The sequence below is a fragment of the Vitis vinifera genome, chromosome 10, assembly GCF_030704535.1.
Source record: "Vitis vinifera cultivar Pinot Noir 40024 chromosome 10, ASM3070453v1".
NCBI classification, from domain to species: Eukaryota; Viridiplantae; Streptophyta; class Magnoliopsida; order Vitales; family Vitaceae; genus Vitis; species Vitis vinifera.
Genome location: NC_081814.1, coordinates 15,327,345 through 15,399,433, shown reverse-complemented (window position 1 = coordinate 15,399,433; position 72,089 = coordinate 15,327,345). Strand labels below are relative to the sequence as shown.

At 34.3% G+C, this 72,089-nt stretch overlaps 5 protein-coding genes across 5 annotated transcripts; 2 read left to right on the top strand and 3 right to left on the bottom strand.

Moving 5' to 3' along the window:
• The first annotated feature begins 12,323 nt into the window (after window positions 1-12,323).
• On the top strand, window positions 12,324-14,176 carry LOC100247412 (berberine bridge enzyme-like 8). The gene has a single exon (XM_010657472.3). The coding sequence runs from the start codon at window positions 12,441-12,443 to the stop codon at window positions 14,034-14,036; it is 1,596 nt and encodes a 531-aa protein (XP_010655774.1). The 5' UTR covers window positions 12,324-12,440; the 3' UTR covers window positions 14,037-14,176.
• Window positions 14,177-45,294: 31,118 nt separating this feature from the next.
• Window positions 45,295-46,988, bottom strand: LOC100245584 (berberine bridge enzyme-like 8). Its single transcript, XM_002267868.5, has one exon. The coding sequence runs from the start codon at window positions 46,950-46,952 to the stop codon at window positions 45,339-45,341; it is 1,614 nt and encodes a 537-aa protein (XP_002267904.2). The 5' UTR covers window positions 46,953-46,988; the 3' UTR covers window positions 45,295-45,338.
• A 1,327-nt stretch (window positions 46,989-48,315) lies between these two features.
• Window positions 48,316-49,540, top strand: LOC100250712 (pentatricopeptide repeat-containing protein At1g26460, mitochondrial). Its single transcript, XM_010657471.3, has 2 exons — window positions 48,316-48,847; window positions 48,951-49,540. The coding sequence occupies exons 1-2, from the start codon at window positions 48,386-48,388 to the stop codon at window positions 49,023-49,025; spliced, it is 537 nt and encodes a 178-aa protein (XP_010655773.1). The 5' UTR covers window positions 48,316-48,385; the 3' UTR covers window positions 49,026-49,540.
• Window positions 49,541-63,238: 13,698 nt separating this feature from the next.
• Window positions 63,239-66,120, bottom strand: LOC132254559 (uncharacterized). Its single transcript, XM_059740445.1, has 10 exons — window positions 66,059-66,120; window positions 65,213-65,788; window positions 64,972-65,112; window positions 64,800-64,865; window positions 64,374-64,644; window positions 64,063-64,273; window positions 63,891-63,975; window positions 63,702-63,779; window positions 63,485-63,592; window positions 63,239-63,394 (listed from the first exon to the last, which is right to left on the bottom strand). The coding sequence occupies exons 1-10, from the start codon at window positions 66,071-66,073 to the stop codon at window positions 63,239-63,241; spliced, it is 1,707 nt and encodes a 568-aa protein (XP_059596428.1). The 5' UTR covers window positions 66,074-66,120.
• A 755-nt stretch (window positions 66,121-66,875) lies between these two features.
• On the bottom strand, window positions 66,876-69,057 carry LOC132254558 (uncharacterized). Its single transcript, XM_059740444.1, has 3 exons — window positions 68,852-69,057; window positions 68,542-68,757; window positions 66,876-68,154 (listed from the first exon to the last, which is right to left on the bottom strand). The coding sequence occupies exons 1-3, from the start codon at window positions 69,055-69,057 to the stop codon at window positions 66,876-66,878; spliced, it is 1,701 nt and encodes a 566-aa protein (XP_059596427.1).
• Window positions 69,058-72,089: the final 3,032 nt, after the last annotated feature.

The window sequence follows — 72,089 nt, the reverse complement described above, 5'->3', positions numbered from 1 at the left end:
TAAAGTGTAAGAGATGAATGTATGCTTAACCAATGTGTGTAAGGAATGTCATTTATCATTGGTTAGGGGAAATAAATAAACAAGTTTTTCAAAATCACTTAAAATCCTTCACAAATAATATTCTTGTACCCTTGTACAGTTAGTATATTTGTCATGTACACTTAGTGTGAATACCTTGTACAGTGACTCAAATTCCATATACTCCCTACTCAATGTGTAACCATAAGTAGGTTAACCATGTTTTCATTGGTTTGTTTCAAAAAATAGTGGAAGATGGAAAAACAAAATTTTCTCTCAAACATCATTAGTGGGATAGGTATTCGAATTATCATGTGCGAGTTAAATAAAGTGCATAAGATGAGTGTGTAATAGAGGAATGTGTTCCTTAAGAGTGTGCAATCCTTAAATGACAAGACAAAAAAAAAAAAGTTGTCCAAAATTGATTAAAATCTTTCACAAAGTATAGCTTTGTATACCCCTTGTATAGTTAGAATATTTGTCTTGTACAGTTAGAACATTTGCCTTGTCCAATTGAACATTTACCTTGTACAGTTAGTATAACACCCTTGTACAATGATGCAAATTTCATCCATATGCATACATTATGTACCACATATGATGTGTGAACCATGTTTCCAATGGTTTGATTTAAAAAATGATATAAAACTTAAAAACAAAATTTTTCTCTAAACATCATTATTAAGGTAAGTATTTGAATAGTTATATACGAGTTAACTAAAGTACATGAAATAAAAGAATTTGTGGTAGGAGAACATATAATCCTTAGATGACAAGAAAAAAAAAATTGTTCAAAATGTACAGTTTTGTACACCCCTTATACAATTAGTCTAATAACATTGTATAATGGTATAAATTTCATATATATGTATAAATTATATACACATGAGTGTGTAAACTATGTTCCCAATAGTTTGACATTTAAAATAATTAAAACATAAAATGTTATTTTATTTTATTTTATTTTCAATGCAAAATGTAATTAAAAATAAGACAAAGAAATTACTTAAAAACTATTATTTAAGCCAAATTTATTTATTTATTTCCTTTTATTTTTGAAAATAAAGAAAAAAGAATAAAAAATTTATTTAACCATAAGAAATATGAATAGAAGATCATTTAGAAAATACCAAATTTATTTATTTATTTCATTTTATTTTTGGAATTAAAGAAAAATAAATAAAAAAATTATTTAACCATAAAAAATATTGATATAAGATATGTTAAAAAATATAAATAACCCCAAATTTATTTACTTATTTCATTTTATTTATTTAAATTAGAAAGTAATTTATTTTAATAGATTAAAATGTGCACAATTGATTTATTTCTTTGTTAATTATGGACATATTAAAATTTTCTATTAGACAAAAAATAAATAAAGAAAACAAAATTAAAAAGAGTAATAAATATATATAATTTAGTTATTTAATTATTTTTCATGTAAAAGATAGTCCCACAAAAAACACATAATTGATCAATTTCTTTGTTTAATTGTAAACATACTATATTTTTTTATTTTATTATTAAAATAACTAATGGAAAAAAATAAAAATGGATAATCAATGAATGAAATTTAATTCTTTTTATTATTTTCATATAAAAAATAGTACTAAACAAGGTTTTCAATTTTTATTTTTAAAAATAGTTTTCATTTTTTAATTAAATGTTTTTTCAAAAAGAAAATATAAAAAATATAAATAATATTACCATTTTTTTAGAAAGTATTTTTTAAAATAGTTTTTGAACATAATTTTTCTTTATTTATAATTTAAAATAGAAAATAATGCTGATTTTCAATTATTTATATATATAAAAAATTTTAAAAACAATGAAAAATCCAAATTGTTAAAATAGAATTATTATGGTTGCATGAATAGTGGTGCAATAAAGACAAAAAAAACTTATGTGAAAGGTCATTGGGTATTTTAGTCCATCACTATTTTATATTCTTAAAAGGTAATATATAGAAATTTGAAGGATATATTGGTCTTTTAACATCTTATATCCTTTCCATCAATTATGGAAGTTGTATGGACCAAATGTTAATTTTTGGGCCCAAAACACAATTCTCCTAAAAGAAAATGAAATTTAAAAGCTTAAGTTATATTTGATCGATTAGATAAGCGAAAAGTGTATTTTCCCACAATTCTCATTCGCTTGGAGAAAATCACTTCTCTAAAATTTCCTCCTACAAGACAAAAAATCACATAAGACAAATAAGAAAAAATAAAATAAAAAAGGCACATTTTTTTTTTTGTAAAATTTTCCTACAAGCCTAACATTTACAGGAAAATAGCTTAATCACTCATTTAATTGACACAATAACAATTAGCTCAATGATTTTGATAAAAAATATTAGTTTAGTGATGTATGAACAACTATTTAGCAGAGATAAACTTAGTCATTCACTTCATCCAACTCAATCCATGAAAATGTCAAAACTTTATATTTCCTTTCAATTTCCACAAATTTATCAGAAATCGAACACATGAAAGCTAAAAATTCCAGATAAGCCCAATTAAGTTGAAGCATGTTGGCATGGAAAAAAAGAAAAAGAAAAAAAAAGAAAGCAAGAATCAATAAGAAAAGCCTAGAATTGTAATGAATTACATAATAATTATCAAATAATAAAAAATTTAAAAGAAAAATTATAGATTGAAGCCCTAGATCACTGTTGTTCAGATCATATACATATAGAAATAGAGAGTGAGAGAGAGTACCTAGGATGAGAATGAGAGAGACACAAAGATAGAGGAAGTCGAGTGAGAGAGGTGACAAGGACGGGACGTGAGAAGATGGTGGTGTGTGGTAATGGTGGTGCGACAGAGGCACCCAAGGGCACACAACTTTTGCCAGACCACGCACGCACCAAGTTTTTGCATCTCGGTTGTAGACCACACACCAAAAGGAAAAATGAAGAAAATGATTGGGTTTTCCGTTTGGGTTTATACTAGTTAGATATGTATAAAGGGAAGAGTGAACAAAAGGTTTACATAGAGAAATAAACAAAGAAGAAAGGTGATGCTATTAAGTTATTTTTTATTTTTGGTCTTTTGTTTTTTATTTTAAACCTATGGAGGCTGACCTGGTAGCAGGAGGAAGACATGTTGGGCATTAAAAAGCAACTTGGCCCAAAGTGCATGAAACACAAAATATTTTTGGGGTTAGCATTGTAAACTTGAAATTGGTAAACCTAGGTTTTAAATATGCTATTATTTTGATATTGATAGCCTAAAACCTAAGTTTCCTAAATATATATAAATTTATAAGTAAATTATAAATATTTTTAAATAGAAATATATATATATATATATATATATATATATTAAATGTAGATATAGATTATAAAGTAGATAAATTATCATTTTATTATTAAATATATTTTCAAATTTGATAAATTATTATTTTAATATTAAATGTATTTTTAAATTCATTGTGTTATTATCAAATGCTACAAATTATATTATTCTTATATTGATTTCTTCAATAAAATAACTTTAATATGTGTATTGTTGCATCTTTTATCATGTCTTGATACAAATATTGTTTCCATCAAGATGAGATTTCTTCATCCAACAGTATCATGAAGCAACATTGGTTATATATATAAATATATTATTGACATGACATTTAGTAAAATTAATTACTTAATGTTATTTTAATATTGAGTGTATATTTCAAAATTTCATATTTCACCAAATATTATTATTGAATATTACACATCATATCATACATATATCAATTTCTTTATCAAAATGATTTTAATATATGTATTATTATTTATTTTATAATTTTTTGGAGTATTATCGATCCAAAATTTTCACTTATATTCCTACTTGATGATGAGACTTAGTTTTTATTTGTGAAAAACTGATTTTTTGAATAAATTGGAGTGACCATTTATTTTTGTTTATTTTAAAGGAAAAAAAATAATAAATAAAACCCTAAATTACTTTTTTTTTTTTTTGAAGGAAAACAAAGTTTATGAAAAATGAGTTTAGATTTGAGGGTCAAATTAGCAACCTCAATCAATTCGAGTCTAGCCTGATGAACCCAAATCTAACTTAAACAACCCAAATTCAATTCAAGTTTAGAAAAATGAGGTTGAGTTGGACTTGATTGAGTACTTTGAGTTGGGTTGGGTTCGGATTGATTGATTCTTAATTTGAGTTAGACTTAGGTTAGTCATCAACTTGACCAACCTAGTTAAGTTGCAGCTCTACCTTTTAAGTTAAGTTATACGCACAAATAGCCACTATGGCAGCTGTCACACCCCTGAAATCTGCCCAATTTTTTTCACTGAGTGTGCGATGCTAAGGACTCTTCCTTAGCCAACCTTTCTGTCTAACTCTTAGAAGAACAATGTAACAAGCAACTACACGATTACGGGAACACCCTTCCCAACTTATATTATTCAACTCTACAAGATATAAAATTGTCTTTCCAAAGTGTCTCAACACTTGGCCTGAGTCAGAGTACAATGCTTAGAACCCTTAAGCATTCAATGAAATTTTCTATGCTCTATCTCAGAGATGTAGGGGCCTTTTAAATGACTCACCCTGCAGTTACAATTCAAAATTCAAGACCAAGGAGCTTGCTTGGTGGTTATGCAACTGCCACAACTGCCATAACTACTTGCATAACCGCCCAATTGAAGACATTCCTTCAGTTCAAGGTGTCTTTTTGCACCAGCCATCAACACCACAACCACCTGCCAGTCCTTTGTAGTTGAATGTTGTCTTGATCACTTACTGCCACTAGCCAGCTGCCACTAGCTAGCTGCCATCCCCTCAAGCCTTTCCCATTAAGTTGTTGAAGAGTCCCCCTAACAAGTTGCCTTCTCCCCATAAGGTGCCTCTTGTGAAAGGGTGCCCATCAACGTGTCTTTGATCAAGGCCCTCTAAACCAGCATCATGCACCAACTAGCTAACCAAGTGTTTGGTGCATCAGTGTGCCTTCCCTATGCTGATGTGTGAGCCCATGCCATGTCAAGGTGCCCATGGCCTAGGCAGGTGTCTAGCTCCCTCTATCAAATCAAGGCTCCACAACAACAAGCCATGGCATTGCGCCTATGGTCGGGCCATCCTAGTGCACAGGGCATTGCGCCATTGTGCCATGCATTGTCATCTTGGGTCCGAGTCAGCTGTGCGTCTAGTGCTCTATCAAACCATGGCGTTGCGCCCATGGCTTCTCCAATTAGCTCGCTGCACAAGGCTTAGGCACTCTCGTGCCAACGTGGGGAGGAAGTAGGATGTACCAGGCTTCGTGTTGTTACGCCTACAAGGTGCACGCCATACATGTCATGGAGCCCATGTGTGCGTGCTTGAGTGTTGTTTGTGTGTCCTAGGTACGCCCAAGGCCATGCCATGGTGCCCCCTTGGTGTGGTTAAGGCCTTCCCTTTGTGCCTCTTTGAGTCACCTATCCCCCCTTAAAGAGCAATACGAGCCATTGTCAAGATGTCTGAAGAAGACATCATACATGCTTGAGGAGACATACTGAAATATTTAAATAATTAGAAATTATATTCCAAAATAAACCTCACCTTCCATCTGCACCAACTCCATAGCCAACATATGCTTGGTGATCGCATGGTGCAAAAATTAGTAGGGGCATTAGTCATCCCAAAGGGCAATACCAGAAACTCGTATGAACCATACCGAGTTACACAAGTGGTCTTCCCCTCATCTCCTGTCTCAATCCGCACTTGCCAATAGCCTGATCTCAGGTCCAACTTGGTGAAGTAGGAGGCTTTTGACAATCTATCAAACAGCTCGCCTGCCAAGGGGATCGGGTATTTGTTTTTTATGGTCACCTTGTTGAGAACCCTATAATCCACACACATGCATAGAGAGTCATCATGCTTCTTTTGGAACAACACTGGTGCACCATATGGAGCTCTCAAGGGCTGGATCAGACCTGCATCCAACAATTCCCTCAATTGTTTTCGTAGCTCCAACAATTCTGCAGGAGACATCCTGTAAGAGGCTTGAGTCGGGGGCTTTGTTCCAAACAACAATTCAATCCTGTGGTCAATAGGTCATCGGGATGGCAATTCCTTGGGGAGTTCTGCAAGCATCACATCTTTGAACTCCTTCAAAATTTTGGCCACTGAATCAGGGACTTCCACAGACTGCCCATTCTTGATCTTGATCAAAGCTGCGACATATGTATCATAACATTGTTTCAATCCTTTCTTTAATTGGATAGCGGACAACATCTCAGGCTGACCCTTACCATCATCATTTTCCCTCAAGGCCTACACAAAACAAGGCTATCTTTCTTCTAGCACCACCAATCCACCAAGATGTGGGATCAAGGCCACCTTAGCCTTTAAAAGAAAGTCTACACCAAATATCAAATCAAAGTCATCTAAGGGCACACAAAGTAGGCTGCACGTGCCTTTCCAGTCACCAACTTGCATGAGGACATTCTTGGCTATCCCTTGGATCTTTTAGGCTTTGCTATTGACTACTTTGATCTGATTGGTATCCTTTTCCAACTTTAATCCTAACCTGGTTGCCTCTCGAGTGGCCGCGAAATTGTGTGTGGCAAGACTATCCACCATGGCCTTAACTTGCACACCATACATAATTGCATACACATGCATTAAGGACTTTTAGATAGGAGTCTCACCATGGAGGACATTTAGAAGTTGCAATGGATTGACTCTAGGAGGGGTCTCTAAGTCAGATTCTCCCTTGTCTTCTGTAGTCACAAGGGCCAAGAGTTTATCTCTTTTGGGCAATCCTTGGCTCGGTGAGGACCATTGCAATTGAAGCATCTTGCCATTCGAGTGGACTGTTGCACAAATTTTGTGGTCTTCTCCACTGGTTTTACCCCTAGAACATTTTTCTTGTTCTACTTCTTCCACCCTGACTTCTTAGAAGTCTTGTCCTCAGTCTTAGTCTTTCTGTCTCCTTTTGGCTTTGGTTTTTGCATGATGGAGATGGCGCCACCCATCTTATAATCCACCAAGCAATCCGTTGCAGCCATGGCAGTAGGGAGATCACGAACCCCTTGCCTTTGAAGTTTTGTTTGAGCCCATCCTGGCAATCCGAACATGAAAATTGAAAAGCTTGTCCTCCTTTGACATGTTCTTTATATCCAACATTAAGGAACTGAATTCCTTGACATATTCCCTCACTGATCCGGTGTGTCTGAGCATTTTCAATGATTCCTTGGCCACCTAAGCAGTGTTGGTGGGGAGGAATTGTTCACTACCACAGTTTGGCCTCACCAGTCAAATACATATTGGTAATGGACACCTTCTTGCCATCAGGAATATGAGCAACCCTGAAGAACTACTCCATGTCCCATAAGAAATTCTCCAACTCCTTCGTGTTCCTGTTACCAATGAAGCCCTTAGGTTTTGGGACCCGGACTTTGGGAGGGGCTTTAGGGCCTGAAGAGCATCCCTGCAACACAACCTTCTTGAGGACTACAATGTCTTCTCCATAAGACTACAAGACGGCCTTGAAATCATCCATCAGGGACTGGATCTCTATTTTCAAGCTAGTAAATTTCTCCTCAAAGAATTTGTCATGGGTCTCCAACAAACTCCTCTACACTTGGATTTCCTACACAGTGTGCTCTTCCCATGAAGCCGCAATGTCATCCTCATGTGGCCATTCTCCCAGCATTTCTTTCATCCGAGCAATCCTTTCCTGCAAGGCTTCCATCACACTACCACCAACCATCTCTGGTGCACGCTTTGATACCATTTGTCATACCCTTGAAATCTGCCCAATTTTTTTTTTCACTGAGTGTGCGGTGTTAAGGACTCTTCCTTAGCCAACCTTTCTGTCCAACCCTTAGAAAAACAATGTAACAACCAACCACACGATTACAGGAACACCCTTCCCAACTTGTATTATTCAACTCTACAAGATACAAAATTGTCTTTCCAAAGTGTCTCAACACTTGGCTTGAGTCAGAATACAACACTTAGAACCCTTAAGTATTTAAAGACATTCTCTATGCTTTGTCTCAGAGATGCAGGGGCCTTTTAAATAATCCACACTGTAGTTACAATTCAAAATTCAAAACCAAGGAGCTTGCCTAGTGGTTATGCAACTACCACAACATCCATAACTGCTTGCATAACCACCCAACTGGTGAACTGCTTGCATAATTGCCCAGCTAAAGACACTTCTTCAGTCTAAGGTGTTTCTTCGCACCTGCCATAGCACCATAACCACCTGCCTATCCCTTGCAGTTGAATGTTGTCCTAATCACTTGCTGCCACTAGTTAGTTGCCATTAGCCAACTGCCACTAGCTAGCTTCCATCCCCTCAAGCCTTTCTCGTCAAGCTATTGATGAGTTCCCCTAACAAGCTGCCTCCTCCCCGTAAGGTGCCTTTTGTGAATAGGTGTCCACCAACGTGTCTTTGATCAAGGCCCTCTGAACCAGCAACATGGACCAACCAGCTGACCAAGTGTCTAATGCATCAATGTGCTTTCCTTTCACTAATGTGTGAGCCCATGCCATGTCAAGGTGCCCATGGCCTGGGCATGTGTCTAGCTCCCTTTGTCAGATCAAGGCTCCACAGCAACGAGCCATGGCATTGTGCCCATGACTGTGCCTTCTTAGTGCATAGGGCATTGTGCCCTTATGCCATGCATGGTCATCTTGGGTCCGAGTCAATTGTGCGTCTAATGCTCCATCAAACCATGGTGTTGTGCCCATGACTTTTCTAACTGGCTCGCTGCACAAGGCTCAGGTTCTCTCGTGTCAGCGCGGGTAGGAGGTAGGTCGTGCCATGCCCCGTGTTGTTGCGCCTACAGGGTGCACGCCACACATGTCGTGGAGCCCATGTGTGCATGCTTGAGTGTCGTTCGTGTGTCCTAGGTATGCCCAAGGCCATGCCATGGTGCCCCTTTGGTGCGGTCAAGGCCTTCCCTTGATGCCCCTAGAGTCACCTACCCCTCTCCTTTTAAAGAGTAATACAAATCATTCTCAAGATGTTTTGAGGAGACATCATACATGCTTGAGGAGACATAATGGAATATTTAAATAATTAGAAATTATATTCTAAAATAAACCTTACCTTCCATCTGCACCAACTCCATAGCCAACATATACTTGGTGCGTGCGCGGCGCTTGCTTGATGCATGCGCGATGTGTGTCTGGTGCGCACGCGGTGCTTGTCTGGCTCATCCGTGGTGTGCGCTTGGACCACACATGGTCTCCTCATTTTATCTCTTGGGGTTTGAACCACCAAACCTCTTGGTCATCCTTGCTCTCTGTCTAGGCTCCCAACAAGACCTACCTATGAGGCCCTTTTCTCCGTCATTAGGTCAAGAGGTTGACAACAACCACATATGGTTAACAAGAGTTAGTTAAATCTTAGCCACACAAATCATCAACTTACATAATTGCTAGCTTTCTTCGCTACTATAAAGAGGTAACTCACTCTAAAGAAAATCCCACCATAGTGATGCATTATTAAGGCAATCTTTCAGTTGAAAATTTTCACTAATTTCATTACTAATCATGTCCCTAATCTGACCCATAACTTCAACCATTATTCTCTTTGAAATTTCTAAGAACATTGATTCTTGATTGTGTGGAGACCCTTTAAAACAAGTTTGGTGTGTTCCATAAGTCAATAAGGCATGTTCATCATCCTTCAATTGAATTCTACTTAGATGAGAATGATTAGCATAAAATTTAACCAACCGGTCCCAAGCTTCATTGGATGTCTTGGTAGAGGAAATAAAGGGAACCACTAACTCAAATAGAGAGACAACCTAGTATCACATGAAGGATTTGAGTGCTCCCTAAAACTTCCTTAATCATTACTAAAACAAGAACAGAAAAATATAAGAATGAAGGAAGAATGCTTGGAGAAAGAGGGGCTCTTGATACAATATGAATGTAAAAGGATTTTGTGTACAAGTCTTGTATCAATTCATAATGAGTAATATTTTATGTGTATTTGTCACAAAAAAAAAATTAATAAAAGGAAATTAAGAGTGCGTTTGGTAGGAAGTGTTTTTAGTCTTTCTAACACTTGAAATTTTTTATCTTTCATATATTAAAGATGCTAGAAACACTTCCTAGAATCACTACCAAACACACTCTAAGGGTATGATTGAGAGTGATTATGAAAAAAGTGTTTTTAGCTTATAGTATTTTTATTAATAGCATTTTTATCAAAATGTTTTCGTGAATAATTAATTAGTGTTTGGATATGAATAAAAAAATGATAATATTTTTGCTAATGTGTTATATATTTTGATTATAATTTCACACTTGGGGTTTTAAAAAAAGAAGTCACTTTCAATATTAACATTATGATTTCTCTTATATGTACGCCATAAAATATTTGACATGGCAATAGCTGCCATACATTTCAGCATTAAAATTTCAAATGATGAGTGTAATCAAACTCTATAGAAAGGTTAGGCCTGCAGACATTGCCCAATATTTTGATTGGAATTTCACGCTTGAGGTTTTAAAAAAAGAAGTCACTTTCAATATTAACATTATGATTTGTCTTATACGTACGCCATAACATATTTGACGTGGCAATAGCTACCATAAATTTTAGTATTAAAATTTCAAATGATTAGTGTGGTCAAACTCTATAGAAAAGTCAGGCCTGCAGACATTGCCCAATATTTTGATTGGAATTTCACAGTTGGAGTTTTAAAAAAAGAAGTCACTTTCGATATTAACATTATGATTTGTCTTATACATATGCCATAAAATATTTGACATGGCAATAGCTACCATACATTTTAGTATTAAAATTTCAAATGATGAGTGTGGTCAAACTCTATAGAAAGGTCAGGCTTGTAGACATTGCCCAATATTTTGATTGGAATTTCACAGTTGGGGTTTTAAAAAAAGAAGTCACTTTCGATATTAACATTATGATTTGTCTTATACGTACGCCATAAAATATTTGACATGGCATTAGCTACCATACATTTTAGTATTAAAATTTCAAATGATGAGTGTGGTCAAACTCAATAGAAAGGTCCGGCCTGCAGACATTGCCCAATATTTTGATTGGAATTTCATAGTTGGGGTTTTAAAAAAAGAAGTCACTTTCGATATTAATATTATGATTTGTCTTATACATATGCCATAAAATATTTGACGTGGCAATAGCTACCATACATTTTAGTATTAAAATTTCAAATGATGAGTATGGTCAAACTCTATAGAAAGGTCAGGCCTGCAGACATTGCCCAATATTTTGATTGGAATTTCACAATTGGGGTTTTAAAAAAAGAAGTCACTTTCGATATTAACATTATGATTTGTCTTATACGTACACCATAAAACATTTGACGTGGCAATAGCTACCATACATTTTAGTATTAAAATTTAAAATGATGAGTGTGGTCTCTCTAGAAAGGCCAGGCCTGCAGACATTGCCCAATATTTTGATTGGAATTTCACACTTGGGGTTTTAAAAAAAGAAGTCACTTTCGATATTAACATTATGATTTCTTTTATATGTACTCCATAAAATATTTGATGTGGCAATAGCTACCATACATTTTAGTATTAAAATTTCAAATGATGAGTGGGATATGCTGATAAAAATATAAATTCTTGGTCAGTAATTGACTGATGGAATGAGTTGATTCAAGAGATGACTTGTCAAAGTTGTTTTTGTTGGATTATTTATTGTTTGTTATATATCAGCCTAATCAGCTGGGAAAATTTGGCACTTATGAAGTTACTTGTCGATTCTAATCGGACTTCCTTCACTGAGATAAATTTTTGGCTTAAATCTGATCAAATCATGATTTTGGGATTTGGGTTTACAGCAAAGTTGGTTATATTTTGTAATAGAGGTTAGGCTTTAATTTGAAAGGAAAAGTTGAAATGGTTAGATAGGTGCGATTATTGTCATTCTTAATCAAGACAGGGCTTTTACAATTATTAGTGACAAAACTTTTTCTATATAAAATCGTATGATAATTAAATAACAATATGATTTTTGTATATGAAACTATCTAATCCATATGGACTTCTTGCGTCATTCATTTGGCAATCTAGATCTAGGCTTATCATATTTGGTTCTTCTGTTTTTTTTTTTTAATTATTTATTATTATCTATAAATTTCCTTTTGGAGGAAAAAATAAATTTTGGTAGACCAACTTGATCTATGATTGTGAATGTTACAGAAGCTGAACATACAAATGGCCGTACAGGAGATGAAGACATTGCCAACAGCTCCACAATGAGTTCATGGATCGTGAAAAAGTAAAATAAACAAAGGATCCTTTCACCACAATGAGTTCCACTCACCAATTCCTGCTTTGAATTTCCATGGTCAAATTGGGAGGTGACTTGTATTGTCTTCTTACCTCTTCTTTTATTATAAATTCCAATCCGAACTAGGATCTTGTAGTACCATCTCAATACTCTCTTGCACACAGAAGAGGAAACCAGAAATGGGAACTTCAAGCTCTTCAATGCTTTCATTGCTTTCAATCATTCTTTTGCTATCTCTTTCATGGGCAGCTTCGGATTCTGTTCATGGAGCCTTTCTCCAATGCCTTTCTACCCATTCTCAGTCTTCTCATCCCATCTCTGCAGCACTATACACTCCTGATAACTCTTCATATTCCTCTGTTTTAGAGTCATACATTAGAAACCTCCGATTCAATACATCTACGACCCCTAAACCGCGCCTTATCATCACCGCCACCCATGAGTCTCACATACAAGCTGCCATTATTTGCTCTAAGAAGCATGGCTTGCAGATGAAAATTCGAAGCGGTGGCCATGACTTCGAGGGCGTGTCTTATGTATCCGATGTCCCCTTCTTCATCCTTGATATGTTCAATCTTCGATCCATTAGTGTGGATATAGAAGATGAGAGTGCTTGGGTTCAGGCTGGAGCAACTCTTGGTGAAATGTACTATAGGATTGCCGAGAAAAGCAAGACTCATGGCTTTCCTGCTGGTGTATGTCCTACGGTAGGTGCTGGTGGCCACTTCAGTGGTGGCGGTTATGGTAATATGATGAGAAAGTACGGGCTGTCTGTCGATAACATTGTGGATGCAGAGTTGGTTGATGTTAATGGCCGACTTCTCAACCGAAAATCAATGGGGGAAGACTTGTTTTGGGCCATTATAGCAGGAGGTGGAGCTAGCTACGGCGTCATTGTTTCTTATAAAATCAAGCTTGTCCAAGTTCCAGCTACAGTAACTGTTTTCCGAGTTGCAAGGACCTTGGAACAGAATGCAACAAACATTGTGTATCAGTGGCAGCAAGTTGCAGATAAGGTTGATGGCGATCTATTCATCAGACTAACCATGGATGTGGTGAATAGCAGCCGAAGTGGAGAGAAGACAGTAAGAGCTACATTCCTGTCCTTGTTCCTTGGAAGTTCTGAAAGACTTCTCTCCATCATGAACACGAGGTTACCCGAGTTGGGGTTGCAGAGCTCAGACTGCACTGAGATGAGTTGGGTAGAATCTGTCCTCTTCTGGACAGAGTTTGCCACGGGAACGCCTGTTGAGGCTTTGCTTGATCGAAACCCTCAAGTACTCACCCACTTGAAGAGGAAATCAGACTATCTGAAGGAACCAATTCCAAAGGCTGGTTTGGAGGGGATATGGAAGAAAATGATCGAGCTACAGACGCCATATCTGGTCTTCAACCCTTACGGTGGAAAGATGGCTGAGATTTCCCCGTCTGCAACTCCTTTTCCACACCGCGCAGGGAACCTATGCAAAATCATGTACGCCACAAACTGGGATGAGGAAGGGAGTGAGGCGGCCGAACGATACATAAACTTGACACAAAAGCTCTACAGTTACATGACTCCCTTTGTTTCCAAGTCCCCCAGAGAGGCATTTCTCAACTATAGGGATCTGGACTTGGGTGTCAACCACAACGGTAAGAACAGCTACTTGGAAGGAAGAATTTATGGGATCAAGTATTTCAAGGAGAATTTCAACAGGCTGGTGCGGATCAAGACCAAGGTTGATCCTGGTAACTTCTTCAGAAATGAACAAAGCATCCCAACTCTTCCCTATTAAATGGTTACTAGATTTGTGTCTCTAGGCAATACCTTTCTGATTGCTTCAATAATAAGAACACATTGTTATGTTTCATCACTGCAGATCTACCTGCTTCATTTTTTCTTTCCTGGTACAAAATAAGAACACATTGTTATGTTAAGGAGCTGTGGTATCAGAAAATTCATATGTTGTTGTATTCACAACTTATTTTGGATGAATTATATAATTCAGGGTCGTGCAAATCATGACAAAGAATAATAATAGGAAGAAAAGAATAAGTCAAACAAAAATAAAACACAATGATTCACATGGTTCGGCCTTAAGCCTATATCCATGGACAAAGACAAAGAAGAACTTCCAATATTGTTAAAGGATATTACAACTCTTAATGCTCTCAAATCCAGCCCCAATTTATATCCAAAGAAAATGTTATCAACCAATTGTGCATCCAGAATGTTATCAACAGACAACCCGTACTTTCTCATTATATTACCGTAACTGCCACCACTGAAGTGGCCACCAGCACCAACTGTAACACATGTACCAGAGGAAAGACATGAGTCTTGCTTTTCTCGGCAATCCTATAGTAAATTTCACCAATAGTTGCTCCAGCCTGAACCCAAGCACTCTCATCTTCTAAATCCACGCTAATGGATTGAAAGATTGAACATATCAAGGATGACGAATGGGGCATCGGATACATAAGACATACCCTCATAGTCATGGCCACCACTTCGAATTTTGATCTCCAAGCCATGCTTCTTAGAGCAAATTACGGCAGCTTGTTTGTGAGACTCATGGGTGGTGGTGATGATAAGGTGCGGTTTAGGCGTTGCAGGTGTATTGAATCGGAGGTTTCTAATGTAAGACTCTAAAACAGACGAATATGAAGAGTTATCAGGAGTGTATAGTACTGCAGAGATGGGATGAGAAGGCCGAGAATGGCCAGAAAGGCATTGGAGAAAAGCTAATTCATGAACCGAATCTGAAGCTGCCAATGAAAGGGATAGCAAATTAAAGGAGGATTGAAAGCAATGAAAGCATAAAAGAGCTTGAAGTTCCTATTTCTGGCTTATCTTGTGTCCAAGACATTGGGTTTCGAATTTATAATAATACGAGTTACCTCTCTTGCATCATTGTTGTTCATAGTAAACATGTAGTTGGTTTTTAATACATGGCGTCTCATTTTTTTCATGGGTTATTTGGTTAAAGGGGTTAAAATAACACCTATATTTGCAAAAGTAACCCATCCCTCAAAAAGCATAAAAAATGGGGTTATTTGGTTAAAAGGGGCAAAATAAGTTTGGTATTCGGAAAAATGACCTCTCCCTTTTTAAAACTTGAAAAAAATGACCTTTCCCTTTTTAAAACTTGAAAAATGACCCCTTTTGGACTAAATTACGCTTGAAAAAAAAATTAAAGAGAAACCTTTGAAATTCAAAAGTGCAAAAAGAAAAGGAAGAGAACAGAAGGGTTATTCTCTCATGAATGGTAGACTATAACGCACTCTTTGGCATTCTAAAATTTATTTTTGCAGATTTCCATATTGTTGTTTACCATCTGTCTAAAAGGATTCTAAAAGGTTATTCATTTGATTGAAATGTGAATTTTTTTCTCTAGTTTATGAAAAAATACGGGAAAGGAAGGAACGAAATGAAGTGGAAGAGAATAGAAAAGGATCCTGAAAAGTATGTTTATTACTTTGAAATAGTTTTTTTTTTTAAGATTTTTTTCTTTGTTGATTTCATACATTTGCTTGAGGTGTGCGTTTTCTTTCTACATGGTTTCGAAAAAAACGTGGAAAAAAGTAATGGGTTTATATGTTCACTTTTTGTTAAGCATAAATATAAGGGTTTTTCTTAAATTTATTAGCCTATTCCTCTTTGATTCTGAACTTTGAAAACACATTGGTTTACCAAAGAAGATATCTAGTTGAATTAAAAAAAAAATTATCTTTACTTAGATTTCTTGGCTATTTTATTTTGATGTTTTGCTCTACTTGTTAAGATTTTAAAGCATGATGTTATGGCAAATGCTCTGTTTCTATAGTGTAGAAAACTGTTCTTATGGTTCTTGTTGCATATGTACTTTTAAGCATAAATCTAGTGAAAAAATGACAAATGTGTTGACCAATTTGGTGTTCTAAAGAGTTGAATTAGAATAAGAGAAATAGAATTTGCCCCCATTTTGATTTCTCCTCCCTGGTGATTGGAAGAAACATTCCATTTGTCCCACAAAGGAAAATGAATTTGTTTCCTTAAACCCCCTAAGTGGAGATATTGGAGGTGCTGATGAGGCCTTTTTTTCCATGAGCAGTGCTGGAAGAATGGTTTTGATTTCTTTTCCAAAATTCAAAACCCCTCTTTTAGAGTAGTTTTGGCTTCTATCATAAAGTGAAAACAATACTTCTTCTATGAGCATTCGTGTCAATTATTCTCTTTTTGTGCTACTTAACTTTTAAGTAATGAAACGAATATGATATACAAGAATAATCATTCTTTTCTATTAATGACAAAATTGGAGATCATTGTAGCCTTTGCCAATTGGGTATCTAGTTTTTCAGCAGTTTGGGAAAAAGATCTTTTCCTATTTTTAGTTCTCTTCCCAAGGGATAGGAAGTTGGTTTAATTGAAAATCTCAATTTTCATCAAACAATTTGCATTCCTTAACTATCTACAATTTCCATTTTGCTTGTATAGATTGAGAAGAAAACCTCTGTTCTCCCTTGGAGGTGAACCAACATTAAGAAGCACCCCATCAAGGTTTGAACCCGGTTTGCTTTTACTAAATCATAAGTGATATTTGCTAAGTTTGGAACCCTATTGGTCTTGCAATGCAAACCACAACATTCAAATAGTAATCTCTAACAAAAGTCATGGCAAAGAATGATCCCAACTGAGGGCTAAAATATTACTCACAACTAAAATATTGAGTGAGATGATGCTTATGCATAGCCAAAATACTTCTGTTATATTCTTTCTGAAAGTAAGGATGGTCCTTTAGAACTTCATTTATACCTAGATATAGATGCAAAGAAAAGTAATATGACATGGACTCATGATTAGTTCTTAAAATTTAGACATGAATAACCAAAGTGTTTGAACTCATTGGAAAATCATGTGCATTATGCAATCTCTTTGATCAACAATCCATTTAAAAGAATACAATAAAAAATGTAGTGTAAGTTTTATCAAAATGCAAATTTCTAAAAATTGTTTCTAAGGTGATGTAAAAGAATGTTGTATAATGGTATCTATTTCTCTCTCTTTCTCTCTTTATATATATATACTTAGTATAAACTTATGGATTTTAATAAGTAAACTCATGATTGTCATTTGAATTTTTTTTTTATATTTATTTTTCAGGGACAAGGAAAAAAAAAAATTAGATTTGCAATCTGGTATAACTGCAAAAGTGATCATCCTAGAAAGTAAACAACTATCCTCAATGACAAAGATTGAAGAATCTAATGAGAAGGTTTGTAATTTTGGCATTATTTTGTATGTTAATGTGTTGATGATTTTTGTATATGAGTAAGTACGATATTTTCCATGCCAACACACATATTTCATTATATATACAATAATATTTAATATTGTTAACATCACTTTTTTTTTGTTCATGAAGGGGTGATTGTGGTATGTTTTTGATCAAATTTGTGGAATACTTGATGCACAACCATCCAATGGATACACTAACAGGCGAGTGGGTGGATTGGTTTCGTGAGAAGACGACAATGGAGTTATTTTTCCATAAAGAACTTCTTATGTGATCCCACTATTGTAAATGGACAGTGGAAGATGTTTCTATAATAACATTGAAGTTTTTTGTTTAGCAAATTCCTATGTTATAGCACGTATTTAAACAGTTACATGTTTTTCACACATCCAGAAAAATGAATGGTTGCAAATTTCTTTTTATAAATGTGACTGTGTTATGATTGTTAACATGTTTGAATTTATTGTAGTAAGCATAATAATAGAATTTTATATTTCAGTGTAGTTCATATCATATTTTTTTAGCTCAAACTTAATGAGTGTTAAGTTACTTGTAAATGAAATTTAACCTTAATGCAATTCAAGTGAATATCCTCAATTAAAACTTAACTCCTACTAAGTTCTTTATTAAAAGAAACTTAACTTCAGTGTAGTTCAAGACATTTGTTTTAATTCAAATTTAATGAGTGTTAAGTTACTTGTAAATTAAACTTAACCTTAGTGCAGTTCAAGTGAATATCCTCAATTAAAACTTAACTCCTATTAAGTTCTTTAACTAAAAAACTTAACTTCAATTTCGTTTAGGTAAACTTTTTTTAACTAAAACTTAACCATTGTTAAGTTCTTTGTAAAATAAACTTAACCCTAGTACAGTTCAGTTGAATATCCTTAATTAAAACTTAACTCTTACTAAGTTCTTTATTAAAAAAATTTAACTTCACTTTCGTTCAGGTAATTTTTTTGTAACCTAAACTTAACCATTATTAAGTTCTTTGCAAAAAAAACTTAACCCTAGTGCAATTTAGGTGAATATCCTCAATTAAAGTTGTATATATGGATGATCTCAACATACACAATGTGTTTGATCTTAACATCAATAAAAGATTAAAACATCTCCAAATATGTATGATCAAATATTAATGAGACTAGTATTCCAAAAAAATAAAGAGTTCACTTGTCATTTCAAATAAGTTGGTATTAAGGGATGAACTTAAACTTCATTTTAAAGCTAAGTTCATTGCTTAATTAAAAGGGACTGAATCAAAGTACGATCACATGTTTTGTGCCCCAATTCACAATATACAAAAATTACAATATCAAATCTTTTTGTAGATCCTCAGTTTTGTCCCTTTAGCACATGTCTTTAAGTTCACTTCCAGTGTTCCACAATGGTTCTTTGATGGCCTATTACTATTCGTGTAGCTTACCTTTTTTGAGCCACTTTGGAGACTTTGGTTGAGGGGTTTATCTGGCTCCACGTTATGACTTTGGTTGCCCTTCAAGTTTGGATTAGGCTTCACTTAGGTGCACTTTAGGTTAGACTTAGTTAGGCCCACCACCTAGTCTCACCCTAGGCCCGTATAGATATACTTGGCCCATTAGGCACCATCTTAGGCCCACCTAGGCTCACTGGGCCCATTTTGGCACACATTGGCCTACTTAGGCTTACCTAGTCATGCTTAGGTCACCTTTCAAGTATGGTTGCATGGCTTGTGTGACTAGCATGTGCTTAATGTTTTAATTTTAATTTTATTTATTTTATTATTTATTATTTTTTATTATTATTAATTTTATTTATTTATTTATTTTAGAAAATTGCATGAGAATTGAGATTTTTGTTTTTCCTAATTGCATGAGTCAAATACTTATATATTTATTTATTTAGTATATTTATTTATTTATCTTTTTTAGGAAATTGCGTGAGGTTGATCCTATTTTTTCCTAATGGCATGGATTGATGTTCTAATTTATCTTGTGTATGCCTGTGATTGATTATTTTTATTTCCATTTTAAATTCAATTATTTCTATTTTTATTTTTATTTTTATTTTTTATTATTTATTTATTTATTTATTTTATTTTATTTTATTTTTTTGCTATTTTATTTTGCATGAGATTTCGATGGCTGTGCATATGGAAGGTGGGCTGCCACTTATCGGAAGGATCGTGGCTGGGATTTTTTGGTTGAGAGATATGGCTCATTGGAGACCAAGGTGGAAGCGACTGAACTTACCAAAAATAAAATAAGGAGACTTCTTGGAAGCATCATGGTTTTAGAAAGCAAGACACCACAGAGATCTCGAGGGGATTTTTACATGTTAAAGGTGGAAAATTTTAGGAAAATATGGATCACATATGGGAACCAAGGACAAGGGGGATTCTCCCCCACAAGCGGCATCTTAGTGGACTACCAAAAATAATAGCATGCACAAACAGCCAACATATAACACACATCATTGATTCTCTAATGGAGCGGCCACAAATTCTCTTCAAAGTGGGCTGCCACTTTCCCCACGCTGGAAGTACACAGTATTCCTCACCATCAAGAGGACCAGCACGCATCACAGATTCCTTTCAAGACACGCACTAGCAGCAGGTCACTCTGGGGGAATCTTCACAGCTGCATCTCCAATGGCACGAGCGCCCATGCTGGTTAAAACTTTCTCTCCATTGACGCCCCACTCAGCAATATATCTATCCCATTGACTCACCATTCGTGGATAATCGGTTTTTAATGGCCTGGAATTCAAGAATTGATACCCGCATTAGCAAGTCTGAACTGGATGATTATAAATACAGATATTACAGAGAACGACAGAGTGGTAGCATGAGGGTGAAGATTTCAAATACGATATTTAGATGCCCTTATTGCCCCAGCAAGGATGATCGAGATTACCGGTGCAGGGCTGTTAATGGTGGAGAACATCAAAGAGAACAAGCGGAGGAATTTTTCTAGAGAGGACACGCACAGGATTTTTAGAGAGAGAATAATTTTTTTTCCGGGGGAGGACACGTGCAGGAATTTTGGAGGAGAGCAAGGGACTTCGGATGGAGATCGGGCTGCCACTTTAATCACCAAGAGAGGATTTTCTCTTTCACTTCACAGGTTAGCTTTCTTTCTATATAGTATTTTTATTTAGCCTAGATTTTTTTTGAAATTTCAGTTTTTGATTAATTCTTTGTGTTAAAGTTTATATTATTTTCTTTTTAAATCCCCAATTAGTTTAATTCCAATCTACCTTTTAGTTTAAGTTTGTTAGTGATTTTAATCTATTAGTTTTATTGATCATGTCAAATAAAGTTTGCATCTTTAATTCTAATTAGTTTAATTTTAGTTTACATTTAGTTTAAATGCACTTGTTAATCTTAATTCCTTAGTTTAAATAATCTTGTGAGATAAAGTTTATATTTTTAATTCCGGATTAGTTTAGTTCTAGTTTATTTTTAGTTTGAATGTGTCAGTGATCTTAATTCTTCAGTTTAAATAATCTTGTGAAATAAAGTTTATATTTTTAATTCCGGATTAGTTTAGTTTTAGTTTATGTTTTAATTTGAATGTGTTAGTGATTTTAATGCATTAGTTTAAATAATTTTATTAAATAAAGTTTGTGTTTTTAATTCTAATTAGTTTAATCTTAATTCGTTTTTAGTTTAAATGCATTCGTTGATCTTAATTCCTTAGTTTAAATAATTTTATTAAATAAAGTTTGCGTTTTTAATTCCTATTAGTTTGATTTTAATTCGTTTTTAGTAAATGCATTTGTTGATCTTATTTTTTTAGTTCAAATAATTGTGACAAATAAAGTTTTTCATTTTTTTTATTCTTGTTAGTTTGGTCTTAATTTGTTTTTAGTTTAAATGCATCTAGCGATCTTAATTTATTAGTTCAAATAATCATGTCAAATAAAGTTTATGTTTTTTAATTCTAGTTAGTTTGATTTTAATCTGTTTTTAGTTTAAATGTATTTGTTGATCTTAACTCTTTAGTTCAAATAATTGTGCCAAATAAAGTTTGTGTTTTATTTAATTCTAGTTAGTTTGGTTTTAATCTGTTTTTAGCTTAAATGTATTTGTTGATTTTAATTCATCAGTTTAAATAATTTTATTAGATAGAATTTAATTTCAATCTAGTTTAATTTTAATATTTTGTAATTTGAATGCGTTTTATGATTTTAATTCAATTATTTGATTAATCCCCTTGGATGAATTCCATATTTTTAATTCCAATTTTAGTTTAGTTTTAACTTGTTGATTTATTTATTTATTTTAGTTTAAATATATTTGCAATTTCAATTTGATAGTTTAGCCAATCTTATTAGATGATGTTGATGTTTTTAATTCTAATTTAACCTAGTATATTATTTCTTAGTTTGAATGTGTTCATGCGTTTCTGATTTCATTAATCTTGATTTTGATCCATTTATATCCAATTTTGTAGTTGATTATAATTTTAGTTAATTAATTTAGTTAATCATGTGTTATTATTTTCATATTCTAAGTATGGTAATTTCAATTTAGATCCATCAATATTTAGTTTTAGTGTTTTTAAAATTTTGGTCAATTAATTTAGTCAATCACATGTTATTATTTTTCATATTTTGAGTATGACATATTTTGGTTTTGATCTATTGATATTTAGTTTGAGTTTTTAGGAATTTTAGATAATCAATCTATTATCTACATGTTATTGTTTTCATATTTTCAAGATTGTTGAACTTTGGTGTTTGATTTATCATATTTTGTTAGAATGCTAATTTATCTTAATTGATCCCATATTATCATCTCCATATGCTATGTTTGTTGACTTTAATCTTTGATTGGTTGTTTTTTTTCTTAATTCATGCATTTCTTGAAATGTAAATGTTAGTCTTGGATGATATTTTCGTTAGTTTGTTTGATTAGGAAGTCATTAGTCTGTTGCTTTAGTGATTGTTGGTCAAATTCTTTTTTTTGAAGGCCACTGGAAACCCATGAAGGTTAGTCTTACTCTCACCACTTTAATTGACATGATTTTCTAAATCTTTATTTTGTGATTTTTGTTTTCTTTTGTTTTCTATGTTTTGTTATTTTAAAAATTAATTTCTTTTATTTTAAAACAAAACAATTTTTTCTCAAAAGATCCCTTTAAAAAAAATCAAAATCACTTTTTTAAAAAATAATATGCAACTATATCTTGATCGGTTTGCATCCTTCTTGGTTTTCAACAAAAAATTTGGTTTTGAACAAAAACACGAATCAAAGCTTGTGATCCTAAATAATGGGATAATTTTGGGCTAAATTCGTGTAAATTAATTGGGGAATTGGTGAAACCCCTACATAAGAAAATCTTTTCAAAACTTATTTTTGCTACCACCCTTGTTATTTGTTGTAATCATATCTATCTATTTTTTTAGGAATTGTATACAAGATGTGTGTGATAATTGATTATTTCATATATTCTGATCATTTTTGCTATGCTAATTAGATACTAAGCATGTTAGGATTTCTTATTTTATTATTTATTATTTATTATCTAACCTCCCATGTCATGTGGAAGCGTATTATGAGTAATCTATGCTATCCAGGTACGTCCCCTATCATCTACTTTCTAAATTGTAAATATGATTATCATTGTGAACTATGCCTATGTTTGATAGTTCTTGGGTGCTTTGATATATTTGTTTCATTATTCGATCATTTATGATAAAGTGCATGTTGGGTGATATACTATTTAAACTAACCATTGATGTTTTATGATATCGCTCAAGAAGTGGTCCAGGTACACACCCTAAATCTCCTATATGATTGTGATTGGTTTTCTTGTTGGACATGTCATTCTTTTGAAATCACCTAGCCTACTTAGGTATTTATAATTAACCAATTAATTGCCACATTTCCCTTAACTTAGTCAATAGAGACCTTTATAGGGCTTAGAGGGGTGCTACCTCCTAGGGGTACCTTCTCAATAAGTAACCTGATCCCTGGAATCAGACTCGGGTTTTTCAAAGACATGTTTTTTCCAAAAATTATGGAGTCATTTTTTAGGGTTTTATTTTCCCTTTAAAATAAAATAAAATAAGTGGTGATTCCGAATTTTCCAAAACTAATTTTTCACAAATAAAAAGTGAGTCTCGCAGATCGAGTGGGAGCGCACGTGAAAAATGCGGCTCCACACTTTTATATGCCCAATCACCCTCTACAAAAAATTTGCCATAAAATTGGCTTAGTGATAATTTCATTCATTCTCTAATTGTAAGGAGCAATCTGGCATTCCTATTTTAATGTGTCTACTATTATCATCCTGATAATGCAGGGGGATTGATCATTTACACAACTTTCGATTATGAACATAATCACCACATCAACCACAACCCCTCAATATATTTCTCTTATGACCAATCAACTAACTACTTACATGACGATGATCACGGGATATCATATCCAAGCTACAAGTGTGTGTTAAATGATATTTCCTTATTTGAAATAGATCAGAATTTCCCAACTTGATTGCGAAGTCATCACATGCATTCTTTATCAACACATCCAACATGTAATAACTTGGTTGAAAATTTTAATGTTTTGAACTGAAGCTTTCTTTTCAAAGCAATCATGCACAACTTCTTCTGCAATTCTTTCTTATTGGAGTATATTTGGTGCTCTTCCATATAGTATCACTAATTTCACTATAACCAACTATAAATGATTCCATTACTGCCTCTTCCATTACTTTAATTTGAATCACTTGGCTATCAACGTTTGGGTTGACATTCATTCCACCATCTTCATCATCCTTGTTCATATTCAAGTTATGAGATTCAAAACAATTAAGTGGATCATAGCTCAACCTTATTCTATTTTCATAATCAAAACCACTTAAAGATTCACTACTATTTATGAATATTAGGTCCATATTGATTTCTTTCTTAACCTTAGATAAAGCATGAGAGCCAAAATCAGTGTTGATGATTGATTTACACCCATGATTGCCACTTCTTTTCTCTATTGTGATACATAATGGAACTAGCAACTTACCATTAGTACAATTAAAAAGAATGAAAATTTTCACATCTCCATCATCTCTTAGCTATATAGGAGTGGTTGGTATATTGACATTGAATACATAATTCATCAAAAGATTGTGCTTTGTTGGATCTACTTTCAAAATGTGACAAACAATCTTCAGTAATTCTTCATATGTTGTATTCTTCTTAGGTTCAATACCCTTACCTTGGAAACCTTCAAAGTAGTACATATTTCCATTTTGCATCTAATCTCCTTCATAAAGAAGCATTATTCCCATTTCATCAATCACTATAACAAAAATAAAAAAATAAATTAAATTATTGATACAAAAAAATAATATTAAAATAGTAGTTATTTGGATAAGTAAGTCAATCCCACAAAGTTGTCGATTAACATGTTGAATTGTACTCAACTATCTTCAAGTTTTATATATAAAGAACTTAACACTAGTTACGTCCAGTTTTTACATGTTAAATACAAACTTTTCTTCTTTCATACAAATCTTTTTAACAAAAAATTTCACTCATGTTTACTCTAAAAATTTCATTCTTTTCCCTATAACCAAATAATGTTGAGAATAGAAAAACTAAGGTAATTTTTTTCCTAAATGGGTTTACATACCTTCATTCGACCTTGCCATATGTTTTTCTTTAATCTTCTCTGCTTCTCTTACCTCAGTTTTAATGGTGAGTTGCAGCAATGGTGTATAGCGACGTACTCATAGTGTTGGTGAGAGATATGTAGACAAATGTAGTACTGATGAGAGAGGTAAAACTAAAATGTTATGCTATTAGAGAGATATCATATCTTTGGTGGAGGATCTTACTCTTCCCTATTTCTCTACTCTTTTCTGCTTCTCTTAGCTCAGTTTTATTGGTGGGTTATAGAAATGGTGTATAAAGACGTACTCACAGTGTAGGTAAGAAAGATGCAGAGAGATGTAGTACAAATGAGAGCGGTAAAACTAAAGTTTTCTACTTTTGGAAGGATATCATATCTTTGGTGAGGGATCTTATGTGTTTTTGGAGGGAAATAAATAAGGGTAAAAATGTCCAAATTAGGTCATCTCTTAAAACAATTAACTGGTGAGGTTACTTTTTTAATTTTACCTTTATTTTGAGTCACCAATCCAAATAACCCTAAAAAATGACCTGATTAAGACAAAACTATCCTTTCTTTTATTTTCCCTCCAAAACAACTTTCCTTATATTTTATAGATTATCTTTTATTTTTTTTTATTTTGTCATCTTTTTGCTCATTCTCTTTGTTCATCTATAGAGAAAAAAACATAAGTTTTCACTATTCTTTCACCTACTCTTCATTGTTTGTCATGAAAAGATATTAAGAGTTGTAAGTAACCAATATTATTTTTTTTATATTATCATTTGATTTTATTTTTTTGTTTCCTTCATAATAAGGAAATGTAAAACCTCACTTCACCATTACAAGTAAAAAATTGAGACTCCACCATTAGCTGTGAAAAAGGAGTTTAGAAAAGTGAAAAAAGTGAAAATTAGTTCAAAAGAAGTTTAAAAACTTTATCCATATGACAATAGATTCAAATAGCAAAGCAACTCAAATGATGGAAATTTATAGCATCATGAATATTGAAGATGGTTTTGTTTTCACCTGAACTTAACTATGATTGTGTTGCATGTACAAATGACTTAACCATGGTTAAGTTCACAATCACAATTTTTCACCTGAACTTAACTATGGTTGGGTTGCATTTATAAAGAACTTAACTAGGGTTAAGTTCACTATCATAATTTTCACTTGAACTTAATTATGGTTGAGTTGCACTATCAAAGAACTTAACTATGATTAAGTTCACAGTCACAATTTTCACAATAGTTGAGTTGCATTAACAAAGAACTTAACTAGGGTTAAGTTCACAGTCATAATTTCATCCAAACTTAACTATGGTTAAGTTGCATTAACTAAGTACTTAAACTCCATTTAAGTTGTCAATCAAAATGTTCATGTGACATTTAACTAACCTATGATTGATTTTCATTTAAAAAGAGCTTACACTTTAGTTGGTTAAGTTTCATTTGTAAATAACTATTAGGTAAGTTCTCTAAAATTAGAATGTTTACCCATATGGTTAAATGGTTACTTAAAAATCTTTACCTGTATTTGATTGTGATAACTTTACTTGTATTAAATTGTGAATTAAAACCTTTACTTTGACTTCCTTATGATTTTTCATTTTCAAAAAATTACACCATTAAATTCTTTCCTCAAAATCAAGATGTTCACCTAAACTTCACTATAGTTAAGTTTTGAGGTCTAAAATTTCACCTAGACTTATAGTTAATATTTATTTGTAAAGAACTACTAAATTAAGTTCTGTAAATCAAATTATTCACATAGCTTTTGGTTATGTATCTCTCAATAATACATAAAGTGTTAATAACAAAATGTATAATATTATAATTAAAATGTTCACATCAATTCATAATATGCTTTTAACATAGCAAACTACATTTAAAAAATTATAACTTTAAGCATGAAATAAAATTCATTGAAACTAACAATTAACCCTCAACAACATGTGAACCCACTACATAGGCAAATTTTTGAAGTAGAATAATTCAGTTGTCATTTTCTCTTGAAACCAATCCATATGGGCACCGATTAGTGAGCTGAATAGATGGTTATACATCAAGTATTCTGCATATTTTATTTTGAACATTCCACCAATCTCCACTACATGAAACACAAATAATTAAATTTAAGATCATTATAAGAAATTTATTGTATAAGACATAAAGGTAAAATCATAAGATGAATGTTTAGATATTTGTTTACTTACTCATATTTTTGTCGAGGAACATCATGCAATTGTTCAATGTCCCATTGTTGGTCACCCTTAGGATCACCATTCTCCTCATAAATCGCTACGACATGCAATGTATGTAGTAACAATCTAGCTAAAGGTATAATGACACCTTTTGATCATCACTATTAATGCTTATCAATGAGTCGACACAAATATTCTCTTTTGAGTAAGGTGAACTACTCTCAACACCTAACACATACTTTAAACATTAATAGGGACATAAACAATGTACACCATTTATTTTAACTTCTTTTTTTCTTTATTCATGTTATGCTTGGTTATTAGAAAATAAGAAGGAAAGAAAAAAAAAAATACTATCATATAAAATTATTTTCTTATGTTTAATATGGAGGAATAAGGTAAGAAAAATAAATTCCAAGAAAAATAAAATGAAAATGTCTAAAAATTTCCACCATCTTTTCTTAAAAAAAAAAAATTGAAGAAAATTTGGGGAAAGTGTATTAATGTTTGATAGTTTTATATTTTTTCTCTTTATTTTTCCCATTTCTTCTATTTATTCCTCTTTACATTTTTTTCCCTTCAATTTTTCACAAATAAATTTATCAAATGCATTTAATGTTGAAAAGTCTATACACAAAGAGATACTTAGGAATGAATAATTGGATCAAGTCCATTTGATTATGTGAAATATTTTAATACATCGAAAGATGATCTTCAATTTCAATAATAATTTAGATATATAGTTCTTTAGCATCGTTAGTCATCTTGGGTGGTAAGCTCTACTCCACACATTCACATGGAATTAATCCAAAAAAGATAAGTAGAAGAAAACCTTATACCATTTTGGGTCCTTTTTTTCTTAATAATCGTTTCCCCACTTATTTTTAAAGCTAAAATGTAATAAAAAAAATTTATTATCTAATTTTTTAGTTGTCAAACTTCACTTGCTTGCATTTAAAATTGATTTTATTTTTTTGGTATGTTTCTCCCACCTTGCTTTAACATTTGTTATATGAGAAGAGGCAAAAAAGAATTTTTAAAATAACATAATTATCTAATAATATGAAAAATAATAGTAAGAAGAAATGATACATACCCAAAACATGATGTTGGTGGTAGTAAAATTTTGAGAAAATACATGTAGCTTTTCTATTATCTACTTACGGAAAAAGTAGAAAGTGATATCAATATGTTAGACAATATATACAAAAAAACATTAATTATATTATTTGATTTTATGTCAATATAATAATAAGTAAAAGCAAAGACAATAAGAACATTTACTTACTAGACAATAAGTACATATGTAACAACACCATCAAATCATATTGGATTCCAAAAAAATTCATTAGGGCTCAGTGAACCTTGGTGTGGAAGCAGTACTCAAATTTAATATCTATGGACAACTATTTGCAACACGATTAATGTATTTCATTTCAATAATTGAAATAGCCTAATATGCCTAAACTTGGAAAACATATGGAAATTCAACTAGACTGTATGCTTATTGTGGTATATTTCCTTTTTGTTACTTCTTACCTTGCAATTTTAACACTTGATTCTCTAAGGCCCATTGCAACCTAAAAAGAGTTCTTTTATAACAAATCTTACCCCATTAATATTTATTAAAAATTTCCAAACTATTAACAAGACTAGCTCATTGCATGTTTATTAATTTTTTATTTTTATTTTTTCCTTAGTAGAACATGCTCAAGAAAGTACAATAAAACTAACTTGACCATGTCTTCATCTTTAAGATTATTAAAATTTTTCTTTTACTTCTTGACCATGTTGAGGGATGGGACCAAAACTTAAACCACTAATCAAAATCCAAACTCATCTTGATTAAATCTTACTCCCTTCGACTTTATTAAAAACCACATTTTGTCATCCTTCTTTGTAAGACAATGACATAATAGCATGTGGTGTACAACTTAAGCTGAAAATTTAAGTTACAGAATAACCAAAAAATGCCCAATGCAAGGATTCTTGAGCATCTCTAATTGCTGTTTTTTTTTTTTTTTTTGAATATTTCCTATTACAGTGAGGTACAACAAACATGTAGTCTTTGTTCGGAACTACTCTTCTTCAAGTATTTTAACTATAAAACATGTCAAAGTAGTAGTAGTAGTAGTAGTAGTAGTAGTAGTAGTAGTAGTAGTAGTAGTATATAAATTAAACAAAATGAGGCTACTAAACATTTAATACAAATTTGTAAATGTTGTACAATAACATATTAACCAAATAACAATTTATTATTTTGAACATACTCTAATAGTTCCCAAAATCTTAAAAACATCAAGTAACAAACTTGATCCTACTCAAACACTATTGCATAACATCCTTAAAAAGTAAAAAAAAAAAAAAATCACTAAAATTTCATAAATTCTCTAAAAACTTATCCTTAATCATATACCATTTCATGAAATTGTTATATGTTTTATTCACTCCAAATATATAACTAACAATAATAGAGAACTAAACAAATTTATAAATATATAATTTATTATTTTGAATACACTTCAATAGCTCCCAAATTTTTAAAAGCATAAAGTAACAAACTTAACCTTACTCAAACACTATTGCATAATATCCCTAAAAATACAAAAGATCCTAAAAATTTCATAAATTTTCTAGAAACTAAACCCTAATCAAATATCACTACATTGAATATATCTAATTCACTCTAAATACAAGATTGATAATAATATAAAAAAATATTAATATGCGATTTATTATTTTCAACACACTTTGGTAGTTCCCAAATTTCTAAAAACATCAAGTAACAAACCTAACCCTACTCAAACACCATTGCATAATATCCTTAACAATTAAAAAAAAAATCCCTAAATTTTCACAAATTATTTGAAAACATATCCTTAATCACATGTCATTGCATGAGATCGTTACATATTTTTTATTCACTCCAAATACATAACTGACAATAATGGAGAACTAAAAAAAAATATATAAATATATACTTTATTATTTTGAATACACTTCAATAATTCCCAAAATTTTAAAAACATTAAGTAACAAACCTAATCCTACTCTAACATTATTCTATAACATCATTAAAAATTCCAAATTTTATAAAATGTAAAGACTACACTCACTGGCTTTGTAAATTCACTTTCTTCTTTCATTTGCAATTGAGATTTTTTCTTAGTAACTTTACTTTCTTTTTCCATTTGCAATTGGGATTTTTTCTTTTTGGCCACTATTTTAAACCTCTTCGACTTATCACTCTTCAATAAAAATCATTTTTTGTTTCCTGCTTGGAGATAAAATATAACTTCACAAAAAGAGAATGTGAAGCTTTTTAGTGTTTGAGAATGAAAGAAGGGATGAGAAGTGAGAAGCCTTTTAGTGTTGGGAATGATAGATGAGAAATTATCTAGGGCTCGTGGAGGAGAGACAGAGCACCTAAAAGAGAATGAAGTAAAATAAGTGTAAGGGGAAATAAAACCAAATGAGCACTTTTTGTCCTAATTAGATCATTTTGTATGCTTTTTGAGGGATGGGATACTTTTACAAATATGGTTCTTATTTCAACCCATTTAACCAAATAACCATTTTTTCATTATCACACAATAACCGATATATCATGATTTTCGGATTTATCCAGATTTTTTTTCTCTGTTTTTTGCCAAAGCTCAGTGTGGTTAATGAGGTTGGAATTTTGGTATTTTCCCTATTTGTGCAGTCAAAACGGTTAATTTTTTGGCCAAAATGAGAGTTGGGCGTAAGAGGGCTCGGGTTTGGTTTCGCCATGTGTAGAAATTAAGGCTTGTTTGATGGTGTTTTTTAAATTTTGTTTTTAAAAATTGTTTTCAAAATAGAGAACAAAAAAATTTCTAAAATTTTTAAAAAATAAAAGTGTTTGACAAGATGTTTCAAAAAATAATTGTTTAAAACAAAAAACAAAAAACTTGTTTGAACAAAAATAATTTATATTGTTTTTAAAACTGATTTCTTACTTTTATTTTGTAAAAATTTTATAAATTTAATTTGAAAAAAATATCAAATCAAATTCAAGTTAAGTTTTATTAAAAATTAAAAATTAAATCTACAATTTTGTATGAGTTGAAGACAAATAATTTATTTTTAATTATAAAATAAAATTTTATTCTAGTGAAACAAAAATTACTATAAGATAAAAATAATTTTAGGATTAATTTTTAATACAAGTCAAATAAGTACTTTAATTAATTTTATTTGAATTTCTTGATTTCTTATACTTGTTTTTAGAAATTGTTTTTAAGTCAAAGAACCATTTTTTTTTAATGTGTTATAGAAATAAAGATACTTGAAAAGTTGTTTTTGTAAAAGGATTTTAAAAACAAAAAGAGTTATTTGGATAAGTTGTTTTTATTTTTTTATTTTTTATTTTTTATTTGTAAAAACATTTTAAATTTACTTTATATAATATTAATTAATTAAATTTAATTGAAGACTTGTTGAAAATGAAAATAATTTTATAATTACAAATAAACTAAAAATAAACAGTTTTTAGTAAAACATAAATAGTGATATTATAATAAAAACATAAATTATATTTTTAGTGGAGAATATGGATATATATATATATATATATATATATATATATATATATATATATATATATATATATATATATATTCTATATGTTAGAAACATAAGGCTATTAACATCTTTGCATTTTTCTTTTGTTAAAAATGAATAATACTAATTATCAATAGTATTTTATTTAAAATAAATAATAAATAAATTTTTATTTTTTTAATATATAAATGAGTCAATTTTTTTATTACATATGTCCACATTTAGTGCTCAATTTTGAACATAATATTCTAAAATGTTTTGACTTGATCTACAATTAATTGGATTCATGTTTTTTTATTAAAAATTATTTTTACAAATTAAAGGATTTATTAAAATTATTAATTATATTTTACTTAATTTATAATCTATTTACCTAGTGATTTTTTTTTTTTTTAAAAAAAAATAGTTGTGTGCATAGGATAAATATTAAAGTCATTACTCATGGTATATCGTTTTCCTCTATTATCTTTTTTCAATGATTAAATTTATTTTTGAGTTCCAAATTATTTTTAAAAATCGTTAAACTCATTAATAAATTCAATAAAATGTGTTACTTGATTTGAAGTTCATTTTTCTAATGGAAAATTTTATAAAAGCATAATTATGTGTAGAAAAGAAATAATAGAGTCCTTATAAATCAATTTTTATTTATAATTTTTTTGTATTAATAAATTTATTATTTAAGGTTTAAATATTTTTAAAAAATTAATAGACTTGTTAACAAGTTCAAGACATTAAGTCTTGTTTAATTTGGAGTTAATTTGTCTAACGAAGAAAAAAATAATGATTATATGTAGAATAGAAATAGTAAAATGTATGTTTTTCTATTGTTTTTAAAAACCAGTGAAAACAACTTTTATTTGCTCTCTAAAAGTTATTCTCTATTTCACTTTATTTTTAAAAACAAAAAACAAAAAATAATAACTGTTATGAATTTTTAAAAATTGTTTTTTGTTTTTAAAAACAGAAATTTGTTTTTGAAAACTTCGCCAAACAAGCTCTAAGCTTTATCAAGTTGTTTTGTATTTACACCTAAATTTTATAAGTATTTAAAAATTAAAATATTAAAATATAATTTTAATGATTTTATTAGTTTTAATTATTTATTTTTAAATTTTTTTTAATTTATTATTGAAAGAATAAAAATCATGAGTTAAATACAATATATATATATATATATATATATATATATATATATATAGGAAAATAATTATACATATATTATAAAGTAGATAAATTATCATTTTATTATTAAATATATTTTCAAATTTGATAAATTATTATTTTAATATTAAATGTATTTTCAAATTTTATTGTATTATTATCAAATGTTACAAATTATATTATTCCTATATTGATTTCTTCGATAAAATAACTTTAATGTATGTATTGTTGCATCTTTTATCATGTCTTGATACAAATATTGTTTCCATCAAGATGAGATTTCTTCATCCAATAGTGTCATGAAACAACATTGGTTTTCATTTCAGTATTAAGAAGATCATTACAACATAATATATATAAATTATTCACATGAGAATTAGTAAAATCAATTACTTAATGTTATTTTAATATTGAGTGTATACTTCAAAATTTCATATTTCATAAGAGATTATTATTGAATATTACACATCATATCATACATATATCAATTTCCTTATCAAAACAACTTTAATATATGTATTATCATTTCTTTTATCATTCTTTGGAGCATTGTGGACTCTCATAATTCACTTATGTTTCCATTTGATAATGAGACTTGGTTTTTATTTGTGAAAAGCTGATTTTTTTGAAAAATTTGGAATGACCACTTATTTTTGTTTATTTTAAAGGAAAAACAAAATAGAAAATAAAACCTTATGTAACTCTTTTTTGAAGGAAAAACAAAATCTATGAAAAATTACTTTAGATTGGAGGGTCAAATTATTCTAGGGTCAAAATAAAGTAACAAACATGTAGTTACAAAATAAATTCAAATAAAATGGTTAAAAGGTGATCATGCTACAAGGGAAAATTTTGTCTAACACGTATAAGATGTCTAAAGTACAAATCAAGAGTCAAAGATGACTAGAAGCATGCCAGAATGGATTGAATTAACAAGTTCTTCAAAATGTACAGAAACAGGGCAACCAACAAATATGCATAAAATTAATCTAAATAAAATAGTTAGAGATGAGATAAAATTAAAGAAATAAAAAAAAATTACAACATATATAAGATGTTTATATCACAATTCAAAATCCCTAAAGGCCCAAACATACAACAAATAATCCAAACTCTTGCACAACAAGCATGCAAAGATTGAATTAATTCACAAGCTTAGCAAATAATTTTTGAACAATGTTAAAACCTCTTTATTCAAGAAGTCTAGAATATAGAGAAAAAAAATATCAAAATTGATTAAAAACCATGAACTTGATTAAAGTGATTAAAGTAATTAAAGTGATGTCACACTAACCATTTGGCAAAAATGTTGAGAAAAAAGAAAGAAAATATGAAAAAATACCTTGTTGATAGGGTCATAATAAAAGAACTTGTAAACAAAGGATTAAAGTGACATCACACTAGCCACCAATCACTCAATCCAACCATAAACAAGCAAACCATCTACCTCGACATGTCAGATTTATTGTGTTATAGGTGAGAGGTTCATCTAAGTACCAAAGTAGACACAAATTGAACATGGAACATATAGCATCGAGCACCACAAAGGAACATGGCAAAAAAAAAATTAACAAGGTAGATTTTAGGTTTATTTAATGGGATAGATTTTAGGTTTCTTTTTGTTTAATATGTATAGTTTTTGGATGACATGGGAAAAATTTTTTATTGTTGAATGTGTATACTTTTTGGATAGCATAGGAAGCATTTTCTTTTTTTCTTTTTTTTGTAATATCATACAATGTCTTGCTTTTGTAATGAATGTTAAAGATAAAACTTCCAAGTTTTTAAAATATAAAAAAATTAAGCAATGAAACCAAGTTCATAAGGGTACTTTTGTTGATTCTTTTGTTTGTTAATGACAACTGCATTATATTCCTCTATAGGCTATCTCAATGGCAAAGCTATGAGAATGTGCTCTAGGAAGGGAATAAATAAAAGAATTATTTTAGGGGGGGGGGGGGGGGGTGTTAAAGATAAGGAGAGACAATGGTATATAGTGTAGTGGAAAGCATGTTTTCTCCTTAAACAGAGAGTCAAGGGTTTAAAACCCTTATTATGATATTATATTTTTTAGGAGGGCATGTGCCCCCTCTTGGGCCTTAGCTGGCTTCGCTAATGGGCTATATCCCCGTCTTCGCTTCCACTTTAATTACCTTTTTAGTATTGAAGTTTAGGAGTATGCATGAAAGTGAGAAGTGGGATGCTATTCCTACTAAGATTATAACTAGTTTTCATTTAGAAGCTATTTATGTTGTTAAAATAGTTAGGTGTCAAATATGCTTGTTAGGATCATGAAGTCGTTTTACTACTTTCACTATAAAGTGAGTTATATTTCCCTTTGGAAAATGTCATTTTAAAAGAAAAAGATGGAATGATATTTTATTTTTCCCAAAAATCTAAGCAAAGATTTATTGTTAAACCCAACACATTTAATTAGGTATGAATCAAGATTGTCTACCCACCTGCTACTATGATACAATGCGTTAATTGATCTATGCTTTCTTTGGTTATTTCAACTATGGAACAAGTCTCTGCTAACTAGGTTAAGGGAAGCATGACAATTAATCAATAGATCGGGGATACTAAGAAAAAACAAAGATAATTTCATGAAAAGGGGATTAGCATACCTGAGCTGCATCCCAAAGTGCTTTCATGAAAACATCAAATTTAGTTTAACAAACATAGCATACAACATGCATTCGATCCATTCAAACAATCATGTAATAACCAAAGCATACAAAGCAATAATATATATCAGAATTTTCACACTCAAAGTTTGCATATTTGCATAATTAAAGGGATAAAAGGTGTGAGAGACGTACCTGGATAACATGAGTAACTTATAGCTTGCTTACATGTAACGAAATAGGGTTAGAACAATTCAAGATAACAAATAACTATGATGTAAAACACTATTATATATGACATGTATAGCTAAAAAGAAATGAAAGAATCCAAACGAATATCATCTATCACCTAGGACATGCATACAAGCTTATTGTTAAATTTAAACTAATGCTCAAGATATCTATAAGTATCAAAGTTAGTAACTAAGAAAAAAAAACATGCAACAAGGGGCGGAACAACTGTATTCACTTGAAAAAAAATTCCTAAAAAAATTTTTACAAACATTATTTTGTCATGGGAAAAAAAATCAAAAAACATACTCATTGTGTCTACATTAGAGAATAAAAGCCAAAACCAAGTCAAGATATGTCAAACAACACTAGATTAAATAATAAAGCAAGTATTGTACAAGGACCTCAGCATGCAATTAGAATAGGAAGGTTCACAAAATAAATCCTAAAAATTATGTAGAATGTGAATTTAATTACAAAAAAATTCAGGGAACCTCTTCTGTATGTCTAGATTATCACCCAAAATCTCAAATAATTTAATAAAGTTCCAATTTATTCCAGTTTACAAAAACATCCCTAAAGGTCTAAACCAAGGTAGAATTCAATAGCATGCATAAACTGATTTTTTAAACTAATATAGACGTGCTACAAAAATCATACAGAAAATAATGCAACATGATTAGCATGTCTATTTTACAAAATAATAATAAATTCAAGGTTAGAAGGCACACACATCAAATTTAAAAGCAACCAAACAACCCTTATGTTCAAAATTAGGGTAGTGCAACAAGTACAGAAAAGGAAAATTATATCTTTCAATTAGGAAAACTATTTTCATTGTTTTATGTGTCTAAAATCAATTTAATGAAGTCTATAATCAAGTAGAGATATCAAATAAAATTTACAAGGTCATTTAGTGATTTATTTTTACAAAAAAATTTTGAGTGTCTAAAACTAGGTAAAAACAAAACCCCTAAAAGTCTCATTTGTATCTTCCATTTCAGAATTGCTTTTTAACTCAAACAAAGTTCTAAATTTATGTTCAAGATGCCTAAAATATCATACAATCACTGGAAAAATTTTAGAGACATCATAAATAGATCAAATTGAATTTTCTTTTTAGAGACACAGTAAATTGAATAAGCTAAGGACAAAAGGATTTTGAAAAATGATTTTATGTAAGGGTTCCACCAATTCCCCAATTGAAGTACACAAATCTAGCCTATGTATTTCCATCTATTTGGAACTACAATCTTGGATTCATGTGTCTCTCAAAACCAAATTTTTATTGAAAATAAAATAGTGCAAATTGAATGGGATATAGTTGCATATTTTTGAAGAAAAAAAAGAAGAAAGGTTTTGATTTTAATGATTCTAAATGAATTTTTGAAATATATTTTCAAAGGGATCTTTTGAGAAAAATATTTTCTTTTAAAATGAAAAAAAAAAATTAATTTGAAAACAACAAAACATAAGAACCAAAATTCCAAGAAAACAAAATCACAAAGTAAAATTTTTTACAACCAAGCAAACTAAAGTGGTGAGAGTAGAGGCCAATTTTCAATATTTTCCAAATGCCTTAGAAAAATCAAATTAAGCAAAGGATCATCAAAGTGATAAATTAATGATTTTTAGATCAAATAAACTAATATGATATCGATCAAGAATTATCAAAGATCAATCAAACACATAAATTGAGAATAACAATCAAGAACTAATAGAAGAACAATTAAGCTAATTAACTAAAATTTTGGAAAACACATAAAATAAATATTGATGGATCAAAGACTAAAACTAATAGGCATGAAACATAATAAAAATATAAGATGGGATCAACTAAATCAATTAACTAGAAATCCATAAAACACATAAAATAAATATTGATGGATCAAAGGCTAAAACTAACAAACTTGAAAAATAAAAATTATAACATGAGATCAACTAAATCAATTAATTAAAATTCCAAAAAATACACAAGATAAATATTGATGAATCAAAGTTCAAAACATGAGATCAACTAAATTAATTAACTAAAAATCCATAAAACACACAAACTAAATATTTGATGTATCAAAACTAAAATTACCAAATTTGAAGACACAAAAACAATAATGTGAAATTAACTAAATTAATTAACTGAAAATCCAAAAAACACACAAACTAAACATTTGATGGATCAAAACTAAAATTAACCAAAATTCAAACTTTCAAAACTAATACAATGAATCAAAATTAAACTTTCAAAATTATGACTTTTCAAGCTAACATGATGAAGAATTAAAAAAAAAAAAAAAAAAAAAAAGCTAAACAAAGCTCAGACTTTTCAAACAAATATAACGAAGAATCGAAAAAAGAATTCCATTTTTTCAAACTAAAATAATACATCGAAACTAAATTCAACAAAAATTGTAACTTCCAAACTAAAACAATGAATCAACATTAAATAGAAACAATGATTATAATTTTTCAAACTATCATAAAAAAATCAAAACTAGATCAAAACAAATTTTCAAATTTTCAAACTAACGTAAAGAATCTAGATGAAATTAAACAAAATTTAAGCTTTTCCAACTAACATAATGAACCAAATTAAATTGAAAACAAAAAAAATTCAAACTTTTCCAATCTAAATAATGAATGAATAAATAAATAAAGTAAATAATAATAATAACTTACTTATGGATGCGCGTTGCACTTTCATGGTGCGTTGTAGAGCTATCTTCTTAATGGTGGGCTGCTTGTTATGTTCTTGTGCGTGGACTCCCTCAATATCCTTTTTTGGAGCTATTTGTGTTAAGCTATAGCTAAATTCAGTTAGGAAGTTAGTTAACCAAAGTAATTGTAACTATAGTTAGTTAGTAACTACAGTCAGTTGGTAACTAAAGTTAGATTCCAGAAACTTAGATATAAAAGCACATGTAGAGCAATCAATTAGATATATAAAAAATTTGTTTTCACTCTTTCAATTACAGAATCTTCCAACATTCATCTTCTTTTTCTTTGTTCCTTGTTTATGCTACAACCTTCTTTCTTTTATTTTCTTCAATAAAACATAGTATCAGAGCTCCATTGACACACATCTAAAATGGTGACTCATCACATCGATCCTTCTGTAACATAAATGTCCTCACCAGAACTTTAATCTCCAACAAGGAAACTCATGACCAATTTCCTCAATTCTTATAGGAAAATTTTCTTTTACGCTTCATCGGATCTCGGTGAAGCTAGAAAGAAAAAACTACACAATATGGCGATATCAGGTATTACCAGTAGCTAGAGCACATCGACTAGATCAAATTCTCACTAGAAAGCTACCAAAACCTCTAAGATTCTCTCAATCAACATCTGATGATTCATCTCAACCTACATCCAATCTAGATTATGATCAATGGATAATTTTAGATCAATTTTTGTTGAGTTGGATTCTTGCTTCCATATTTGAAGCTATGTATGGTCATGTGATTCATTGCCAAACATCAGCCGAAGTGTGGAGTGTTCTTGAAATTTTTTTTGTCTTAGATTCAAAGAAAAGAACTCTTCAACTACGTTTCATGCTACAATCATTAAAGAAAGGTGCTCTAAGCATAAGTGACTATGTGCTAAAAATGAGAAACATAGCAAATATGCTCTCTACCTTAGGGAAACCCATACCAGATGAAGATTTAATTCTTTACATTCTAGGTAGATTAGGACCAGAATTTGAAAAAATTGTTGTGAATATTACATCTAGGTCTGAGACAATTTCTCTACAAGAAATCCATTATTTCCTACAAAGCCATGAGGTTCATCTCGAGCAACTATCAACAACCTTTGTTATTAATATTTCACCAACAACACATGTTACAGTTGAAGGTGTTCAAAGTTTTAGCACTAATAATGGATAGTTCAAACACCCAAGTAACAAAAATTCTCATCCTAGAAATGTACATAATCTACAAGCTTTAAGAATTGTTTGTCAATTGTGTGGAAAAATGGGACACACTACTTTCCACCATTTTGATGGGTACTCCCAATCTCCAACATGTCCACAAAATCAATAGTTTTTATCCCCTCTTCAACTACAACAACTTCAACATTGGCCATCTCCACTACAACCTCAAATGTAGTCACAAATGTAGCCTCAAAATCAATCTCAATTTCAACATTATTCCACAAGGCCACTGGTACCATCATATCCAATTCAAAATTCACAACAACAACATGACTCAACAAACATGTCTTCTCATGCTTATATTGTTGCTCTGGATCTTGAATCAAACTCTTTGTGGTTTGTTGACAATAGTGCCACTCAACACATGACCATTGATTCCAATAATCTTGATATCTATGATCACTACTTTGACACAAGTAATGTTGTGGTGGGACATGGACAAACACTAGATATATCTAGTGTTGGTCATACTTCTTTTCCTTCACATAAATCTTCCAAGTCATTACATCTTACCAATGTACTTCATGTACCTCAAATCACTAAGAACCTAATCAGTGTAGATAAATTCACTCAAGATAATGATGTTATTCTTGAGTTCGACTCTCATTACTGTTTTGTTAAGAACAAGAAGTCCAAAGAGATATTACTCTAAGGTAGCCTTAAAGAAGGCTTGTGTCAGCTAAATATCTCCAAGATCCCATCTAACAGGCAGTTTGCAAGTTTCTCTAAAGGTGTAAAAGTGTTCCTACCTCATCTAGCTACTACTCCATCTACCATCAACAAGCAACCAACTACTCCTTCATTTGTTGAATATAACCTACAAGTAAATAAAACCAAATCTACAAGTTGTGTAGAAGACTCCAACACTGGTGTTGGTCACTTATGGCACCAAAGACTAGGTCATCCATGCAATAAAACTTGGTCTCTATTGCTTGATAGACTAGGCATTAAATCTAAGCTCCAAAATGAATTCAATTTTTGTAATGTTTGTCCTTTAGGCAAGGCAAAACAATTTCCATTTCCTACTACTATTAATAAAACACAGGCTCCATTTGAACTAGTTTTTTCGGATGTGTCAGGGGCCCTACACATATAGCTTCATGTGATGGGTGCAAATATTACATTGCATTTGTAGATGCTTTTATAAACTATACTTGGGTTTATTCCATGCAACAAAAGTCCCAAACAACATCAATTGTCCTGTAGTTCATAGCATTGGTTGATCAAAAATTTCCTACCAAACTTAAGTGTCTACAAACTAACTAGGATGGAGAGTTTCGCCCCCTTCAATCTCCACTGCAAAAGAAGACATTCTCTTCTGTCATCCCTATCCTCATGTTCATCAGAATGGAAAGATGGAACAAAAGCATAGAAGCATTGTAGAAATTAGCTTGAATTTTTTGCCTCAAACTCAATTGTCATTTACTTTTTGGTGGCATGTCTTCTCTACAACAACCTACCTTCTTAATAGACTAGCAACTCCAAGTTTGCATGGTAAGATTTCCTATGAACTCTTGTTTAAATCCTCACCTGATTTTTTTATTTTTGAAGACTTTTGATTGTTCCTACTATCCATACCTCCGACCTTACAATAACCATAAATTGGAATATTAGTCTACTCAATGCACTTTTATTGGATATAGTCTCTCCCATAAAGGATACTTGTGTTTGCATCCTTCTAGGAAAGTTCATATTTCAAGAAGTGTTCTTTTTTATGAAAAGACATTTCCTTATTCATCTCTACCAATGAATGGTTCTAGTCCTACTCCACACACTTCATCCACATCATTCATTATACCTTTTTTACAAACCATGTCACAGACCTCTTCTCATCCTTCCTTGTGTTCAGCTACATTAAGACCAGTGTCTCCCTCTATACCTTTACCTCCTACATCAGCTTCCTCTCTTCATCCCATGACCACTCATTTAAAGGTGGGTACATTTAAACCTAAACTACTCCCAGACCATATTACATACCTGTCTACTACCATTTCACCCTCAAACCAGCTTCCTAACACTGTCAGTCAAGCATTGAAAAATCACAATTGGTACACAACTATGCTTGAAGAATATCAAGCCTTAGTCTGGAATACTTAGACCTTGGTTCTCTTTCATCCATCCATGAATGTCATAGACAATGCATGGATTTTTCATGTCAAATATAATTCTGATGGTACCATACAATGGAAAAATGCTAGATTAGTAGCCAAAGGGTTTCAACAATATGCAGGTTTGGAATTTACTAATACATTTAGTTTGGTGATCAAAGCTTCTACTATTAGAGTCATTTTTACACTAGTTGTAACATATAATTGGGAGATTCATCAGATTGATTTCAACAATGCCTTCCTCAATGAAGACATTGCAAAAACCATTTATATTTCCCAACCAGCTGGATTTGTTAGCGCATTTCATCCCCAACATGTCTGTAAGCTACAAAAAGCATTATATGGTCTTAAGCAAGCACCACGTGTCTAGTTCCATAAGCTTAGGGAAGCCCTCCATACTTAGGGGTTCATCTCTTCCAACTCAGATACATCTTTGTTCGCCTACAAGCACAATGGCAATTTTCTTTTGTTGCTAGTCTATGTTGATGATTTACATATTACAAGCAACAATGCTCCACTTATTCAAACTCTTATTCAGGATCTTCATAATAGATTTGCATTAAAAGACCTAGACCTTGTGAAATATTTTCTTGGATTTGAAGCTCTTCGCACAACAACTGGTCTTCATCGTACACAGTCAAAATACACACTTGATCCCCTCACCAAAACTAATATGCATTCAGCTAAGCCAGTTCCTACTCCCATGAGTGCAACCCTCAAACTTCATGTAGCTTCAGGCCCTGCTTCTGATCCCACACTTTATAAAAGCACCATTGGTGTTCTCCAATACTTGACCTACACAAGGTCAGACATAGCGTTTGCTATAAACAAACTAAATCAATACTTGCAGCAACCTATTGAGCTCCATTGGAAAGCATGTAAGAGAGTATTACATTATCTCAAGTGTACAGTCCATCATGGACTACACTTCACTCCGGATTCATCTCTGCATCTTCAAGTGTACACAGATACAGATTGGGCGAGTTCTATTGATGATCGCCGCTCTACAATCGACTACTTTGTGTTTCTTGGCACTAATCTTCTCACATGGAGCTCTCGCAAATAGTTTGTGGTTTCAAGATCCTCAATCGAAGCCAAGTATTGCACCCTTGCTCATGCATCAATCGAAGTAGCTTGGCTATGCTCTCTCTTCTCAGAACTTGGAGTTTCTCTTGTTAACACACCTGTCATATGGTGTGACAATCAATGTGCTGGGGCATTGGCTACTGGCTCAGTGTTTCATTCTCAGACAAAGCATATTGAAGTGGATGTACATTATGTTTGTGAGCAGGTGCTAGCTCACAAGCTAGTGGTATCTTATGTTCCTTCTGTAGAACAAGTGGTTGATTTATTCATTAAGCCTTTCTCTATTCCCAGGTTTCAGTAACTGTTAACCAAGCTCAACCTTGTTGTCTCTCTAGGTTGTGCTTGATGGGGGGTGTTAAGCTATAGTTAAATTCAGTTAGGAAGTTAGCTAACCAAAGTAATTGTAACTATAGTCAGTTAGTAACTACAGTCAGTTGATAACTAGAGTTAGATTCCATAAACTTGGATATAAAAGCACATGTAAAGCAATCAGTTAGATATATGAAAAATACGTTTTCACTCTCTCAATTCCAGAATCTTCCAACATTCATCTTCTTCTTCTTTGTTCCCTGTTTCTGCTACAGCCCTCTTTATTTTATTTTCTTCTACAAAATAGTGTGGAGATCTTCCCCAGTTTCCCCATGGCAGGTGCTATTGATTTTCCTCATCTCCTTGAGCGGCTGTGTAGTGTCCTCTATTTAATAATACGTGGTTACCTCGCTTATATGGCGACTGGTGTAAAGAGAACGTGTCTCGGCTATATGTGGGGTTGCACCCTCTTTTTCAAAGTGCGTCTAGATTCATTGAGACTGTGTGAACTTCCTTTCGATGTCGCCCCCGTATTCGGTCGTCCAATGCATGGATTGTATCCCGCCCGCCGAGGTGTGGATCTTCTTTCTATATTGGAGACCTGTGTTTTTAATGTGGTAGCATGTTTTTTCAATTTTCTCTAAGGGAAACTTGTATTTTTTTTTTATATATATACAAAGTGGCTTTGCTTTTGCAATGGAAAGTGGTATTTTAATTTTATATACATTATAATTTTAAAAATATTAATTAACAAACTTTAAAAAAATTAACTTACCAAATTGAAATTAAAAAATTTATATTAAAAACACTTTAAAAAATTAACTTACCAAATTTATTTACATACATACCACCAAAAACTTTATATTAAAACAATTAAAAAAATGACTTTCCAAAAATATATTTACGTACATACCACTAAAAAAACTTATATTAAAAACACTTAAAATAAATAAATAAAACTTACCAAAAAGAAAAAAAAAAAAAAAGTGAACTAAGAAAAAACATCTAAGTGAACTAAGCCTAAAAAATGTCCAAGTAAAATCTGACCTAAAAAGTGTTTAGGTGAACAAAGTAGAAAAGGATCTAAGTGGAACCTAACCTAAGCACGAAGAGCAACCAAGGTCACAATGAGGGTCCAAATGAGCTCCTCAACGAAGGGTCCTTGAAGGTGACTTAAAAGGAGTAAACTATATAAGTGTCAATGAGCCACCAAGAGATAACTACGAGTCAAGAGAGAAATACAAGAAAATACCTTATATCACATGTGCTAAAAAGACAAAATAGAGGATCTACGAAGTTGACTTAGATAAATTATCTCCCATGAGATATTGGAGTGTCCCTCTATAAATCACCATAATTATTTTGTACTAATGTTAATGCTCTTTATATATTCATGAATCCTATATTTCATGTTCATTCCAAATATTATTGAGTTTGATTATCATTTTGCATGAGAAAAGGTAACTATTGACACTCTTGTCAATTTTTATGTTTCCATTCATTCTTAAATTTACTGATATTTTTACCAAATCTTTGTCAAATGATAACTTCACCATGTTTTAGGATTACCTGCTCTAACTTGAGAGGGCATGTCAAAGGAAATAATCAAGGATATCCATATTTTAATGGGGAATATTCAAGGAAATACACACAATCAAACACATAAGATGTATGAACCCACTCTAGTCAATATTTCCATAAATCCAGATGAATCAAATATTAACAATATTTTATTATCTTAATTTTAGAATCTTTTCTTGTATATATTCTTGTTAGAGATGTTATTTATTTCTTGTATGACTCACCATATACTCTCATATAAAGATCCAAAAAAAAAAAAAATAGAAATTACCACTTCCAATACCAAATACACCAAGCTTTGTACAAGGAATAGGAAAAAAAAAGGCCATAAAACAATCTCCAATGCAGATCTGCAGCGGTGAAACAATCTTTCTACTTATTATTTCTTTTATATACTACAAATCTGCTAACATTTCATAGGGAAGTGTTGGGATGCTTTGTTCATTTCGGAAGAAGTTACCAGGATCAACCTTAGTCTTAATATGCACCAGCCTGTTGAAATTCTTCTTGAAATACTTGATCCCATAAACTCTTCCTTCCAAGTAGCTGTTCTTACCATTGTGGTTGATACCCAAGTCCCGATCTCTATAGTTGAGAAACGCCTCTCTGGGGGACTTCGATACAAAGGGAGTCATGTAACTGTGAAGCTGTCTGGTCAAGTTTAAGTATCGTTCGGCTGCCTCACTCCCTTCTTCATGCCAGTTTGTGGCATACATGATTTTGCATATGTTCCCAGCGCGGTGTGGGAAAGGAGTTGCAGCTGGGGAAATCTCAGCCATCTTTCCACCGTAAGGGTTGAATTTCAGAAATGGCGTCTCTAGCTCGATCATTTTCTTCCACAGCCCCTCCAAACCAGCCTTGGGAATTGGCTCCTTCAAATAGTCTGATTTCCTCTTAAAGTGGTATTGTACACGACGTGTTCGATTAAGCAAGGCCTCAACAGGCGTTCCAATGGCAAAATCTGCCGAGAAGAGGACAGACTCTGCCCAACTCATCTCAGTGCAGTCTGAGCTCTGCAACCCCAACTCGGGAAAGCTCGTGTTCATGATGGAGAGAAGTCTTTCAGAACTTCCAAGGAACAAGGACAGGAATGTAGCTCTTACTGTCTTCTCTCCACTCCGGCTGTCATTTACCACATCCAAGATTAATCTGATGAATAGATCTTCATCTACCTTGTCTGCAATTTGCTGCCACTTATACACAATGTTTGTTGCATTCTGTTCCAAGGTCCTTGCAACTCGGAAAACAGTGACTGTAGCTGGAACTTGGACAAGCTTGATTTTATAAGAAACAATGACTCCGTAGCTAGCTCCACCTCCTCCTCTAATGGCCCAAAACAAGTCTTCCCCCATTGATTTTCGGTTGAGAAGTCGGCCATTAACATCAACCAACTCTGCATCCACAATGTTATCAACAGACAGCCCGTACTTTCTCATCATATTACCATAACCGCCACCACTGAAGTGGCCCCCAGCACCAACTGTAGGACATAAACCAGAAGGAAAGCCACGAGTCTTGCTTTTCTCGGCAATCCTATAGTAAATTTCACCAATAGTTGCTCCAGCATGAACCCAAGAACTCTCATCTTCTATATCCACGCTAATGGATCGAAGATTGAACATATCAAGGATGAAGAATGGGGCATCGGATACATAAGACATACCCTCATAGTCATGGCCACCACTTCGAATTTTGATCTCCAAGCCATGCTTCTTAGAGCAAATTACGGCAGCTTGTATGTGAGACTCATGGGTGGCGGTGATGATAAGGCACGGTTTAGGCGTTGCAGGTGTATTGAATCGGAGGTTTCTAATGTAAGACTCTAAAACAGACGAATATGAAGAGTTATCAGGAGTGTATATCACTGCAGAGATGGGATGAGAAGGCTGGGAATGGCTGGAAAGGCATTGGAGAAAGGCTCCATGAACAGAATCTGAAGCTGCCCATGAAAGAGATAGCAAAAGGATGATTGAAAGCAATGAAAGCATTGAAGAGCTTGAAGTTCCCATTTCTGGTTTCCTCTTCTGTGTGTAAGAGAGTGTTGAGATGGTAACACAATATCTTAGTTCGGATTGGAATTTATAATAAATTAAAGAACAGGTAGTGTGCCGACAAGGAACGTACATAATTTTTCTTTTAAAACATTACGAATATGTGAAAATCTTCATGATGATTTTGGACAAAAAAAGTTACAAGAATATGTGAAAATCTTCATGATGGTTGTTAGCAAACTCTAGTGCCATTAAAACTCATCATCCCACTAGGAATGGCAACGGGCGTTCCCATCCCAACCCGTTTCATTTATTAAAAACAATTCTCATCCCTATCCCATTTAAAAAATTAAACGGGGCGGGGCGGTAGCTTTTTTTTTTTTTTTTTTATAAAAAAATTACTTTTAAATTTTTTAAATACATTAAAATAAATATATTTTATAAATAATAAAATTATTATATTTTTTATAACTTATTTTATTAAATTTTTTTATTATTATCTATATATTAAAAATAGTAAAATAAAATTTTAAATTAAATTAATTTTAAAATTTAAAATTAATTTTATATATAATCGGGGGCGGGATGGGACAATACCCGAACCCACCCCGGGTTAAAAAAAAAAATCTTATACCCGTCCCAAACCCGTTTATTAAATTTAAACCCCGTCCCATTAGAGCAGGGTGGGGCGGGTATCCGAAAAAACCCGCCCCGTTGCCATCCCTACCCACTACACCCAAAATAATGCTTGTCCTTCCTCCATCTTTTGAAAATCACGTTCAAAAATAAATATATTGAAATTAGAGGTTATGGCAAAATAATTTATGAGAAAATGAAAAATAAAGTTAATAATATTAAAAATGTTGGTAAAGTTATTGAACCATTGTAAAATTTAATGAGATGCGGTTTAAAATCATTAATTCAAAAAATTGTATAAATGATCATTTTTGAGAAATTAATATCTTTACTCCCGTCTGTATAATCTTGGATTATGGAACATTGATTTTATATGGTTGCTAATTACGTTTGCAACTCACTTAGGAGTGACTTTTGTTGGGATAAAAAGAAATTCCCAATACTTGAAGTATTGATTATTAGATTAGCATTTAGAGTACTTTTGATAATATTTTAAGTCAAAATTTTTTTTAGTGGAACCATTTTTTTGTAGAAGTTTTTTTAGAAGAATCACTTATTAAGTATTTTTTCAGGAAATATTATAAGGGAGAATTGTGTTTTGGGCTCAGCTGGGCCCAAAAATTAACAAATGGTCCATCTATGTAACAAAATTAATAGAAAGGCTATGAGATTTTGAGTGACCTATATACCCTTCTAATTTCCAAGTCAGATTGCTGTAAATTAAAAGGGAGAATTGTGTTAAATTTAAAATGCCATGTCACCTTCCCTTCTGTCAGTACTCTCGATGAAACCTCTGAACTGAGCGGAGCTTATCAATGGCGTCCCAAATGGCAATCCTCTCCAGAGCCCGTAAAACCCTCCTCAAAACCCTAAACCACCACAACAATCCCTTTAAAGCTTCCATTTCCACCTTCACATTCCTCTCCCTGGAAGCCCAACTCGCCGAGCCCAGCCTTCCCCCGCCATCTCCCACTCCACTTCCTCCCAACCCCGCCTCAGGGAGCCCGCTCTACAAGTATTTTTTATGGATGGATCTTTACTTTATTTATATCAGGATGCTGCAGACAGGAAAAGAATCTATGGCTGATGATGAGTCATATGAATTGGTTGTTGGTATGCTGTTTTTGACAGACCAGATTGATGCTGCCTTGAGATATGTTGATTTGACTTTGAAATCTGGTTATATGTTGTCAATGAGGGTTTTTGCTGAGTGTGTGAGAAGTTGTGTTAACAAAGGCAGGCTGGATGCTTTGGTGTCTATTATAGAGAGGTGCAAGGTACATGACTAATTAGAATTTTTTTCTAGATCATCTGTGTTAGGAGGAACACTTTCTGGTTATGTTTCTGTTTCTTACCTCGCTTCTCTGGAGTGTGTACCAGACAATGGATCAAAATAAAGCTCTTTCTCCCTCCTGGAACATGTGCATCTTCATTGCAAATATTGCGATGCAATAGGATAATAGCAAGTTAGCTTTTTATGCCCTGTAATTCATGGCCAGATGGATTGCTCGGGGTGAGAATGCAAGGGGTCATGTTCTACTCTCTGTGGATGAGGGGCTTGTTGTATCAACACTTGGAACTGCTGGTAGGACTTACAGTTCTACTCTTGTAGATGCATCATGGGCGATCCTACGAGATCATTGCGTCAAAAGAAGGCACCTCAACTAGAATCTTATCTTGCAAAAATATATGCCGATGCAGCATTGGGGGATTTGCAGAGAGCATTCAGCACTCTGCATAAGTTTGAAACCGCTTATAGGAACTCCCCCAAAGAAGCAGAAGAGGATATATTCTCACCTTTTACATCTTTACATCCTTTGGTAATGGCAAGCTCCAAGAAGGGTTTTGAAACTTTGGACACGGTTTGTCTTCTTATCTGTAAAAGTTTCTGTTCTCACAATTCATTTCCTTCTTCTTTTTACTAGAGGGACATCCCTCACATTCATTCCTCATTTCCCTTCGTACACATTCAAATGCCTTGTGGTAGCCCACTTATGTTGCATAGGAACCTAAATTAGGTTTCATTTGCACCCTTTTCACTCAGTCATATCTTTGGAATGTGGTTAACCCGCCCATATGCACTCCTTTAGTTGCATTTATGTGCAATTACTCCAAGTGTACAAGGCCAATGTACTAAATGTACAAGGGTGTACAAGGGTGTGTACCTTAAGGTAATTCAAGTGATTTTGAAGAACTTAGTCATCAACATTTTCCACTCGTCGTGCACATTCCTAACACATATCGGTTGACAACACACTCCTTCCACGTATATTATTTGATATCTACCATGTTAGTTCATTGTTTTAGCTCCCCCACATTACTTATGCGTAGGAACCGAAACGAGGGTTAAGGTTTTCCACCTTTTCCCTCATCCACGAGAATGGAAACATTGTTTCCCCACCCATATGCACTTGTTCGGTCGTCCCTTCGGTGGATTGCATAACTGTACAAGCCATTTACACTAACTGTACAACCCAAATGTGCTAACTGTACAAGTGTGTACAACCTTACCTATATTGAAGGATTTCAACTTTTTTTGAAAACAATCGTTGCTCATTTCCTTCTTCTTTTTACTAGGGGGACATCCCTCACATTCATTCCTCATTTCCCTTCGTACACATTCAAATGCCTTGTGGTAGCCCACTTATGTTGCATAGGAACCTAAATTGGGTTTCATCTTCACCCTTTTCACTCACCCATATCTTTGGAATGTGGTTAACCCGCCCATATGCGCTCCTTTAGTTGCATTTATGTGCAATTGCTCCAAGTGTACAAGGCCTTTACACCAAGTGTACAAGGCCAATGTACTAAATGTACAAGGGTGTACAAGGGTGTGTACCTTAAGGTAATTCAAGTGATTTTGAAGAACTTAGTCATCAACATTTTCCACTCGTCGTGCACATTCCTAACACATATCGGTTGACAACACACTCCTTCCACGTATATTATTTGATATCTACCATGTTAGTTCATTGTTTTAGCTCCCCCACATTACTTATGCGTAGGAACCGAAACGAGGGTTAAGGTTTTCCACCTTTTCCCTCATCCACGAGAATGGAAACATTGTTTCCCCACCCATATGCACTTGTTCGGTCGTCCCTTCGGTGGATTGCATAACTGTACAAGCCATTTACACTAACTGTACAACCCAAATGTGCTAACTGTACAAGTGTGTACAACCTTACCTATATTGAAGGATTTCAACTTTTTTTGAAAACAATCGTTGCTCATTTCCTTCTTCTTTTTACTAGGGGGACATCCCTCACATTCATTCCTCATTTCCCTTCGTACACATTCAAATGCCTTGTGGTAGCCCACTTATGTTGCATAGGAACCTAAATTGGGTTTCATCTTCACCCTTTTCACTCACCCATATCTTTGGAATGTGGTTAACCCGCCCATATGCGCTCCTTTAGTTGCATTTATGTGCAATTGCTCCAAGTGTACAAGGCCTTTACACCAAGTGTACAAGGCCAATGTACTAAATGTACAAGGGTGTACAAGGGTGTGTACCTTAAGGTAATTCAAGTGATTTTGAAGAACTTAGTCATCAACATTTTCCACTCGTCGTGCACATTCCTAACACATATCGGTTGACAACACACTCCTTCCACGTATATTATTTGATATCTACCATGTTAGTTCATTGTTTTAGCTCCCCCACATTACTTATGCGTAGGAACCGAAACGAGGGTTAAGGTTTTCCACCTTTTCCCTCATCCACGAGAATGGAAACATTGTTTCCCCACCCATATGCACTTGTTCGGTCGTCCCTTCGGTGGATTGCATAACTGTACAAGCCATTTACACTAACTGTACAACCCAAATGTGCTAACTGTACAAGTGTGTACAACCTTACCTATATTGAAGGATTTCAACTTTTTTTGAAAACAATCGTTGCTCATTTCCTTCTTCTTTTTACTAGGGGGACATCCCTCACATTCATTCCTCATTTCCCTTCGTACACATTCAAATGCCTTGTGGTAGCCCACTTATGTTGCATAGGAACCTAAATTGGGTTTCATTTTCACCCTTTTCACTCACCCATATCTTTGGAATGTGGTTAACCCGCCCATATGCGCTCCTTTAGTTGCATTTATGTGCAATTGCTCCAAGTGTACAAGGCCTTTACACCAAGTGTACAAGGCCAATGTACTAAATGTACAAGGGTGTACAAGGGTGTGTACCTTAAGGTAATTCAAGTGATTTTGAAGAACTTAGTCATCAACATTTTCCACTCGTCGTGCACATTCCTAACACATATCGGTTGACAACACACTCCTTCCACGTATATTATTTGATATCTACCATGTTAGTTCATTGTTTTAGCTCCCCCACATTACTTATGCGTAGGAACCGAAACGAGGGTTAAGGTTTTCCACCTTTTCCCTCATCCACGAGAATGGAAACATTGTTTCCCCACCCATATGCACTTGTTCGGTCGTCCCTTCGGTGGATTGCATAACTGTACAAGCCATTTACACTAACTGTACAACCCAAATGTGCTAACTGTACAAGTGTGTACAACCTTACCTATATTGAAGGATTTCAACTTTTTTTGAAAACAATCGTTGCTCATTTCCTTCTTCTTTTTACTAGGGGGACATCCCTCACATTCATTCCTCATTTCCCTTCGTACACATTCAAATGCCTTGTGGTAGCCCACTTATGTTGCATAGGAACCTAAATTGGGTTTCATCTTCACCCTTTTCACTCACCCATATCTTTGGAATGTGGTTAACCCGCCCATATGCGCTCCTTTAGTTGCATTTATGTGCAATTGCTCCAAGTGTACAAGGCCTTTACACCAAGTGTACAAGGCCAATGTACTAAATGTACAAGGGTGTACAAGGGTGTGTACCTTAAGGTAATTCAAGTGATTTTGAAGAACTTAGTCATCAACATTTTCCACTCGTCGTGCACATTCCTAACACATATCGGTTGACAACACACTCCTTCCACGTATATTATTTGATATCTACCATGTTAGTTCATTGTTTTAGCTCCCCCACATTACTTATGCGTAGGAACCGAAACGAGGGTTAAGGTTTTCCACCTTTTCCCTCATCCACGAGAATGGAAACATTGTTTCCCCACCCATATGCACTTGTTCGGTCGTCCCTTCGGTGGATTGCATAACTGTACAAGCCATTTACACTAACTGTACAACCCAAATGTGCTAACTGTACAAGTGTGTACAACCTTACCTATATTGAAGGATTTCAACTTTTTTTGAAAACAATCGTTGCTCATTTCCTTCTTCTTTTTACTAGGGGGACATCCCTCACATTCATTCCTCATTTCCCTTCGTACACATTCAAATGCCTTGTGGTAGCCCACTTATGTTGCATAGGAACCTAAATTGGGTTTCATTTTCACCCTTTTCACTCACCCATATCTTTGGAATGTGGTTAACCCGCCCATATGCGCTCCTTTAGTTGCATTTATGTGCAATTGCTCCAAGTGTACAAGGCCTTTACACCAAGTGTACAAGGCCAATGTACTAAATGTACAAGGGTGTACAAGGGTGTGTACCTTAAGGTAATTCAAGTGATTTTGAAGAACTTAGTCATCAACATTTTCCACTCGTCGTGCACATTCCTAACACATATCGGTTGACAACACACTCCTTCCACGTATATTATTTGATATCTACCATGTTAGTTCATTGTTTTAGCTCCCCCACATTACTTATGCGTAGGAACCGAAACGAGGGTTAAGGTTTTCCACCTTTTCCATCATCCACGAGAATGGAAACATTGTTTCCCCACCCATATGCACTTGTTCGGTCGTCCCTTCGGTGGATTGCATAACTGTACAAGCCATTTACACTAACTGTACAACCCAAATGTGCTAACTGTACAAGTGTGTACAACCTTACCTATATTGAAGGATTTCAACTTTTTTTGAAAACAATCGTTGCTCATTTCCTTCTTCTTTTTACTAGGGGGACATCCCTCACATTCATTCCTCATTTCCCTTCGTACACATTCAAATGCCTTGTGGTAGCCCACTTATGTTGCATAGGAACCTAAATTGGGTTTCATTTTCACCCTTTTCACTCACCCATATCTTTGGAATGTGGTTAACCCGCCCATATGCGCTCCTTTAGTTGCATTTATGTGCAATTGCTCCAAGTGTACAAGGCCTTTACACCAAGTGTACAAGGCCAATGTACTAAATGTACAAGGGTGTACAAGGGTGTGTACCTTAAGGTAATTCAAGTGATTTTGAAGAACTTAGTCATCAACATTTTCCACTCGTCGTGCACATTCCTAACACATATCGGTTGACAACACACTCCTTCCACGTATATTATTTGATATCTACCATGTTAGTTCATTGTTTTAGCTCCCCCACATTACTTATGCGTAGGAACCGAAACGAGGGTTAAGGTTTTCCACCTTTTCCCTCATCCACGAGAATGGAAACATTGTTTCCCCACCCATATGCACTTGTTCGGTCGTCCCTTCGGTGGATTGCATAACTGTACAAGCCATTTACACTAACTGTACAACCCAAATGTGCTAACTGTACAAGTGTGTACAACCTTACCTATATTGAAGAATTTCAACTTTTTTTGAAAACAATCGTTGCTCATTTCCTTCTTCTTTTTACTAGGGGGACATCCCTCACATTCATTCCTCATTTCCCTTCGTACACATTCAAATGCCTTGTGGTAGCCCACTTATGTTGCATAGGAACCTAAATTGGGTTTCATTTTCACCCTTTTCACTCACCCATATCTTTGGAATGTGGTTAACCCGCCCATATGCGCTCCTTTAGTTGCATTTATGTGCAATTGCTCCAAGTGTACAAGGCCTTTACACCAAGTGTACAAGGCCAATGTACTAAATGTACAAGGGTGTACAAGGGTGTGTACCTTAAGGTAATTCAAGTGATTTTGAAGAACTTAGTCATCAACATTTTCCACTCGTCGTGCACATTCCTAACACATATCGGTTGACAACACACTCCTTCCACGTATATTATTTGATATCTACCATGTTAGTTCATTGTTTTAGCTCCCCCACATTACTTATGCGTAGGAACCGAAACGAGGGTTAAGGTTTTCCACCTTTTCCATCATCCACGAGAATGGAAACATTGTTTCCCCACCCATATGCACTTGTTCGGTCGTCCCTTCGGTGGATTGCATAACTGTACAAGCCATTTACACTAACTGTACAACCCAAATGTGCTAACTGTACAAGTGTGTACAACCTTACCTATATTGAAGGATTTCAACTTTTTTTGAAAACAATCGTTGCTCATTTCCTTCTTCTTTTTACTAGGGGGACATCCCTCACATTCATTCCTCATTTCCCTTCGTACACATTCAAATGCCTTGTGGTAGCCCACTTATGTTGCATAGGAACCTAAATTGGGTTTCATTTTCACCCTTTTCACTCACCCATATCTTTGGAATGTGGTTAACCCGCCCATATGCGCTCCTTTAGTTGCATTTATGTGCAATTGCTCCAAGTGTACAAGGCCTTTACACCAAGTGTACAAGGCCAATGTACTAAATGTACAAGGGTGTACAAGGGTGTGTACCTTAAGGTAATTCAAGTGATTTTGAAGAACTTAGTCATCAACATTTTCCACTCGTCGTGCACATTCCTAACACATATCGGTTGACAACACACTCCTTCCATGTATATTATTTGATATCTACCATGTTAGTTCATTGTTTTAGCTCCCCCACATTACTTATGCGTAGGAACCGAAACGAGGGTTAAGGTTTTCCACCTTTTCCCTCATCCACGAGAATGGAAACATTGTTTCCCCACCCATATGCACTTGTTCGGTCGTCCCTTCGGTGGATTGCATAACTGTACAAGCCATTTACACTAACTGTACAACCCAAATGTGCTAACTGTACAAGTGTGTACAACCTTACCTATATTGAAGAATTTCAACTTTTTTTGAAAACAATCGTTGCTCATTTCCTTCTTCTTTTTACTAGGGGGACATCCCTCACATTCATTCCTCATTTCCCTTCGTACACATTCAAATGCCTTGTGGTAGCCCACTTATGTTGCATAGGAACCTAAATTGGGTTTCATTTTCACCCTTTTCACTCACCCATATCTTTGGAATGTGGTTAACCCGCCCATATGCGCTCCTTTAGTTGCATTTATGTGCAATTGCTCCAAGTGTACAAGGCCTTTACACCAAGTGTACAAGGCCAATGTACTAAATGTACAAGGGTGTACAAGGGTGTGTACCTTAAGGTAATTCAAGTGATTTTGAAGAACTTAGTCATCAACATTTTCCACTCGTCGTGCACATTCCTAACACATATCGGTTGACAACACACTCCTTCCACGTATATTATTTGATATCTACCATGTTAGTTCATTGTTTTAGCTCCCCCACATTACTTATGCGTAGGAACCGAAACGAGGGTTAAGGTTTTCCACCTTTTCCCTCATCCACGAGAATGGAAACATTGTTTCCCCACCCATATGCACTTGTTCGGTCGTCCCTTCGGTGGATTGCATAACTGTACAAGCCATTTACACTAACTGTACAACCCAAATGTGCTAACTGTACAAGTGTGTACAACCTTACCTATATTGAAGAATTTCAACTTTTTTTGAAAACAATCGTTGCTCATTTCCTTCTTCTTTTTACTAGGGGGACATCCCTCACATTCATTCCTCATTTCCCTTCGTACACATTCAAATGCCTTGTGGTAGCCCACTTATGTTGCATAGGAACCTAAATTGGGTTTCATTTTCACCATTTTCACTCACCCATATCTTTGGAATGTGGTTAACCCGCCCATATGCGCTCCTTTAGTTGCATTTATGTGCAATTGCTCCAAGTGTACAAGGCCTTTACACCAAGTGTACAAGGCCAATGTACTAAATGTACAAGGGTGTACAAGGGTGTGTACCTTAAGGTAATTCAAGTGATTTTGAAGAACTTAGTCATCAACATTTTCCACTCGTCGTGCACATTCCTAACACATATCGGTTGACAACACACTCCTTCCACGTATATTATTTGATATCTACCATGTTAGTTCATTGTTTTAGCTCCCCCACATTACTTATGCGTAGGAACCGAAACGAGGGTTAAGGTTTTCCACCTTCTCCCTCATCCACGAGAATGGAAACATTGTTTCCCCACCCATATGCACTTGTTCGGTCGTCCCTTCGGTGGATTGCATAACTGTACAAGCCATTTACACTAACTGTACAACCCAAATGTGCTAACTGTACAAGTGTGTACAACCCTACCTACATTGAAGGATTACAACTTTTTTTGAAAAAAATTGTTGATGGTGGTGTTTACTTATTGTTGGTAAGTGTTATGACAAACAATTTCCGTCTCCTTTTATTCGCCTTGTTATCTTGGGTAACAACACATAATTTCAATAAGCCAATTTGTTGCCTTTATGAAAAACTCTCATTTGATGTTGATGTGAGGACAAATTTCTTTGAGGTTTCTAATTCAACAGCTTCATGCAAAATCAGATAGTTAATTCACATTTTATGGCTTTAGAGGTTTATTTTCTCATAATTTTCATCCTTCCAATATTCTTAAATTATTAGTATGTTGACTTCTTTTGTTTGTAAGACAGATTTATGACTCTGCATCAATGGAAAATTATGTGCACAGTATTGAGTGACGGATAATAGGAGAACTTAAACGAGTACATGACCGTGTCAAATTGCATCTTTTCATGTTCGTTTTTAGATGAAGCAAATAAATGATCTTTTATCCTTGAACTAATTGTTTTTCCCTTTATGTGTGCAGGTGGGTAGATTCTTGAAGTGGGAGCTTTGTCACGATTAATACAAATACTTCAAAATAAGAGGCTTAACATCATATGAAAGATGAGAAGAGAACAAACAGAGAAGTGTAGATGATCAAGATAGTTTATTTTATAGGAAGCCAATCTATGTTAAGAGTTGGATAATAAGATACCAACCTTCTTTTAAGTTTTTACATTGTAACTATTTTCATCAAATAGTATCATATACGTTTCGGGACATGTAATTATGCATTTCATTCCAATTAAAATTCCAATGTATTGAACTTAAATTTTGGTTATTTTGCAGTTTATCAGCACATGTTTCTTGTTTTTAAATTTTGTTTTCCCTCCGTTTATATTGGTTGTTGGACAAATAATGTCTCATTCTCATTTCATGTCGTTCTCCAAGTTTGCTGAAGAATTTCTTTACTTGCTGATTTTGAAGAACTTACTCATTTACTTTTTCCAATATTCAGGGACATTCCTCACACATATTACTTGAATGGTGCCTCATTGCACGTATTTTATGTGATGGCTACCATGTTAATTAATTTTATTAGCTCCCATACTAATGATGCATATGAAGCAAAACGAGGATTAGCTTTTTCATCCTTTTCCCTTATCCATGAGAGTGGAAGCATTGTTTTCCCACCCATATGCACTTGTTTGGTAGTCCCTATTATGGATTTCTCCAACTGTACAAGGCATTTACACTAAGTGTACAAGGCCAATGTGCTAACTGTACAAGGGTGTACAAGGCTACCTAACTTAAGGGTTTTCAAACGAATTTCGAAAAATTCTTTGCTCATTTATTTTTTCAATATTCTTTCAAACCTCCCTCCTTCCTATATTCATCCTCCTTACTTTCGAGTGACATAGTATCTTCTAAATGCCTTGATTTATGTAAGTGTTGTATGTGTGCATAATGTTTTTTGAATTATTACCATTACTTAAGTCTTGACATAATGGACATGTTGATCTATTAGTTATTGTATTTAGATTCTTGAAATTTTATCCGAATGCATTATATAACTGGATATAATTGGAAGGACCCCTTCCATATATGGTTGCATAATTGAAGTAACCCCTAGCCCTAGCCTTTATGTGAGGGCAGTGATAACTTTCGAATGGTGCCTTCCATTATCCCCTTCACCAGCCCTGTCTCAGGCCCTTCGGACATGGATTGAAGGCAAATCAAATTGAAAACTTACAAAGCGATGTCATTTCAATATGCATGATTTCTAGTTTATAATTTAACCCCATTTAATGCAAAACCACAGTCATACACTGTTGACTCCCCAAGAGGCAAGGACCTACTTGAGAGATAATGAGTCGGCCACCTCGACCGGTACACGATCGGTACACGACCGGGAAAGTGTAACCGGTCGACCGGTGACCTACCTGGACGCCCTGTCGCACACACCCTCGCCTGTAACAGCCGATCAGATGGATCAGGCGAAAGATGGAGGTTGTACTATATCATACAAAAATTTTTTGCACCCACATAATTTTTTGACATACTTAATGTTTTGATTTTGGAAACAAATAGTTAAAAAAATTGCACTTGGGCCCATTAAAATGATAATCATTAAAAGTAAACGTATAATTCACATAAGACAAAAGAAATCATATATATATATAGTCAGCTGAAATATAGAGGAAACATAGACATATATATACATAAACATAGACATATATATATATAGTCAAGTGAAATATAGAGTAAACATAGACAACAGACACAAAGATGGCAATGATTTGCATGTACTTATGCTAATCCTATATAGCTATCGCTGCTATCACGACTTAGGAGGTGGTGGTGGAAACACGGATCGGATGTAAGCCATCATGTCCTCATGCTGACTGTCCTGGCGATCAAGCCTCTGGAGGATATGCGCAAAGGTAGCCTGCTGCTGATCCATGCGATCCTCAATACTCTGAAATCTCTGCTGCATAGACTGGAATTGCTCGGTGAAGCCTGTCTGATAATGATCCATGCGATCCTCCATAGAGTGGAATCGCATATCCTTGACAATTGTTAGCTCCTCAATCCGAGCGCCCAGTGAGCTGATCTGAGCACCTAAATCAATCCAAGCCTGACTAGGTCCGTATGGAGCTTTATGAGGTGATGTTTGCGCCTGAGGTGGATCAGTGAATGATGGCTGCGAAGATGTTCCGGCTGTGTGCATTGCCTCAAAAGTCATCCCCCCTGATACCGTCGGCCGCAACTGGCAGCCCTCGGACTGCTGTACAGGTATTTCAACCTCAGTCAGTGTATGCTCATAATCTCTCTGAGGGGCAACCCCACCCTCCATCTCCCCAATCTCCGCCTCCTCCTCAACGGCAGGCTGTGGTACTGGTCACTCCACTTTCCTAATCCATGCTCCTTCAGGCCCCTTCTCAAACTTCATACGGGCCAACGATTGCTCATCATATGTGTCATAACTACTTGGGGCCTCAAAGTCCTGCTCCTTGCTCAAATCAACCCTCGCATCCTTGAATACTCGTGTCAGAAAACGGCCATAGGGGAGAACACGTGTGGAGCTCTCGCAGCATGCAAGCATGTGCATCATCATCACATATCCAACGTCAATCCGTCTCCCCCTCATAATCGAATCAATGATAAATGCCTCCAGATATGATACCTCATCTCGGTGGCCGCCTCGTGGCAAGAGAATGTATAGGATCATGTGGTGAAGGATGCGAGATCTAACTGTCAGGCTATGTGCTGATGGTTTGCCCATCCCCCGCGCATCAGCAAGGCCGCACATCCTCTGTATCGCCTCTGTAGGCTCGAAACCCGCCACAGTGGGCCAACCCTTAGACTCATATACCCTGAGTCCGACTGGAGCGATGTCTAAAATGCGGCATATGCTCTCCGGGTCAAGCTTGATCTGCACACCTCTAACGGTCGAAACAATCGGCCCTCCGTGTCCATATGTCACTCGTGAATAGAATGCCCTCACTAATGTCGGAAATATCGGCTCGGAAATAGTGACTAATGGCAGCCACCCCATACGTGCGAATAGTCCCTCAAAGTCGAAATGCTGTAGTTGGGAGAAATTAATATTTCTCCCTGGAACAACCTTCCTGTGGGAAAACTTCTGCTTGTACCTTTGATATTCCTCCATTGAAGTGAAAAGACCGGTGTCAAACCTTGCCTTTTGGCGGGCCTCCGCCTCACCGGGCTGAGATGGCTCAGCAGGGCGCTTGCCCTGTGCCCTAGAGGCAGCCGTATCTCTCCTAGGCGGCATGAGAGAGTGAAACTGAATGGGACGACGGTAGTAGAGAAATAGAGGAGCAGCTCAAAGTGATAACAAACCGAAGCAAAGGAGATTGGCGCGCTGGAACAGGTGAGAAACCGCCTTTGACGCGCGCTGATCAAGGACCCCTTCCAATACACACGGCCGACCTCCCAAATATCATTCCACACCCTTCAAAACCCACTCCGAAGCCATGAAATAGCTGCAATGCCGTTCAAAGTAGGTTTCCCACCAAGCTGAATACCCAAAACCCTTGAAGGCTGACAATGTCAAAATGCCGCACGGGGGGTATTTCAAAAGACAACCCCACGAATGCCTCGCTCGCTCCACTCGCGGTTGACCCCCTCTGTAAGTAAGAAGCCGAACAGTCGCTTTGGCTTGGAAAGTGTTAGAGTTGCTTTGACTCTTACAATTCCGAGACTCTATAACAATGATATGAAATTGAATTTTCATTTATAATTGATTTAAATTGAATACCTATGACTGCAAACATATATATATATATATATATATAAGTGATAATTTAAATTTATAAATAAATAATTAAATAATTTAAGGAAATTTCATATTGAGATATAAAGTTTTCTTAAATTGTTGGAATAGTAGAAGATAATTACATTTTGTAAATTAAACTAGATAAAATAAAAAATTATTGGAAATTTGTTTTTATTTTTTTATTCTTTTGGGGTTGGCTTAATGTTTATTTTCTATTTTAAATCTTATTATTGAATATAATAATATTGATTTAATGGATATTTTGTTTTTATTCTTAAAAAATAACATTTACGACTCCTAAATTTTTAAAAGTAATTAACATGTTACAAACTAAATTGTAAATAACCATTTTAGGATCTTAGACTAACTTAATATTTAGTTTTTAATCAATTACAAAATATGATATATATATATATATTTTGTGTACAATTTATCTACATACCCTTTTTTTTTTTCATGAAATTTCGGGATAAAATGACATATTTTGACATTTGGAGATGGTAAATTATTGATATTGTTAAAGTAAAACTTAAAGGTTTAAATCCAAATATAATTGAATAGATTTTATTATTTTAAAAAATATACATGAAATAAAATAAAAGTGTTTCATAAATTTTGCTAAATATATAAAGTCTATTTGGTAACTATTTTCAAAAACAATTACGAGAAATGACTTTTGAAAACTAATCTAAGATTTTTTGTAAAACAAGGTCAATTTAAGAACCAAAAATATTTTTAATATTTTTAAATATGATTTAAAAATAATTTGTATGTTTAATGTTTTATTTTTAAAAATAGCTAACCTTTTTTCTCTAGCTATTATATGTTTTATCAATAATTACAGACAAAACATCAATTTTTTCATAGCAAAAACAATGTCAACATATGTTCGACCGGTCGAAGACATGCGCGCTATGTGAAACGACCGGTCGACCGGCCATCTTCAACCGGTCGACCCCCAGTCGCAAGACAGCATTTCATTTTCTCTCTCTCCCAGTAGCTGTGTGTGACCGGTTGAGTAATCATATCGTCCGGTCGATTGGAGGTCGATCATAGGTCGAGGTACCGGTCGAGTGCAGTTTCGACACTCTCTCTCTCCCAGTGGCTGGTTGGTACCGGTGGTCAACCGGTCGATATCCGGTCGAATACCGGTCGGAACTATTTTTTACATTCTCTCTCTCCCAGTGGCTGTATGTGACCGGTTGAGGATGGTGGCTTCCCGGTCGTGTGTACACCATTGACCAGTCGTTACCCGGTCGAATACTTGTCGAGGGTTTAGTAACCGGTCGACCGGATTTGTTTCCCCGGTCGTAAACCCAATCGATACCCGACCGCGACAACTGTTATCTTCTTTTTTTTCAAAATGTTTTGTATGAAATTTTTCTTGCTGACGTAGTACCCCTCATACAGTGTGTCCTCCAAATGCAAGTTATCAAAGTGAAAATACTTATGTAAGATAGATGGATAATTTGTTTTTTATTTGTCAAATAGATAAGCCATAATATTCGCAATACATTGTCATGTGTATGTACTTTTTCCTGTATAATGTACAATCAGCTTTAAAAATCCTCGTCACATCCTATTGAAAAGTGTATCTCAAACTGCCATGAATCGATGCCGATGCGCATTATGTGATGAAAGCAATAATCTGCCCAGTAGCTTCAATCTATACTTCTTCATCTTGGCCTGCACTCATTCATGTTTAAAAGACATATAAGGAAAGGTTAAATAAGTTGCCTATGCTATGCAATTTTTATATAAATGATGGCATAGTGAAAGCCTATATGTACATACCACATCGATCGATTTGGAGAGTCCCCCATTGGACCAGTTGTCCATGAATTTCATAATAAAAACGCCGCAGTCATTGCTAACAGAAAGAGTAATGTGTAAGAACTTAAAAAGCGTGAAATGGGGAGTATAAAATTTGGAAAATGCTATGAAATCAAATTAAACTTAATTGTGGTAAACACTAACTCATTTGGTTGGCATGGTACGTCTGGCATGACAAAACTGTACATGTTCAAGTCTACAGCAACCATTTCTTTCTTGTCGGCAACAAGCATTAGAACAACTTTGGCCTTAAAGAAGCAAAGTAATTGACATTCAAACTTACAGTATGTTGTACAATGCAACTAATATTAGGGGAGTGGAAGGAACCTTACCAATTTTTGTTGTATTCCAGTCATACAACTCCTTTTTCGTCCAGGCCGAGAATCCAAGAGCTGGATTCGCTTATTATGCAAGTCATAGACATAAAGTGTCCAATGGTTTTTAAAAAGGACCGGTAAGTAGACCTTCATGATGCCACATACAATGGATTAGCAAATATAATGGGTCAAGGAGATCAGATGATGCCACATAAAACATTGGAATGCAAGTCTGACCTGAGTAACATGCTGATACGAACCATCAAAGGCATACATATATGGATCAAAACGCGCAACAATTGCATCGTGCGTCAAATATTTTGCATTGGAACGAATCACCATGTCCTGTATATCAAATGAACGTAGTTAATGCATGGAAACATGTGCAAACGTGTGGACATGTTATCATAACAAGGGAAATTCAGATGTAGGGGCCATTAAAAGCATTCGTTACAGCTATGTATGGGGAGAGAAATAGTTTTGTCCTTGATTCATCATCGAATTGCAACATTCGGCAAAATGCATCCACGACCTAAAAGAAGAAATGATTAAAATGTAATCGATATTCAGATTGACTAATGAGATGTTACATCACATTAAAATTAAAAATAATGCAAACTAGTGGAAAAATTGAAATATTAACATCATTGCCAATCCAAGAGTCTCCCTGGAAAGACGCGAGGTTGCCTCTGGTTAAACTTGTGTCGTGCATGGAAACAAACTCTTCGCTGCCAACAAAACCATATATGTTAGAGTAATACGATTTGTTGCATGTGGAAACACTTGAAATTGGAGTAGTATATGATATAACATGCCTGGGGTCCAACTCCCCATCAAATACAGTTGCAGCTGCCGCTTTTAGGTCCATCTTTATGGCAGAATGTCGCGTTTGTGCCTGCGCTATGAATGGTGACAATACACTGGGAGCCATCCGACGGACTCTCCGTTGCCTCCCAATGCTATGGGATCGGGCCACAGTCATAGAACGCAAAGGTAAGGGGTCAAGGACGACAACTTCGTCATCAGCTGTTTGTTTGGAGTATCAACAGATTAGTTAACTGAACCCCAATACAATTTGACATATTTTCTACCACTAATGCAGTAATGAATGTGGCCAAAATGTTACCAATAATAGGTGGATGGCGAATAGGAGTGTCCGGTACTTGTTCGGTGGAATGGGTTGGCATGTCATATCGGGCAGCGGATGAATCAGGCTCGGCATCAGGAAACTCATCCGCTGCATAGCCCGAGTGAGCAGCAGTAGGTGAATGTACACTTCTTTTTCTTCGACCATCCAATCTTTGGATCAGACCACGCATGATGCCAAGCTGGTGCTGAATGCCTTTTTGATAAGAATTTATTTGGCGTTCAGCTGCGTAGTACTTATCCAAGATTTCCTGTCACATGAGAACGAATTGGCATAGGCAAATTTAATTTCAAACTACTTAAAAGAAAATTGGTTAGAAGTTATTAACAATATAGCGATGATAACCAAATTGTTATGTGATTCAGATGGACTCAATGCATAAAGTAACAAGTAGTTTTAGCATACATTACTACTTGTCGGTCCACTGTCATCCTCGACATGTGTACGGGGCGGTGACGATTCAGCAAACGCCTGCATTATGAGAACATCAGGCATGTTAAGAACATAGAAACATTGGAGGTATTCACATTGCATGTAAATCAATATATAACAAACTTCATGCCGAATCAATGACTACCTCGCCATGTCCAAAACTCCCAAACTCACTTATCTCAGCAGATAAGCGCTCCTTTATCAACTCATCTGACCATGCTGAGAGTAGGGGCGCTGTCATCGGAACATGAACGGAAGGAATTTTGAATTTCATTACGTAATGGAGCTGCACAATGGAAATAAAGATATGTATAATTCTTACTTGTTGGTACTGATGTTAAAAAAGTCAAAGTTACCAATTAATGAATGTTAAAGCAGGCCAATACCTGGAGGAAAATAATGCAACCATGAACCCAGACGCTGTTCCCTTGCTTAAATCGTCTTATACCCTCCACAAGCTGGTCAACAACAAATTGGCCCCAATTAACATCATTTCTGAAACCATCTTCATGGATGGTATGCCACAAGTTTCGGCATCCATCAATCCTTGAGGTGGGGGCTAATAGCGTCGCACAAGCGTAGTAAATGAAGCATCTACGGAACTCCTCCCCAATTGGTAAGTTGAGGAGTCTCTCCTCACATGTGTTGAGGGTACCGAATGGATGATCAGACGGGGTAGTAGCAATATCTAGAATCCGGCCAGTCGTCGGGAGGCCAAAGACAAGGCCGACATCAGCAGCTGTCAGATCATACCTTATGTGGGATGTAATCTCAATGCGTTTGTACCCAACATTAAAATGGGCAATCAGCCATGTACAGAGATTATGCCGGATCTCCTTGCAATTTAAGTGAAGAAGACCTCCAAATTGAAGGTCTCGAACCACGTCCAATTTCTCAGGAGGGAGCCTGTTGCATAGTTTTAGAAACCGAGAAGATGAACAACGTGTGTATAATCTGGTGGACTGCATTGAAATGGTTGGAGGTCATTAGTAGTTTACAAATGAATTTTATATATGAAAAAATTAACATCAATAGGAATACGTAAGCGTTGTGAATAAAGCAATAAAATTGAATGAACAAACAAACATATTCATGTGGGATCATAATTTACGATTGGATGTTTATGTTATTCAATCTTTAACATCAAAAACAACTATAGGTCGTAAGTTGGGAAAAATATGAAGTATCCGAAATAACTTATCAATATTTAAAAAGAAGAAAGAATGCATCACCTCCGTAGTGGCCATAGAAGAATGAAATGATTGTTGTAAGATTCAACCTTGGAAGAACGGGCACTTGGAAATGCATGTTATAGCAGTTAATGATGACGTGGAGGAACTAATAATAAAGGGAAAGGTCAATTGACTATTTGGACAATTAATCTTTTTGATTAATTTGGTAATGGTGTTCCATAATCATAGTTGTAAGGGAAAAATAAATGAAATACATAACAATATGACATTTTACGAAAACGCGTAGAGTTTGGAAGGAAACACGTGTATGATCGATTATCCAACCAGCAACCAGATAAATTACTAGATAATAACCATATGGACAACGTGTGTAACAAGTATATCTAATTGAGGACAAATTGAAAGACAATTTTTATGACGTCTTAGAAATTGATGGCACATTAAAATAGGTGCAAGCAGAAGATAATGTGATAAGAGGACTAATTCACAACTTGGAAATAAATAAAGGGGTAGTCTCGCTTTATTGAAAAAATAAATTTTGTCACCCCAATACGTAAAATAATGTAACAGAAATTGTCATCCTTAATGAGGCTCCAAATAATAAATGCTCGATAATGTAGAGACAGAGATGGAATTAAATAACAACTAAAAAGAAACCACATTCAAAGTGCACTTTCAATTAAGTTGGTTATTAAAAGCAACTCTAAATAAGAAAAATTCCAAAATAGTGCATCGTGCCTATAAATAGGGCAATACAGAACAACGAGAGTCAACAACCCCATACCATATACCATACAACAGCATGTATGGAATGATACAAAATGAGGAAATTGTACAACCAAATAAAATGCAAATGTCACGGCAATGGATTATTACATTTAGAGCGGTTGTGACCTATTCCATTGCATCGCGAGCAATGAATTGCTCTCTTATGACAAAACTGTGATTCAATGCGCAATCGTCGGGGTCTTCCTGGAGGGCGTCTCACATGAGGGGGTTGGCAAGCAGGAAAGGAGTTGCCCGCGCAATCTATAACATATCCTCGATCGTCACAAAGTTTCGGCATATTGTGTGTTGGTAATGGTTGAAACTGACCCGAGTAAATCAAATCTTGCATGGAGACATGAAAACATGGGTCAATATAGTCATACACGTCGTGTCTCAGTGTGCGGATGACAGCACATACGTGTGCACATGGCAAACCGGACATTTGCCATGTCATGCAAGTACACGTCCGTTGATTCATATCGACAACCAAATAAACTTCTCCAGTAAACACCTTAAACGTCCCTCCCAAATAGGGTAGCACACTAATCGGACCAGACCTCATGATATTTGACATTAACTTCTCTTCAGTTTTCGGTCCAACCACGCTCTTCCACTTTTGTGTATCACGCATATGGCTGTCCAACATGGCTACAAGTTTATCCATGTGCATTAACAATAAAGTATAAATTGTTTGGTGACGCTCTTCTCTTAACCATGCATTGAACGCCTCTGCAATGTTAGTTGTCATTTTGTCCCAGCGCTTTTTAAGAAACTTTGACATTGCCCAATGTTCGGGATTGTTTTCCGCAACCCATTTTGCTAGGTTCTCATTGAAGCGCACAAGTTTTTCAAATGCCTCATTGTAGTCTATTTCCAACCTAGCATACGCAATGCTGTCCAAAAGTAGCAAAGCATCTTCTTTTCCTTTCTTTCCTCGAATCGTTTGCTTATTGAAGAAGCTAGAAAAGTTTTCCTTCACATGTCGATAACAATACGCATGATTTCCTGTCCCAAACAACTCGGAAACACTACGCAAGATTCCCTGATGTCTATCTGATATAATAACAACTTCTTTACCATCTAATACCCCCTTTAATTTATCCAAAAACCAATACCAGTCCTCATAATTTTCTGAACTTACCACACCAAGGGCCAGAGGGAACATTCCATCATCTGCATCATATGCAATGGCAGACAAAAGAGCTCCCTTATATGGACCGCTTAGGTGGCACGAATCAATAGCCAATACAGGTCGACACCCCATGATGAACCCTTGAATTGAAAATGCATGGGCAATGAACAATTGCATGAAGTGACCTTCTTGGGAAGTGTACTCCGCAATTGTGCCCGGGTTTATTTCTCTTAGCCTATGGCATAACCAAGGGAGAAACGTGTAAGAGTCGCGTGGTACTCCATATATGCGCTCTTTTGCCTTCTCTTTAAGGTGCCATGCTTGGTTATATGTCAATTGAACCCCATGATCACGTTCAAAATCCTTACAGATTTGACGAGGAAGATAGTCTGGAGTGGTTCTAAACACATCTTCAACAACAACCGCACCTCTCTTTGAAGAAACCTTCACCTTAGATGAACACTCATCCTGAGCTATATGATTATGATTCACTTGGTAAGTATGAACTCGCAAGATGACATTTCCCTCGACAGCGTGAGCTGTTATCTTCCAAGGACAACCATCAACCGAACACTTGACAGACATATGCGTAGGGGAATTTTTCGTGTACTTGTATTCAAACCTTCCACCTAATGACATCTGGTAAATTGCATTGCGAAACTCCTCGGCATTTTTAAATGTATGTCCCGACCCTAATATTGCCTCACGAAAACGAATCGATTCCAAAGGGATGTACTCAGTATCTGCAGCACGCGACGCAAATCCTCTTGATAGCATCATAGTGTTACGAATTGGATCGCATGATGCATTAGAGGACGGGAACGTGATAGGTGGATCTCTGCATTGACATATATTAACATAATTAGACTACGTGATGTGTAAAATTGATATTCACAATTTTTTAAATAAACATTGATGTTAAAGTCCATTACCGAAATGCCAACTGTGAATTCGGGATATTTGCTTCAATGGCTTCCACAGAGGGTAAGTCTACTAGGTATACATTTGCAAAGTCATCACTATGGGAAACCACGTTATCCAAATCATCCTCATCTTCTAAATCTTGGATGACTCTGGGATTGAACTTCAACGTGTAGTGCATCTTCATCACGTCAAGGGAAATGTCAAATTTCTCCATGATTTTTTTGGTGAAATCTTCAAATGCCATTCCTTTATATATGTGAATACCTTTGCTTCTTCCACCCAAGTATTCCCATTGCCCATCATTTTTTTGGACAAGTTTGCCACCCACAAAAATGTAACAATATATCCTATTAGTTGCGTCCATTAACCTATACAAACATAGCACAAATATCATATTATAGATCAAACAATTATGCATATTATAGAAAATGGCCTTCATATTTTCTCTCATTTGGCCTTTTGCTTTCAAGTTCAGACTATTACTAGTCGCCATGTCCAGATTATCACGCATCATTTATGCATATACTTTTCCAAATGTTACTTCACTTATTCTATTTTTCACTGGTTGGTCGACTCTTCCTCTGTTTTTTGCAGATTGCTATGACCCTCTAGATCCCAATAGGAACATCACAATTACTTTTCAGACTTATAAATGGACACATCATGCCAATGTCATTAGTGTTTTGGCTCATACTCAATAGACAACTTCAAATTTAACTTAATTTCAATTTGCTTCAATTGTATGCTGAAAATAATATTGCATTTGCTGCATTTGATATTTAGCAATTGTGAATAGTAAACATGGAAAGAGGTATTTGGCCACTACAATGATTGTTGGAAACCATTCTGGATTTCAACGAGAAATCCCTTAATTGGTTTCTTATGTATTGACTCCCTTAATATTGGATTTCAAAAATAGAATTAAGACTCATTAAACTGCCTTTGAACTGATCTGTTTCTTTATTTCGCATTTATATTCATGTTAGCTACAGATTTCATGAAGTTCGAAATGATAATCTATCTACACATACTAGGTATCCCACAATATCTCATACTAGAGGGTTCAAAGAACTTGGGTTTTTTTCGAAAATAGGTAACAGGCGAACTAGCGAACTCAACTAGATTGCCGCACGAGGAAGTAAATATAATGCTCAATGATATAATTTGAACGAAAGGACAAAAAATATGTTTGCAAAAGAGAATCTATTTGCATTTACTTATGATATATTAGAATAAAATTGCACCTATCAAACTAACTTTTCAATTCAATATGCAATGCTAAACCAAACAAACATAACTGAACCAAGTAAAATGCATGGAAAATCAAAATATATTTTTATGTCATCTTCAGCATCACAATTATCATGAATGGCAATCGAGGGTTCTCATATTCATGGACAAACAAGTGAATCATGGTGACATCACAGTTTAATAAAAAGAAGTGATTTTTCCATGTCAAGGCTATCAATCATGTAAATCGAACACAAACATAATTATCTAAATAATAACTTTTTTCATACCACAACATGCATATGCAATTAGCCCATGCGGATCCTCACTATTTCAAACTGTGAGCCATGTCTTAAAAAGACCATAACCCACGCCATGTCTTAGAGCCAGTTACGGGGTTTAAGCTTTAAGCTTAAAATAAAATACTACTTTACCTGATGGTCAGAGAAGCTCCCTCCTCAATGCTCAGCACGGGACGACACCCACGGTGGGGATTAATGGCACACTGAAATCGCCAGATAAATTTGGGCAATGTATTTGGGCTGAAATGAATTGGTCGGGATAGCCGAAATGAAGCATAAACTGAAATTGTTGAACCTACTAACCTCAACTCTCAACTACTTCGCCACGGAACCCAAATCCGGTGGTGATCGTCGACAACAATGGATTCACAGAGGTGAAAAACTCCACCGTCTACACCTAAAATCGGATGGCCGGGAAACTCCACATGAAGATAGGATTAGGGCATTCTTTGGGCGGAAACGAGGGAACACTCAGGAATGTGAAAACGCCTCTCAATTTTGGGGAAAACGAACTGGAAATCCAACGTCGATTTTGTTTTTAATCGGATGGTCGGCAAACTCCAGATGAAGAGAGGATTAGGGCATTCTTTGGGCGGGAACCAGGCAAACACTCAGGAATGTGAAAACGCCTATCCAACGTGGATTTTGTTTTTTTTTTTTTCATTAGCCAGCCAAAGGGCATTTTCGGCATATTATAAATTGTATAGCCTTCTTATCAATTTTGAGACTTTGACTGGGTGTTGGGCTTAATTTTGTTACATAGATGGACCATTTGTTAATTTTTGGGCCCAGCTGGGCCCAAAACACAATTCTCCCATATTATAAATGATTTTTTTATTTTTTTAAAATATTTTTAAAATTTTATTAAACATCTAATTTTTAATTAAAAAACATTTTTTAGACTAAATGTGTTTTTTAAAACACTCTAAAACAAATTCTTAATAGGTGATTCTTTAAAAAAAAAAAAGAAATCACTTTTTATTATGTAAAACATTACCAAAATCACTTTTAGCAATGATTAAGGAAGTTTCAGCTTATCACCTCTTCTCTTTTATTCCCAATGACTTAGTGAACATAAGATCTATTGATGCCACGACAAAGCTGCTGTTGAAACTTGACGTACGTATCAAATTACGTACCCATCATGCAAAGCCCAATTTACATACGATCTCCTTAATTAGCTATTATCTACTAGGCTATATAAATGGTTCCTTTGTTTGCCTTCTTTGTACATTACATCACATGGCCTACACCTATTAGTTGTGTTAAGACTACCTTATCCTTCATGTGATACTAGGTTGCCTCTCTATTTCCTCTACTAGGACATCCAATGAAGCTTAAGACCGATTGGTTCACATACTTTTCTTGATTTTAAAAATCAATAAACAAAGACTAAAATTCAAAGTAACAAAGGCCACTAAAATAGCCATTTCATGACTACATTGATTTTTTTAATTCAACTAACAAGAATGCTACTAGCATTAACCATGGCTTCTGCAACATCCTCACAAACTTGATTTTTAAAATCAAAGAAAGCAAAGGCCACTAACACTAACATTAACATTTCCCTGGCTTCATCATCTCATTTCATTTATTTTAAGATTCAACCAAACAAAAAACCATTAAAATTAACATTTTCATGGTTGCATCATCTCATTCCACTTGCATTTGGTTTGAAAATTTCAAGCGACAAGCCATTAGTACCATCCATTAA

Bases quoted from the DNA above. Each gene is read 5' to 3' on its own strand.
- LOC100245584 (XM_002267868.5), bottom strand. From the start codon at position 46,952: ATGGGAACTTCAAGCTCTTCAATGCTTTCATTGCTTTCAATCATCCTT.
- LOC100247412 (XM_010657472.3), top strand. From the start codon at position 12,441: ATGGGAACTTCAAGCTCTTCAATGCTTTCATTGCTTTCAATCATTCTT.
- LOC100250712 (XM_010657471.3), top strand. From the start codon at position 48,386: ATGGCGTCCCAAATGGCAATCCTCTCCAGAGCCCGTAAAACCCTCCTC. The intron at 48,848-48,950 runs GTACATGACTAA...AGTGTGTACCAG, and splicing joins CTATTATAGAGAGGTGCAAG to ACAATGGATCAAAATAAAGC.
- LOC132254558 (XM_059740444.1), bottom strand. From the start codon at position 69,057: ATGGAGAAATTTGACATTTCCCTTGACGTGATGAAGATGCACTACACG. The intron at 68,758-68,851 runs GTAATGGACTTT...ATGTCAATGCAG, and splicing joins AATTCACAGTTGGCATTTCG to AGATCCACCTATCACGTTCC. The intron at 68,155-68,541 runs GTTTGAATACAA...GTTATGCCATAG, and splicing joins CAGATGTCATTAGGTGGAAG to GCTAAGAGAAATAAACCCGG.
- LOC132254559 (XM_059740445.1), bottom strand. The intron at 65,113-65,212 runs GTATTGGCCTGC...TCCATTGTGCAG, and splicing joins GTTGCATTATTTTCCTCCAG to CTCCATTACGTAATGAAATT. The intron at 64,274-64,373 runs GTAACATTTTGG...CCAAACAAACAG, and splicing joins TCGCCATCCACCTATTATTG to CTGATGACGAAGTTGTCGTC.